This window comes from Poecile atricapillus, chromosome 14 (assembly GCF_030490865.1).
Source record: "Poecile atricapillus isolate bPoeAtr1 chromosome 14, bPoeAtr1.hap1, whole genome shotgun sequence".
NCBI classification, from domain to species: Eukaryota; Metazoa; Chordata; class Aves; order Passeriformes; family Paridae; genus Poecile; species Poecile atricapillus.
In genome coordinates, this window is record NC_081262.1 from 6,063,490 (window position 1) to 6,134,460 (window position 70,971).

The 70,971-nt window shown below is 44.4% G+C and overlaps 1 protein-coding gene and 2 long non-coding RNA genes across 4 annotated transcripts; all 3 read left to right on the forward strand.

Annotated features, from left to right (window-relative positions):
* Positions 1-2,879: 2,879 nt before the first annotated feature.
* Positions 2,880-19,654, forward strand: HAPSTR1 (HUWE1 associated protein modifying stress responses). 2 transcript variants are annotated; one of them, XM_058849437.1, is made up of 4 exons: positions 2,882-3,279; positions 4,029-4,109; positions 8,129-8,404; positions 16,234-19,654. In XM_058849437.1, the coding sequence occupies exons 1-4, from the start codon at positions 3,060-3,062 to the stop codon at positions 16,476-16,478; spliced, it is 822 nt and encodes a 273-aa protein (XP_058705420.1). In that variant the 5' UTR covers positions 2,882-3,059; the 3' UTR covers positions 16,479-19,654. The 2 variants fall into 2 exon arrangements, with proteins under 2 accessions (XP_058705421.1, XP_058705420.1); XM_058849438.1 differs by lacking the exon at positions 4,029-4,109 and having other exon boundaries at positions 2,880-3,279.
* A 2,773-nt stretch (positions 19,655-22,427) lies between these two features.
* LOC131584687 (uncharacterized) lies at positions 22,428-39,435 on the forward strand. Its single transcript, XR_009278783.1, has 3 exons — positions 22,428-22,786; positions 35,164-35,271; positions 37,652-39,435. It is a non-coding gene; the product is annotated as an uncharacterized LOC131584687 (long non-coding RNA).
* Positions 39,436-47,272: 7,837 nt separating this feature from the next.
* Positions 47,273-58,829, forward strand: LOC131584686 (uncharacterized). Its single transcript, XR_009278782.1, has 3 exons — positions 47,273-48,750; positions 57,813-57,857; positions 58,086-58,829. It is a non-coding gene; the product is annotated as an uncharacterized LOC131584686 (long non-coding RNA).
* The last annotated feature ends 12,142 nt before the right edge of the window (positions 58,830-70,971 follow it).

Here is a 70,971-nt window from a genome sequence, read left to right on the forward strand (position 1 = left end):
CAGGTCTTCAGAGCCTTCTACAATTAGCATATTCTCATCATGCTCCAGTAATTATCTCCATTGATACTTCAGTTGGGATGCCACACTGCTCTCATCACTACAGCATTCCCATGGGGGAAATTAAGAGGCAAAACACTAAGATTATTCAGATTCCACATTTGCCTTGTGCTCATCAGTGCTCTCAGGGTCTTTGTGCATCTGACTCTGGCCAGCAAACCAAAACCAGCACAGTTGTGCTTGTGCCAGGCCACTGATGGCAGGTCAAAAGCACAAAACTTGTTCTTTATTCCTAGGGAGAAAATATCCTTTAGTGAATCAGCATTGCTCAGAGCTGCTTAGGAGGCATCGGGGTGAAGAGTGTTTGGGTGTATTAAGGGAGTTTATGCACAGTCCTTTTGTTAGTTTTTCTTCTTTCCTTTGCTGCCTCCTCCACAAATAACCTCAAAAAGTCAATCAATATTTTCTTCTTTCTCCATTTAATTCTCCTTCTCTTCCTGCAGGACCCATTGGGTACATCATTCTTCTAATCCCAGAAAGTGCTTGGCTCCTTTCCCGAGGCCCCAACACCCTTTTTATCTTCAGGTGGCATAAAGAAGTCTGTAGACCAAGTTAAAGTTCTTTATTCTAACAGAGAATGACATTTTTCTAATTTCAAAATTCAGTATTCCTATGCTCTCAGCTAAGCTTCTCTCCATTACTATCTCAGAAATCACCAATGACCACCTCACAAAACTATAAAACAATTCGACAACAACTCCAACATTACCCACCCCACCTGGTGTAACGTGTAGAAAGGAAAACAACCCTCAGAATCCCAGCAGTTTCTATCAGCTACTCCTGAGAACAGTGTGTAGCCAGGTTTGTCTAAATTAAAGCAGGAAATTTGGGTGCAAAGCTTTTACTCAGGATTGCCCAGAGATGTATTACTGCTCCCTGTTTGATTTGCACTGAATGGGCATCAACCATAGCCAAATTTCAGGACAGGATAAATCATGACTGACACTGCATTGTATTGCAGGAATGAACTGTTTATTTCACAGTTGCCAACATTATGCAACTCTTTAGAAATAGTCAGAAAAACAGATGTGTGGTACACAAAGTCCAGGATAGCCATGTCTTCTCCGCTCCCTGCCCCAACTTCTGATCTCAGACAGCATCTGCAAAGCCCATGAAAGCTGACGGGAAATTGTGCTATATTGCTGATGAGGGAGATGAATTTCAGCACTTGATTTATTGGAAAATACTATAACATAATCTCATCACATATTCCTGTGTGATGCTTTACAATATTTCAGCAATTTAAGAGTATGAGGAATGAGTATTTCCAAGTTGTAGGTACTTTATAAGAAATCCCATTCAATAGAGAATATTTCCTCTTCTGTTCTTTGCTTTTCTTAAGACAGTTGCACAGGAGAAGAATTCATGCTGTACCACAATACATACTTACTGCCCTTCTGATCAATGGATGATTTACAAAACCAAGTTGGCTGAACTTCATAATCTTAAACAAGAATTGGACAGAGCTTTACCTAGAAATGAAGGGAATGTCCATTGTGCATTAGTGTTGTATGTCTGAGATACTAATATTAAAAGTCAATGCCACAATTTCAGTTTAAGGAGACATGCACAAAGTTATGGGTGCTCTTACCCTTTCTACTCACACGGAGTGCCAAGGCATAAACCATAAGTAAGAGGTCCTTAGTAATTTGCCTTAGTGGCTTAGGAAAAATACAGCAGCTGCAGCTTTAGTTTTCAGTTGTCCTCAGAGATAAAAAACCCCAACCCAACAGTTCCAACTAGACCCTCATACCACTTTTCTTCCCACTATATATGATTTAGGCTTGAATTCCTGAATGTTTAGGAAGTTGTATGAACATCCAAGTTCGAAAAGGGAACAAGTACGTTCTGGAGGACACAGGCTGTCAGCGGAGGAAAGAGAGCGTGCAGGCGGTGAGTGTTGTTGCCGTGGGTGGGATGTGCCCCCAGGCCGTGTCCGGAGCCAGCTCAGCGGTGTGGCAGCCGCTCCGGCCCCGGCTGACCGCGGGCAGAGCGGGCAGCACAGCCCGGGCACCGCGCCTGCAAACCCCGCTGCGGCTGCGGGTGTGCCCGGCCCCCGCTCCACACCAGCGGGACATTGGCTTTGGCTGCCGGTGTGGCCGGAGCAGCCGGGCAGCGCATTTTCACAGCAGCAAAGTGACGAGATCGAGAGGTAAACGAGAGGTTTTAAACGTGCGCAAAGCAGCTGTGACTTCCGTCTGCTTGTTGGGACTGTGCCTGGCACAGCGCAGAATCAAGAAATGGTAAATAATGTGTAAAACAGGTAGAAAAGTGATTCCGTGGGTCTGAACTCTCGGGGCAAACCCCTCAGACGTTTCCGCCGGACGCTGGACCCGGGCCCGGCCGTGTCACACGGTTCGGCCCTCGGGCCCTTCGCGGCCGCCATCTTCCCCCGGGGCCGCGAAGGGAACCACCTCCCGGGCGGGCTCTGCCCCTCGGCGGAGCCGCGGCGGCCGCTGCCACCTCCCGGTACGGCCGCGGACAGCGCTGCCGGGGCCGCCCGCGGCCGGGAGCGCCTCGCCCGCTCGGGGCGGCCCCGGGGCCGCTGCGGGGGGGGGCGCGGGCGGGGCCGTCTCACGCCAGGGGCGGGGCCGGGGCCGCGCGAGGCAGCGCACTGCGCACGCGCACCGCGCCGACGCCCCCGGCACGGGGCTGTGACGGCGTAACCAAACCTGCGATAGCCCCGCCCCCCGGGGTGTCCCGTTTGACGGACACGTGCGCAGACCAATGAGCGCTGGGAATCCCGCACGGACCGGCGGTGCCGGGGCGACGGCGGCCAATCGGACGCTGCAGGCGGGGCGGGCCGGCTGCGCGTTCCCAGGCGCCTCGGCCGGGTTCTCAGTGCGCTCGGGGCGGTGCCGGCGCTCGGAGTGTTTGGGCCGGCGGAGCGACGGGCGGGCCCGGCATGGGGGTGAGGTAGGGCCGGGCCGGCGCACGGAACGAGCGCGGCCGGCTGTCGGGACCGGGTGTACGCGGCGGTGGGACGCGGAGCCGGGCGGAGGATGGAGGACAAGAAGGAGGAGGGCGAGGCGGAGATCCAGGAGCACGGGCCCGAGCACTGGTTCAGCAAGTGGGAGCGGCAGTGCCTGGCCGAGGCCGAGCAGGAGGAGGCGCTGGCGCCGGAGCTGCAGGACGAGGCTGCAGCGCAGCCCGAGCACAAGCAGCAGAAGCTCTGGCACCTCTTTCAGAATTCGGCCACTGCCGTGGCGCAGCTCTACAAGGGTGAGCACGGCCAGGGGCCTGGGGAGGGCACAGCTGGGCGGCTGCGGCCAAGAGGCCGGTGGAGGCCGAGCGCGGTGGACTCGGGGCCCGGGCAGCGGGGGGTGGGGGCGCCGCGGAGCCGCCGGGGTGGGGAGGTGCCCGCAGCGGTACAAAGGGGCCGAGGCGGCGGGAGGAGTGGCTGCCGGCCCGCGGCCGCCCTCAGAGACGGACGGGAAAACAAAATGGCGAGAGGGAGGGGGAGCCGCGGTCGCGGCCCGGACAGCGCCCGGCGCGGCCTCCGGGGCGGCTCCTGCGCCGGCCCGGCCCCGGCCCGGCCGCACCCCCTCCCCCGGCTGTCGGAGCGCTCGGGCCGGAGCTCGGCCGTGGGGTGTCGGGGCGCTCCGGCGGGGGCCGCGCCGGGAGGGTCCGGGCGGCGGGGGCGAGCCCCGAGTGCCGAGGATGGTGGGGGGGGCCGGGAAACCCGGCCCTACCGGCGACTCTCGACGCCCAGCCCCGGGAAGAGACTCCGACAAAATGGCGAAGCGGGGCCGGGCTCATTGTGCGGCGGGGCCGGGGCGGGGGCGGCCGGGCGCTCCCCGCCGCGCTGGGGACACCGCGCCCGCTGCCCCGGCCGGGCCGCTGCCCTCCCGCCCCGCTCGGCCCCGATCCGGAGCTGCCTCCGGAAGGTGGAACAAAATGGCGAAACCTAACATGGCCGTTCGGAGCGGGTGACTCCAAAATAAACAGCGTGTGTCCTTCCCTCCCTGCAGACCGGGTGTGCCAGCAGCCGGGGCTCTCCCTCTGGGTCCCCTTCCAGAACGCCGCCACTGCGGTCACCAACCTCTACAAAGGTAAGGGGCTGCCCCCCCCTGCTGCCCCGGCAGCCCTCCCCACCGAGCTGGGCCCCACTCTGTCTCCTGCCCCGGCTTACTCATAAGTAGGGCCTGTTAATGTCTCTTATTCACCCTGATAAAATCTAACCCGAGACTGCTTCCTGAATCTTGCAGGTTTTCCCTGGGCCACTTTAGCTGACGGTAGCTGAATCTTTTCTGTTGCCTCATGTCAGTGACTCATAAACTTAAAAACTGTTTTACTTCGAGATCCTTGAAAAAGGGTATCTTGAATATGTATCTGTTTCTTGTGAATTCAAGGAAAGCGTACAACGGCTTATTAAACAGGACTGAAATTCCCTGCATTGTTTATATTTCATGGTGCATTAGATGTTGGGGTGTCAGTATAATGCCTTCTCTTTTGTGGTAAAGCAAAGTTGGGTTTGGTGTTCGTAAAATTGTGCATAGATGTTATGTGACAGAAAGTTTTATCTTTTTGTGGCAGTGAGGCTTCTTAAGTAAGCCTCCCAGTTTATTTTAAGCACTAGAATGTCATTATAGCTGTGTCCAGTGTGGCTGTAAGAAGGCAGTGTTAGCCAGAACTTTGATAGGAATGTGCTCTGCATATGGCTGTGCTTTAGTGCTGGTTTACTGGGTGTTTCTGAACTCTGCGGTTCTTTGGGTTGTCACAGGAATTCTTGTCTGCAGAAGGATCATTCAGTGGTTTTTACTTTGTTTAAAAGGTTGTGCTAAAATGATGTATATCAGTGAAGGCTGAAATTGGCACATCGTGATTCCCATTGTTACTGCCTTCCATTCCAAGGAAGGGAAGTGCTTTTAAGTTCCAGATACTTGTTTCTGGCCTATAGTTTGATTTTTTTTTTTTTCCCCATGTTTTTTTTTTTTCTTGGTCTGTACAGCATGATCTCTACTTCTACCTCTGTACTCCTTCATTTGCCTCCAGTTTTGTCGTTTTGGATTTGCTTTAAGCAGTTGAACTTGATGTGTTTGTGGTGGGTGATGAGGTTTCTGACAGATGTGGACAGATCAAGGAGGAGATGTAGGTGCACAACCCTCGCTGCCAGAGTCATGCCTCCTGCAGAAAGTGCATTTGCATGTTGTATGTATGTGTCAGGTCATGTGAAGGGGCAGACCTCAGAGCAGGAAGGTGCTGGCCTGAGGGAGTGGGTCACTAGAACTTGTCTGGGGACAATAGTCATTTGAGAGTGGTGTTAGAATAGCAGCAGGTAGTGTTAATACATTGTCTGGAATAATTACAGTCCGTCTTTACAAATGGCATGGCTCTCCCTTACAGTGTCTTTAGTATGAAGGCTTAGGCTGTTTATTTCTGGTTAAAACGTTTGGTCACTTGTGCTCTAGGCAAAATGAGCCTTTTTGTTGGCAATGATGTGATTAACTGAAGGGTAGGTGATCAAGGAAACTAGAGTTTGAATTGGAAGCTGACTTTAGTTATGTGTAATGTAATACTTCAAAAATCAGCACCTGAAACAAATGCTTGCTTCAAAGAGATCCTAAAATGCTGAAGTACCTGAGTTACTCAGGAATGCCACCTTTCAATTTTCAGTGAACTTGCAAGTCAGTAGAAGTTTGGTGATAACATGGTAGAACCAGCTGAACACTGTCATATCTGACAAACTGGAGTCTCTTACTGTGAACTTACTTTCCGTAGTGATGAACACGGCTCTTAAAAAAACTCCTGTTTTTCACATTCTCAGTACTGTTTGTTTTGGAGGACTCTGTCAAAACACTGGAGGAATACTTGGTGTGGTGAACTGAACACCACAAACTGCCTCTTGCCTTGTCAGCTGCTTTCTGATCTGATAAATACTTGGATTTTTGAGGCATCATCTTTTTAACAAGAGGAACCCAAGGAATGGTGCATAATGAGAATGCCATAATGTCTTGAGCGTCAGCATTTCTTCTGAATATAGAATAGAAGTTTAATATCCACACTGATGGTCTTGCATCCTGAATTTCTGGTGCTGGTAATAGAGACTGCATTCAAGGCACTTCGTTATCTTGCAGATTGGATAAAAAAGTGAAGGCATGGCTTGTAATGTAGGGTTTAGAATTTAAGGCCACTGTGGAAAGTTCTAAGTTCCTGAGCCTACAATTTACCTTGTTTGTATTAAAAAAAAACCAACCCTGAATATTTTCTAATGTTGACTTAGTAATTTCAGAATAAATGCAGCTTGACTACTTAGGTTTTGCCAGCTTAACTTTGTAAACAAAGTAGTTGTGGCTTTTACCATACAAACCTAATCTACCCGGGGTAATGATGCTTGAAACTTCTCTGGGCTGCATCAGCAGTCAGTGTTTGACCTCATACCTAGTTCACAGTTAGCACTTTGTAAAGCATTCTCATACACAAAGAAAGCCAAGGTATTGACGTAAAGACGGCCTCAGAGCCTTGGAAGGACACTCCTGGTATTTCAGGAAGTGATTAAAGGAGTATTTTCAGTTTCCAAGTTGGCTCCAGAGTGTTTGGGCAGCTTTTACTGCCAGTGCATTGGAGTCTGGGCTGCTGTGGAGTATAAAATGGCAGGAGGAATAATCTGTTGTGCTGCCATTGCTTTCAGAGGAATTAGCATTTGTCAGTGTAGCCTTGAGATTACAAAGTAGTACAGGCAAAATACTCTTAGTGCATCAAAGTAACAGGTTAAGTGTACTTTGTGCACCTGTTGAGTTTATACCCCAAAAGCTCCAAGATTTAACTCAGCTCAGTTTGAGGTGCTTTTGGTCTGTTGTGTTAGGTTTGAAGTGTTGCTTTTTGGCAGTGTAGATCTTGGTGCTGTCTTTTATGGATTGTGCAGTGGTGCCTTAGAATATAAGTCCAAGAATAGCATTTAATAGTAGTTGGTTTTGGGTTCTAGAGTGTGACAAAGCTACGTTAGATGTGTATGTCACCATTATCTTGGGATAGCTGTTCTTAAAGAAATACCTTCATGTTCTGGGCAAATGGCTTTTGCCTTGGGCTTCATTAATAAGGCAAGAATATAAAATGCTGTTTAAATCAGCTTTGCCACATTGAAAATGATCTATGGAATTCAAGTAAAAATTGGGATGGATATGTTCATGTCTTTTAAGGAGCAAGAACAACATAACAGTGCTTTACATGAAACTGAAATAGGTGTTGTCAGCAAACCTATGAGGAACAAGATGAGCATAATTGTGTAGTGAACAGGATTTGTCCCACCTGTTACTGCGGTTTGAAACTTATTCAAACTGGTAGCCAGAAATACACTTTGTGAAGTTTGAAAGCAACTTAATACATGGCATTTAAGTCTTTTGGAGATGCAGTTATAACTGATGTGCACAGGTGACTAGTTACATTAAGATAGAGTGAAATCACATTTTGTAGTAGGATTTATTGTAAGTAGTCTGTTTAAAGCTTTGGTATATCAGAGTTGCTGTGAGATCCTAAATGGGGAAGGAAACTTTCTTAGCCTTTTTAAATGTTGGCTAGTTGAAAGACATTGGGGACACTCGTGTTCTATCTAGTTTCGAAACTTCTGCAATTGAAATTAAATTGAAAATGGAAGAACATGAAAGAAGTCTTGAGTTTTCTGGCCATTCCTTACCAGTCAGAATGAAGAAAGGCAATTACTCCTTTCTTACATTGGGGCTCCCTGCATGAATTGATGCACTTTGTGTGTCTAAGTCTGTTGTCCATTGATTTAACTATCTTCCTCAGTCTGATGAGTTCTAAGTGTATTTTTAATGTAAATAAACAGTGATGTAGTGTTGACCTGAAGTTTAGTAAATGCTCTTTAAGTGGTGCTGGAGTTGTTGTTGGCTGTCTGACTTGTAGAGGACGGAATGTTTTGGCTAATACTCTCTTCAGGTTCAATGGAACTCCTCTTTGCTGCTGCAGCCACCTTGGTGCTGCCTTATGGTGTAACCTGTAGAAGATGTAAATACTTCTTCTTTCCCATGGTTGACAGGAAGCCACATCAGTGCTGTGCCATGCTGTACATTGCTGTGTAACACTAAGAGAACTTTTTTCTGTCTTCTTGCAGAGAGTGTGGATGCCCACCAGCGAAGCTTTGATTTAGGAATTCAGATTGGCTATCAGCGTCGGAATAAGGATGTGTTAGCCTGGGTTAAAAAACGCAGAAGAACTATTCGAAGAGAAGACTTGATCAGCTTCCTTTGTGGAAAAGTCCCTCCTCCAAGAAATTCTAGAGCTCCCCCAAGACTGACTGTAGTATCCCCTAACCGAGCTACTTCAACAGAAACTAGCTCATCTGTAGAGACTGATTTGCAACCCTTCCGTGAAGCCATAGCTCTGCATGGTAACAGTCACTTTTTCAATACTACTTGGTTAAAATTGGGTGGGGGTTCTTAAAGCATGTTTGGCATATCATAACGTGTCATGTACCTGGTGTTCCAGCTGAAGGTATCCCCTTCGTTCTTTAAGGCAGCTTTTGCATGTATAAGGCTTGTGCTGGCTGTGAAAAATTTGTATAGTTGAGTATTTCGAATTAAGACAAGTTACTGAATAAAAATGAAATTTGGCTCTGTAGTATTGTACAGCTGTGAACTCAGCAGTTAAGAATCAAGTCTTGGTAGTGTTTTTTGGAGCATGAGGAGACTTGGCATTTGTGCCAATGCTAAAGGAAAATGGTAATGCTATACTAGCAACTAGTTAAATACTAGGATTTGACTACTAGCAAATTTTTGGAGGACTTAGGGAGGGGATTTGATGTCTGAGGCTTCTGTCTCTAGCTCTGTAGTACCTTTGTTAGGTACTGGATAATGACATTCAGCATTCTTCTTAAAGTATCCTGGAGAGAGTGTTTTACTTACACACTTTTGAAATAGTGTGTAAGTAAAAAGTTCCTGTTCAGAACTTTGTTCTAGTCCACTTTCAGATTTACATGTCTTCCAGTGTCATCCTGAATTGCCTTCCTTCCATCACCAGCAGTGTTGGTGGTGTATCTCTTTTCAGACATGAATATTCAGTAGTTTATTCTGTACTGGATTATGATTTAGCAAGTGATAGACAAATGTGCTTTAAATTGCTCTTCAGGTGAGATGAGGCAGTTCACCTCTGGGTTTTATGCCTTCTAAAATTCAAAAGGGTAGCAGATATCTTAAGGTATGAACCCTAGACCATTCTAAAAGTAAAAATTAAGCTATCTAGAAATGCGGCTTAAATTAAATATTTACTGTCTGGATAGTCTCAGTGGGGGGTAGAATTGATGAGTTAATTAGAAGAGTGAATTCCTGAAAATGCAGTTTTGGCTTCTGCTGTGCTGTAGTGGTTTTTCAAGATACACAATACAGACAGTCTTAATGTGACAGCCTAAGTCTGGTATTATTTGCTACCCTTTTGCCATTTAAACCAAACATGCTTCTCCACCCAGTCATGTTGGTTTTGGCAGTTTCCTGTCTCATACTGGAAGGGGGCTAGGGAATTCTGTGCACCACTGTTGCTTACTCACTGTAGATAAAATTGATTTCATGAGAACAGCTGCAGAAGCTGGCTGTAACTGTGGTAAGCACCCTCATAAAAATGATTTTCTGAAAATGTGGTTGAATCTGTGGAGTTGGATTTAACTGTAAAGGCTCAGTCTCAGGTGAGAAGAAGCTTAGGTAGACTCCCTTCAGCACAGTGAGTTTTCTGAGTAAACTCAGGGACATTTTTATTGGTAATATGGCTCTTCTTGTGTCTGTATATAATTTTCTAGCATCTGCTTTGTACAGGGGTGGTTTATGCAAGTCACTCCTCCACAGCATGAGGATGTGAACAATGTTGTATAAAGTTTCCTGTATTTCATAATGTAATACAGGGTCATGAGGAAGTTCTGTCTTCTGTAGTGGCACGGCAGGGGCTCAAAATGTACTTTTCCCCTTCATCAGCTGGTTGACAAGATTACATGTCAGTCACCTTCTGGATTAGGTTCTCATATCAGTTTCAATCTGGTCCTTGACACAAATGCTTTTGTACTAATCCTTTAGTGACTAGGCTTGTTTGGGCCTCATAACTGTTTTTAGGTTATTCCCTACAATGTCTGCATTACTCCAGCTTATCCCCCATTTTTTTCTTAAACATTAAGGAAGCTGTGATTAAGTGATCTCATGAACTCATTTCCTATTTGTTGTAGGGCTTCTCAAAACTATGTTTTGATTTTGAAACCTGCCAAGGATCTTTAGGTGTGTGAAAATTGTCCTCATTAGACCTGTGCTTATTGTAGTTTTTGGCACATTGTTTGAAAGTGCTGCTTCTAGGTATCATAAGGGAACATGAAAACCTGATAATGGTGTGGAGCATATCCTCCAGGCTCGGAGGTTTTGAGAGAAGTTTCCATCTGGCATGTAAAGGAGGGAGGCTGTTTTGTGCTGGTTGACTTCCTGGTGGGAATAGAGTATTTCTTTATTGATCATGTGGATGGGTTGAATTAGATTTGAGGGATAATGCTAAAACTTTGCTGCTTGCAGCAAGATCTCTTTTAGTGAAGCAGGGATAGGTATAAATAGCCTATGGCACCAGATAAAGCTCAGTGGAAGCAGAGTTGTTGTATGGACTTCTCAGAAGTAGATGCTCATATATGTCTAAAGACCACAGCATTATAACTTGCTGATCTTCCCCTTTGATGGTGGAAAATACCTCTTTTTTCGTCATGTACGCCCCTAAATGCAGCATAAGCACATCTGAAAATCTTGACAGAAGCAGTGGTAACAAAATAGCTAATAATTTAGTATTTCCTGGAACATCAAACACAGGTCTGGGTGTATGCCCTAGACTAAAACATTAGAGAATAGCATCCTTTAGGCATCAGTACAGTCTTTAAACTGTCTGCTTCAACTGAAAAGAAATATCTTAAAACATGATTTTTTTGTCTTGCATCTTCTCTCTCCAGCCCTGTTACCTCTGACCTGTATTTTAGCTCTGCAAGATGGTTGACAGTTTTTTGGACAAGATGTTGATGCCAGAATTTAATCTTGTGATTCTGATTATCAAGTCTTTCTATTACAAGAAAACTTGTCTGGAAAGAGAACAGTAGAGAAGAACTTGTTGTAATAGCTAAAAGCAAAACTATGACAAAAAATTAGGCATGAGAATATTTAAGATGTTTGTAATCTCCCTTTTAACTCCATGGCAACTATATGCTGTAATTGTTATTGAAATCTTCAGTGTTAGTTACTGAGAATGAACTTTGGAACCTTGTTCTTGAGAGAGTAAACTCTGGTAAACAATGTCTTTTCCTTTATTATCAGCTTTTCATTGTTAGCATGCTGATGGGTAACCTTTGAAATAAAGCGTGGCTGGTGACTTGAACTGTGAATATTTGAAAGAAGTTCAAGCCTTTTAGAAAAGCTGAGTAGTTATCTCAAGGTAATTCATGATGTTTTACTCTGAAGTGCCAGTGCAGTTTTCTGAAACTTTAATGAAACATCAGACTAATGCTTGGTGTTTTAAGATATGGTAGTAGAAGATACTACCTTTACAGTCCAACATTTCAATTACAGAGTTAGTTTTTTAACTTCCATTAGTCCCTGAAATCTGATTGCAGCTAGGGAAAGTATGGACATACCTTCACCTACTCTCTGGATGTGAATTGACATTTCCAGTTCTGTAAGAGATGAGTTTCAAATGACAGAATTACATCAATCTGAGCTAACAGTACAGGATTCTCAAACCACTGCCACGTGCTTGGCTGCTTTATGCCTGGCTGTAGCTGGTGTACCAAGTGTGGTGCACAGCCCGTGTCCTTTACTGGGATGTGCTCTGTGTTTCACACACCATCCTCCCAGCATGTGAGAAAATGCTGTGATTTGAGGAGGGGGAAGAAGCAAGCTTGGAAAGGTAATGATGCAATGCATTTGACTTGAGCATTCTTAATCAAAAATTAGGTGAAATTGGGAAGAAAATAAGGGGACAATTCAGTGAGAGACTATTAGTTCTTCTTAGCTTTAATGTTGATGTATATCATTCATGTGATTTGGTCTCTTTGGGGTAGGGAGAGCATTTACATGTAGACTTGTGTGGCCTGGCCCTTAAGAGTCTGAATTTCCACTGGGCCTTCATATTTACTTCTCAGAATATTAAAGTGCAGTTTAAAATGGAAGCACTTAGCAGAGTGGAGAAGCAGCAGTTGGTAAAAGAGAGGATGGGAGAACAGAGTTCAGATTGGTCTGATACAGTTTAATTTAAGGGTTGTGTGTGTATATATAGCTGTGATGGAATTGTGTATTGGTATGTGCTGCTAAAACTTGCTCTTTGAGTCAGTATTATGAAAGGGTGAATATGACAGAAGAGTGACAAGGATCTCTCTGCATGCCATTTTGTATTTATCTGGGTTATTAACTAATTCCTGCTTTAGTCACACTTATCTAAGCATGAATGTTCCTTTTGATACTTCCTGATTAAAACTTCTAGAAAACAATAGTACTATTACTATACTGAACAGTAGCTAGCTGGTACATTATACTGTGGTAGTGACCTGAATAAGTTGTACATGGGCGTGATTGTAGTGCAGATGAAACAGTATTTGCAGTTTGTTAGGCCAGTGGTGATAAACTTGCTAATTTTGAATTGATAGTTTTAAATATTTCGTAATGTGTGAAACATAGTTTCAGTCAAGCATTCTAATATCTTGATAGTTTGGGAGTGTACTTAGTTATAAATTGGCTATTATTGATCACAGCTCTTTCTAATAGTACTATAAGGCCTTTAGAATATACCTTTTTGTAAAATCATTGTCTATGAAATGTCATATTATTGATGACTGAAAGATACAGCAGGAATGGGAATCTATTAAGTACTGTAAAATGTTTGAAATATGCCTTCCACTTCAAAACTTCCCAATTTAAAAAGGGGGTGGTAAGAGCCATGTGTGCTTTCTTAAAGACCCCTAATACTAAAAGAGATGTCCCTGGAACTAAGGAGTGGGAGACTTCAGAGGTGGATGTTAGATTGTGGGAAAAGCAAAGCCACTTAAGCAGCTGTTTGGATCTCGTCCTGTTGTATGGACAAAACTGGTGTGCCTGTGGTTAGGCCATATTAATCACAATATAGAAATTTGAGGTTGGGAAATGGTGTTTGCTGATGGTCATGTCATCTTACCACTTCCTAGTGTCAGTTACTGCTTTAAATGCTTCGGGAAGAGCTCTGAGTCTGCTGAAAGCTTAAACTCAGAGTCATTCACAGTAAATATTTTTTTCTGAGATTTCCTCTGTTTTGCCACAGCTTCCCAAGGAAATATGTAGCTCCTTTCCTTGTCGACCAAAAGTTGGTTTTTTTTGAGCATTGCAGTTTGTTCTCAGATATGTTGGTTCTGTGAAATGGCATCTTCGTATTTGAATGTATGCCTTGAGTTGGCTTTGACTCTTTCATGTTAGCTCAATTAGGCAATCCTAAACTGTGATCTGAGTGTTTCATTTGGCAGTTTTGCTCTCCTGGATGGATGGGCAGTGCTGTGTAGTCTGGTTAACTGCCAGGAGCTGAGGTTGTCACTCAGTCTGTCAGTGTACCCAGCCATGACTCTTGCTGGTACTAAATACCTGTGTGAGATGCAAGATTAACCTGTAGCTCAAAGTCCATGCTGTGATGCAATATCCTTGTATTCTAATCTGTAGAAATTAATTCAAAGCTACGCTCCTGCCTTAGACATCAAGTTGGATTGAATATTTTAACTTCTAATTATCTCCTGAAGGTTGCTAGTGTATTTAAATGTACAGTGATTCAGCATTACCTAAATACTTGGAAGTCAGTGACTGCTTTAGGCATTGCTTGTGAACTTTGCAGTCTGGTTCAGAATATGCTACAGCACATTACAGGTGCATCTTTTAACTGTATTTTAAAGAATGCTTGTTACTCAAAAAGGCTCCACTTAAAAACATAGCTCTTGAGTGGTACCAAAAAAAGTCTTTTCACATCACAGGTCAATTTTGGTGTTTATTTACAATAGTGTTTTTTCCCCTTTATTTGGGCAGTAGATGTAGTAAAAAGATGTCATTCAGATAAAACTGAATTACTGTGTTGCTCATTTGGTATGAGTTGTATAACAGTAAATGACTGATAAGTGATATAAATTGTTGGCTCTTAAGTATGGCACTGAACTTATGTGGTCACAGCAATTTTGCTTGGAATGGGGATGTGGGGGGAATTCTCTGCAATAATTTTGGATTTGAAAAAATGTCACCTGTATGCTGTCAGATTTTTTCCAATTTAAATGTACAGGATGAATTAATGTTTTTTCTAATGTATGTCATGCCAGTTGAAATTAAACTACTGATGTCTTTGAATTGTGAAGTGATTTGTTACCTGCCCAAATTATGCATGTTAGTAGTTTATCCAAGGTATGGTATCTGAATTGGCTTTTTCTCATACATGTCATCAAGTAGTTGCTTTACTTTCTTCTGTAGATGCATGGGCAATTCCTTTCCTAATGGTTCTGAATTTAGGCTTGACCATAATCCTGAGAATACTGTCACAAACCTCACTTCTGAAGTTACTTTTACACTAAAACTGCTTCTTCTGTTTAAATACCTTCTGCCATTGTGAATGAATGATGGTTTTGCTATTAATGAAATCTGCAGGGTGCCTCTTGGAGTTCAGACCATGCTTCTGAGCCCTGTTTGAACTCCACTTGGAGCTGTAAGCAAAAGCCCTAAGAAAAAAACAGCAATTACTGGCTTTGTCTACTGGTTGTTGTGTGATGCCAGTTCTGTGTAAAACTATTTCCTGTGCTGTTACAAGTTTGAAGCTTTAAATGTTCATTCAGAAATGTTCAATGGGGTGAAGTTGGTTGGCCTGCTCCATCATGACTTGTGTATCAACCTGCCATTGCTGTGGGTGGCTTTTAGACTTCAGTTTCTAACTGAGGTTTCTGGATGTTGCAGTTGTAGCAGTCGTCTCTTCTCAGAGTCTCTGAAGTTGCCTATTTGGCCTACCAGCAGCTGATGGATTGGGTTTTGTTAGGCTTGACTTGTCAGTCAGTGATTTTTGGCTTCTCATTTGACAGTACATGGAGATGTGAATTAATGCACACACACAAGATTTATGATGGCTGGACAGAGCTATAGAATATTTGAGACTGGAGAAGAGAGCTCTAAGATTTTGAAGGTTACTGAGAGTGGAATCTTCCTGACAGTTCAATATTTCCTTGTTCTTACTGTTAGAAAATAAGCAGATCTTTTTTCTTTATCTTTCCTAGGGCCAACAGATGTTTCTGTACTCTCCTACTAATACTCAGATTTGAAGAAGTTATGATTGCAAAGATGTTTGTCTTATCGCTGAGCTCCTGTTTATCTCCAAATCCAGCCTGATTTGGAAATTGAGAAGAGTAGTTAGACTTTTGTGTATTAGTCCTTACTAAATTTATGTTTTGGAATGTCCCACCTTTGTGAAATTGTGCTGTTACAGAAAGCAGAGGTTAAATTATATGAAAGTTCATGGTTGTCTTTTTATGGCCTTGTTTCTACAGGAAATAAATTTCAGTTAGAATCAAACACTATTAATCTGAATACAAACCAGATACTCATACCTACGGGGGTACCTGTGACACTGATCTGTTGATAACAAATTTTGGGTGATTATCATGTGTTTTTTCTTGCTTGTTCCTTAAGTGCATTTCTGAATTAAATAATACTAATGTGTTGGCTATTAGTGTTGGCCATGAAATAAAAGCTTCTATGTATAAACTAGCTGTGGTGTACACCTGAGACCTGATGCCATACTGCAGTTTCCTTCAGGGAGTGAAAGGAGCAGGGTGGTGGTGTTGACACAAGACAAGGTCAGTTCAACTGGAAAGTCTTTGGCAGGGCTGTGTAACTCTTGGTCCAGAGTGAAACCTTTAAATTGGAATTACCTGCTCTTGAGTATGTCCATGTTTTGAATATCATGTCATGCTTATGGAGTTAATGTTTGCCAGATTGTGCTGTTAGAGCCTGGTGTATAAGCTCACTTCTAACATCATAAAAAGCAGTTCTGGTAATCACTGGATTATTACACAGACTGAAAGCTGAGAAGGTGTGCTCTGGACTGGAATGGTACAGTAGGATGGAGTGTCTTTAAGATCTCAGTGGAATTGGCTGAGTGTGATCCTGTGTGGCACACGTGGGAACTGAACTTTCTGTGCTGTCTGACTGAAGCCCTTTTTCTCTCTCTCCCCAGGTCTTAGTGGTGCAATGGCTAGTATAAGTGTTCGCTCGAGTACCCCAGGCTCGCCTACTCACGTGAGCAGTGGCTCCAATGCTAGTCGAAGGAGAAATGGACTCCATGATGTTGATTTGAACACTTTCATATCAGAAGAAATGGCACTCCACTTGGACAATGGTGGAACTAGAAAGCGTACCTCAGCCCAGTGTGGCGATGTCATTACAGACTCACCAACTCATAAACGCAACAGAATGATCTAAACTGCAAAAATTTCAAACCCACCATGCTGCTTGAAAGCCACTTGATCCTCAGAGTACTATTGAAAAGGAAACATGAGGCCATCTTTCCATATTCACTGTTTAAGACAAAGAATTCGATAAATGCCATAAAGGAAATTTTAGATATTACATTAGATGCCTCTTGTAACTACGGCTTTCTTAAACTATATTCTTAGCAGAGGACATCAGATATTGTGTAGTAGTTAGCAAGATCATCATAGGCGAACATGTATCTGTTCCAAGGCTAAAAGTGACCTTACTTGTATTATTAAAGGGAAAGGAAATTTCAGATGTTTATTTGGCTATAGAATTTTTGTTTTTTTGTCCTTTATTTCCTGCTTTGAGTATTTGCTTAAACAGTATTGCCAGTTTGACTGAAATTGTCTTCAACATGACTTGGCATCTTTGTCAAAACTGCAGGCTTCCATTTTTGCAGCACTGTACCATGCACCTAATTTCTGTATAGTAACAGTGTGCAAGTTATAAATATTGGACTGTACCCTTTTTAGTTTTAAAAGCAGTTGATAATTCTGGTGATTGTGTGATAATGTAAAGAGGTGCTATGATGGTCATGCAATTAATACTTAATATTGAATCAATACAAGGATCTTTATTGGATTCACTTTGTGTGTTCTAGTGCTCTGAAGTAGCAATATTAAACTTTTCCCCAATTAACTTCATAGGCTTTTAAATCAGTTTGAGAAAATATATGTACTTATTGGTATTATCCTTGTGGTAATCATACACAGTGCAGACTGCACCAGTGCTGACCTAAATTTAGAGAAAAATGTCCTGTAATTGGAAAATAGGCTTTTCTGTTCAGTATTAGTGAAGGGTAGGTTTTGTGTACACCCATATCCTATTTTACATTTCTTGTGAAGTAATTGCCCATTGCTGGGGAGGGGTGGGAGGAGAGGGAATGTGGGGAATAGTTGGAAAAGGGGTGTGTTCTAACAAGTAAGACTTCTGGTCACATGTGGAAACTTGGACTAACTTAAACAAGATTCTGTGATGCCATCCCCTTCAGGAGGGAGTGACATGCAGGTTCTGTGAAGTGCTAAGAAAATAATTTAAAACTGGAAGTTGATTATAAAACTCTGGATAAACATGCTGTAAGCATGAATTAAAAAGGATAAATGGCTTTCTTTTTGTGTTTAGCTTACATTCATAGGATTGAACTCTGGCTGCCGTAACTTAAGCATAGTCTGAAACTGAACTATAGATCAAGACTGATCTGCTGCAAATCTGTTTCTCAATGGGGAAGGACAGATGTCGGTCTCAGAGTGTCCTGACTATTTTTATACGTAGAGGGAGAAAGTCTTTGGTGGAGAGGTCTGGCTTTAGGGCCTCTAAATCTCTGCCTTGGAAAGGGATAACAGAGGAAGAATAAGAAAATGGAGAGCTCCAACCCTGCACGTTGGGAAAGGGGTATTTAGAGAGGTGGTATGCATGCTTTAACTGGAAGCATAGGCTGATCCTGGGATTGAATATAGCTATGCTAGATTCCCAGTGGTTTCTGGTGAAGTTAAGGCACCTTGAGCTCCATGTTAATACACAGCTCTTAAAGACTTTTGCTTACGTGCTTGTAGGGTCAGATCTCTTTTGTATTATCTTTGCTGTTTGAAGCAGACTTCACTGTAGGTTTGCCCTTTTGACCCTGGTGCCCTCTCATTGATGTCTGTAGTCAAGGCAGGACAGCAATGCTGTGTGAGATACTCGAGGCTCTCTACTTGAGCATGATTTCCTTGCCTTGTGGTGCTTCCATCACATTTCTTTACACTGAAGAGCCCTTGAAGATGTCAGCAGTTGCACAGTACTGTAGTGAGAGGCTCTGTAATTCATGGACAGCTGCCAGAACTGTCCAAAGCAAAGTGGTAAGAACTGCTCCAACCCCCACCTGTGTTACATAGCTGAACTTGCACATCACTTGAAGACTCAGTATACATTAATTTCAGTTACTGCTATTAACTACAATTCATAAGGTTTAGTTTATGTAAGATGTTAATACTGCATAAAGCTAGTTTTCATTTGGAGACTGCGTTTTCAGCAAAGATTTTGAAGATGGTATCTGAATAAATGTTAGTATTTATTTGACTGTTGGCAGAGGGATTTTTCTGTTTTAAAAGAAAGGTGGAGTCTGAACAGAAAGGACAGGTGTCAGAACCATTCTTCAGCTCTTCTGTTTATTTTTTTAACTGGCTTGTACAAGTAAGATGCTTATGCTCTGCAATTTCTAACACACTTTTTTCTTGATGTGGTAAAGGTGACATCGTACTGCTATCAGTTCTGCACACGGGGACTGATCTGTAGCGGTGCTGCTGGTCTGGCCCAAATACAGAGCCTGTTCAAATTACCAATCCCCTTTCTTACAGTGAAATAAATCTTGTTAATGCTCTGAAGCATTAATTTAGTCTATTACCATCTAAAACTAAATTTTTCTGGCTTTTTATTTAATTTGTGCCATCTTTCTTTGAAAGAAAGCAGACTTTGATATTAAACTGGTTGCATTAATGTTTTTTTTGCTTGTACCTTAAATATTTGGCAACTTTTGATTGTTTTTCATTTAGCCCCAACTGTTGTTTGCTCTTTGACCTCTGCCAGAATGATCAAAAATGCATGTATTCACCTGATAAACACAGGAGAACAGGTTGTCTCTTAAAAATAAAAAAATAAATAAAAAAAGTCCAGTACCTGTTGCTTTGAAGACTATTTCTTGTGGCAGTGTAGAAAACTGATGTTCTGGAAATAGCTTTCAGCTATTATCCAAACTGTAGCTCCTGGAGCCAGAAGTGAGTTGATTTTCAGTAAGGAACACTGACTGGAGAACTGTTTAGTTTGGTAAAAATGGTGCTTACTTTTGCTTTCTCCTCTGACTCGTGCAGTTGCCCGGTCTCTTCTCCATGTACATCCAATCTAACCTGAATGTGCGGCAGTTACATAAAGTACATCCTGCACTGAAGCTACTGAGCTTGGCTTGCTTATTAATGAAGTAAGTTTTAAATGTTCAATTTAAATCTATATTACAATAAAGTAATGCAAAAATGATTTTGGTTGAAATTGAAGTCCTGCAGTTAAACTTACTTTCAAATGTGGTTTACCCAGCTGGAGTAATAGAAACTCTAAGTCATAATAAACCTAATAAAAAAAAATACAACTAATCAGGCTGCTTTGTAGTTCTTTTAAGTTTCTAAATAACACAGTCCATGGGTAATCCCAGACAAGATGTGATTAGTGTGAGCTGACAGGCTGTCTTTGCTGTGTGGATCAGGACTTTCCTTGAATGCACTTTGGTGGTAGCTGGTGTAGCTTACACACAGGTTTTTGTTTTGTCTCCTTTGGACTAATGATGGTACAAAAAAAATGGGGTGTACTACATTTGTACAAGATGTTCTGCAGACTTCAACATCACTAATACTTAAAAGAAGCATCTTAAAGAGATTTAAGTGGCGTAGTTTAGGAAGTTAAGTGGTGTTGACTTCAATAGTAGAGCTTTCCAGTCTTTTGCAACAGACTCTTTGGACTTAAGTGAAATCAGGTGCTTTAATTAGCAGTATTTCCTGCTTCATGTGGGTGTCCCTAAACCTGCAAACTATTTTCTACTTGCTTTATCAGCAGGTTTTAGAATTCCATTATGAAGGAAAGCTTTATTTCATAGGAGCTTTCAAGTTTAAAAAGTATCTTTTTAATTAATGTCAGCATTTTTTCACTTACTTAGCCACTGAAATGTTCCAACAGGAATTTAGAAAGATTCTTAAATTGCTTCTAAACCCCAGCATCTTTCAATTATTAGCCCAGAGCTAAGTAATCCTTTGGCAGGGCTGAGGAATGCACGCCTGATGTGTTCTGCACCAGGCGGGGCTGGTGTGGTTGTGTGGGGCAGCCACAAGCCCCCATGGGCTGCTCATTCCAGAGCCCTCTGCTTGTGCCAGGTCAGGGGAAAGGCCCTGGCTCTCCCTGGCTCTGCACGGGGCTCCTGGGGATATTTTGAGCCTGGGGAATTCCCTCAGAGCCCTGAGTCAACACTGGTGCTTTCTGCTGCCCCAGTCCCACTGAGCCCCTCTCAGACTGTCCCAAAAGGACCAGGCACGTGGGCTGTACTGAATAAACCAACCACAGTCCCTTCTGTGTTGCAGGCAAGCATCACCTGGCTCTGGGGGATTTTAGAGAAGAGATGGAAGCCAGATGTTTCTCAGTGGATAGTGAGATTGCAGCATTTCCCCTGTGACTTTGGCTGGTGCTGCTGCTGTCCCAGCAGTTACCGGGGTTGTGGAACCCCAGGATTGTTCATTGGTCACAATGGGGTGGAAGGGGGGAGCACACAAAGTACCAGGATCTCCTTGGAATCTGCTGTGAGCCCTTTGGCAGACACTGCCTTGTAGAAAACCTTAAAATTCAGTATTAAATGCATCGATCAGCTGGTTAAAACAGCATATAAGACCAGTCTTAATCATGCTTTGTAATATCTCACTGTTCTTCTATCACACTTATTTTAAGATGAAGTTGTTTCTGGATGCTATAGAACAGCAAGCTATTCATAAAGGGGAATCCTGGGGTTCTTGTTGGTGTTGTCGTGGTGTAACAGCTTTCCATCTTAGGAAAACTCACAATGCTTTTCCAGCTCCGAAACATAAGCCACAGGAATTATTTTTGGTACTTTGAACACCTGGTGTGTTTTCTAAAAAACATCAAAGCAGAGGATCCAAAATGTTTGCATTTAAACTAGGTACACTCAGAACCTTCTTCTGTTTCTACTGGAGTACTGCGAGGGCCACATCCAGCTCCTGCCCATGCAGCCCTGTGTGCCTGTGCTCACAGAACAGGTCAGTGCTGCCCAGTCCAGAGGTCAGAGTTTGTTACTTTCATGGGCATTTCCATTTTTATATTGCTGTTTAAACCTAGCTTTCTGGCTTTGAAGTGAATTCATTGAGTACCATCTATAATGGGGTATGTGAGATCAAGGTGGGGAGAAAACGCCAAGTTCTGCCATATGAGTAATTACTTGATCTCATATAATTAATAACTCATAGTCTCTAGTGTTAGCTCTCTGCAAAATGATGGTCTCTAGATCACATTCAAACCACAAAAATCTCTGCATCTTCGGCATGCTTTAGGCCAGTCTTGTGGCTGTTATTAAAAAATATCTGCTGTCCTTTTTTGAATATATTTCCAACTTCAAAGCTCTGGGGAGAGAGCTTCACCATAAGTTTGCAAGAGTGATATTGCCATATCTATTTCATGGAGTGCAGCTGAAGGTAGCTAATGCTGTCTGTCTTCAACAAAAATGTTATAATTCCTGTTTTCCTATTTTCAATGAGAGCCCCAACAAAAAGAAATACATGGTTTGTGCTTAGAGGTGAATGAACTTCTCATCTGAGGGGGACCGTCTCCTGGAGACTTGCACTGAATGCTCTGCCAGTAATCCAACTGTTTATTCTACTGAGGGAGCTATAATTTGTATTTTTACTTTCATCTCTAAGCTTTTCTGCTGAAAAAGCTCACTCAGTGAAACCTGTTTTTTCCTGACTACATTTAAATTGCTTCCTGTGAAAGAGCATCTGTGATCTCCCATGGGGTAGGCAGGCTTTTTTTCCTCTCCCTGGAGAAACTGTTGTCCTTACTGTGAATCACTGAAGATGCGTATCTTGCTGCTAAAATGAATTTCAAAGTCTTTGATTTAAGTGATTGCAGTTTTCAGAGCAGGAATCTGCTGAAGATGCTCTGAATGTTGTATCTGTGGAGGCTTGTGTGCTTCCAGATGACTGTGCAGGGATGCAACTCATTTAGAGTCTGAGATTATTAATTAAAACCTGATTTGCTTGCATCTGCTTACAGCTTCTGATGTAGTCTTGCCAGAATTCAGAATTCCTTAGGCTTAGATACAAATCTTAAAATATGAGTTCATTTGTCCTGTGTAGAAAATTTCCAGAAAAATGGGTTCAACATACTTAAATCCCAACGACTGGGTCTTTAATACCTTCAACAGAAGACCTAAAAGTTCCCTCAGAGTAAGTTTCCAGGCTGACCTGATCTTTCCTGGTCAACTCACAAGCCTTGTCTGCATCTGGTTTTCTTCCTCCTGTGTGTGACCATACCCAAGAACCTCCTCCCTGTGCTGAACACAGCCTGTCTGAAGGTCCAGGTGTTTCTGGTAAGTGTTTTCACATAATTTGTGGTGGTTTTTCCAAGTTAACATAATGTTGGATTGCCTGCAGGTTGTGGGGCTTCCAGCCCTGAAGATACTGCAGCCTCCATCCTGTTCTTGGACCTGCTTTGGGCAGAGATTGGAGCAGGTAACCTCCCAGACTGCCTGTCTACCTGAATTAGTCTAAGATTTGCTCTGTCCTGATGTTCTCAACACAGTTTTATCAGTGAGGGGGTAAAAGGCACTGCTGTCCTTGCTGCCAAGCCATACCTGCTGCTCAAAGACACTGACCACTGACAAGAACGAGTTTTCCTTTCCTGAGGCACATGCTCCTCTGGAACCTTAAAGGTTGTCATCAAAATTACTGCTCATAAGTATAGGCAGCCCTTCAAAGCAGAAACCAATCCCAAATTTGACTACATGGATTTCTTGTCTCCATTTTGCACGTTTTATGAGCTTTGAAGTAACTGGGTGGATTTGGGCTGGATTGTGAAGGTGCAGGTGTGTGCTGACAGTTTGTGTCACCTGATGGAATCATCACCTCCAAAGGAAGAGTATCTGCCAGAGGCTGGTTTTGATAAAGGCATGAAAATGCCATTTTCTAAGGGCTGAAATTCCAATTAAATGTTTCTCAGTGGTTCTGTATTAAGGCCAAGCCCCCTCCTCATTCATGTTCTGGCAGGTTGGAAACTAATACAGTGAACTGGGGAGTGAAACGTTGTAGATGTTGGATTCTGTTAATGTGCCTTCTGATGCGATTTGATACAGGGGAAAGGGCAGAACACTGAGGATTAGACACATAATCAGTTAAGGCTTTAGGTGTTGTTATGTCCATTTCTTCTATGACTTATTGAGATACCTTAACTCTGAATTTATACCTATTATAAAGGTCTAAAACTTTCTACTTATTGGACAGTGTCTCAGGAAAGCACCAAGTAGGCTGTTGGCTTCTTGAAATTGTTTTGCATAAACCTGGGATATTGCCTGAAAAGTAGACCCTGGATTAGTTATTCTGTTTCAGCCTAAAATCTCCAGAAATTCAGATCTTTTGAAGTCGTTCCAATACCTGAGTGAGCCCAGACTATGCACAGATGGTCAGCAAGAGATGCTGAAAAATAGAAGGAACAAGTGATGTGCAAGAGGTGGTACAGGAGTGTTGGAAGGTGAAGGGAATTTTCCTGTGGGCTCTCATTGCCCTCAGCTGCAATAGCTCTGGGTTTAGGTTGGGGTCGTTTTGTATTCCTCCTGGCCCTGGTTCAGCGTTGGCTGTAGTTATCAATGGATGGTTTGGGTGACTTCAAAAAGTCATTTTTACAATGGTTCATGTGCAGTATAACTTAGAGCTATGCAAAGCCAAGTGGCCTAAGTTCCCAAAAAAAGCCTTGAAGCAATGGTATGGAGGGAATCCTTTCTCCTTTTGAAGCTTATGGCTTTGGTTCATGGTTTAGGCTCAGTGGAGGCATCTCTGCCACAGGGGATTTCATGGGAGTGAAGCTGATCTTTAAAATATCTCCCAAGTTTTTTAAAGCAATGCAAAGAGCCCTTGGGATTATTTTGATGCTATGCCTAGTCCTTTTACCCCTTTGAAAACCAGTCCTTCAGCAAACAATTCCTCAGGTGATTCTTGCTAGTGATTTTGCAATGTTCTTTGTGAAACAAAATGCCCAGAGTCAAGTAACAAGTGCTGTGCTCGGAGGCAAGCAGGGGATGGCTGTAAAAGGTGGTGATCTGTTGCTGCACTGAGAATCTCATTGCTTTGAGAAAAGAATCCCAAGCTGCTCTGACCACAAAAATGAAGGTTTGGTCTGAAGAATGTTCAGCTACGTGTCAGCTGTCCATGGCCTGTGGTGTAGGGCAAGATGGCAGCAGTGCTCCTGCCAGGAGGCTGGAGAAAGCACAGAGTACCAGGGGATCTCATCTGCTGCCTTTGCAACCTGCCTGGCAAGCACTTGAGTAGGTGTGAATAAGGATCTCTTGAAGGAATACAAAAAAGGGCCACCAGGGGCCATCACCTTGAGTTTGCCCTTTCAAGTGTTATCTATAAATAAGGTTCCCCAGAGCAATCCAGCTGGCACCCTCTAGTCAAGCTCATCATGATCTCAGATAAAACTATCAAGTGGAGCCAGATCTTCAGCTGCCTTATGGAGCCTTGCCAATTTCCACTGCTTGGGAATGAGCTGGAGGAGCTTCTTCCCATGCTGGAGCCTCCAGGAAAGAAGAGGGTGAACCTGCCAGTGGTGGCTGTGCTGCAGCTCACTGATCTTTGCAGGGTGCAGATAGAGATCTCATGTCCTGTCAGTCCCATGTGGTGGTGGAGCCCCTGTTTTTTTTTGAAGTCTCACTCTAGAGCATGCCTATAATGTAGCAGCAATCCAGCTACTGCCTAAATATTTTTGAAAAGAAGCATTTGTCCCCGTATTAGCAGGCAAAGGCAAAGTGGTATGGGCAGCCCGAGGTTTGGGGAAGGAGTCCTGGCTCTCACAGAGTTCAGTTTTGCTCCTTGTGTATTAGCCCAGATTTTCTTTTGGAATGTGGCATCCAGCAGGTTGTGCCTAGAGATGCTCTGCCCTGTGTGATGGCAGTGCTGCATCCCTTCCCTGTGGGTTTGCTTCCTAACAGTGCATTTGCCTGCTCCTGTGACTGGTGGGAAATCAATGCTTTTTTTAGCTGATGAACTCCTAAGATTATCAGATGAACAGAACTGTGCAACAGAAAATCTTGAATTTACTAGCTGTGTTTGTATCCTTAGAAGCACAGTGTGCTGTCATCTCGCCTTTATGAAGATCAAAACCCATCCTGACAGCCTGCTTTGCCTACTTTTTCAGTGGCTGAAGGCAACTTTGCAGGCCCTTGGAGCTGAGACTGTCACTTTTGTTAATCCTGTGTGTTTCTTGCATTGAAACTTTCAAACATATAGAGTTGGTGTAATCTCCATAATAATGACTTTATTATACAAGAGTAGCTCTTGAATATCTAGCCCAAAGCAAACTTTTGTCAGGCAGCAGTGAAATGCAGTGACAAGATGGCCAAGATGCTTTTGAGGTATTTGGTAAAAATCAGGTATTTGGTGGCACTGCCCAGCCCAGCAGGGTGAGGCTCAGGCTGGTGCCTTGGTTGCTGCAGGGAGGTGCATGAGGCAGTGGATGGAGTGATACTCTCCCACTTCTGCTACTTGTATCTCATTCTGTTTTTGTATTGTGTCCATTATCTGCCACAGTGACACTTAATCCATGTGGAAAAGTCCAGGCTTAGCATTTCACATCATGAAGCTGGTAATACATTGCAAATTAAACATTATTTGCTCTCTTTTCTTCTCTCTCAAGTCTGTTTCCATAAAGGATGTGCTTAAGAAAGGGAAGATGGAAAAATAAAATCAATAATCATTGATGATAAATATTAATGTTTCTTCAGAATGAGGGGTGGGATAGAGCAGCCCTGACTGCAGTACTGCGGAGTTTGCAGGAGCATTGGAGAGCAGAGGTATGGGCAAGGAGAAAAGAATCTGGTGTGAGCTGACTCTTCTGGACTCTGAAGGTCTCCGACACCTTGCAGAGTGAAGTGGGTGCTGTGCAGTGCCTGTCCTGTGTGTCAGCATGGGAATGGCACCTAGCATCACCTTCTACCCCATGGTACTGGAAAAATCCCGATAGGGTGTGTATCCACTGCTCCTGGGAGGATGCAACAGGAATGTCCCTGCAGCTTCTGCTGTCCAGCACTGTCCCACACAGCCATCTCCCCTGTGTGCCCTGTGCCAGCTCTGTGCTCCTGGGCTGGGACTGTCCTCTTCTCTGGGCATTGAGAAACCATCAGGGAGCTGGGCAAGAGGTGCACCAGTACTGAAATGAGTACAATTATTGTAAGGTGAGAGTATGATTTAGGATTACACAGAGAAATAGGCCAAGGTTTCCACATGCTGAGGGTGTCATCCCTTCCCAGTGGTTCAGCCCTCCCAGTTACCCCTTCACAACAAGTTTGTTGCCATTACTGTGCCAGAAAAGTGTGTTGGTGACAGAAAAGAGCAGACTGTCCCTGTGATGTCCCTGTGATCTTTGCAGGCTGCCTGGCAGAACCAGCTCTGTCCTTGCCATGCTGGCATGAGGGAATCTGACACCTCGGATCCCAGCCTCCAGAAACACTTTGTGTTCACATCGTGCTCCTTTTGTTCAGGTTTCCAGAATTTCTTTTTAGGTGAAAGCCTTCAGATGGGATTTATGTGAATGTGAAACCCCATCAGGCATGGGCAGGTTTGGGTTTCCCAGCCCATTCCTTGGGTGCTGCTGCCATCTAGGGTGTGAGCCAGCAGAGCCTCGGTGCTGGCCACGGCCAGCCACGGCCTTATCACTCTGTCCCACAGCCTTATCACAGTGTCCCCAGCCTTATCCCAGTGTCCCCAGCCTTATCCCAGTGTCCCACAGCCTTATCCCAGTGTCCCACAGCCTTATCCCGCCGTGCACAGCCTGCTCTGCAGGGTTTGCTCCTGAAGGGTTGGTTCATGGCAGCCAGGCCGGGGCTCACCACAGCTGCCAGGCCTGAGCCACATTTTAGGGTTAGACATGGATGTACCACCTTAGTACAGTGTTTTATTCCAAGGAGGAAGTGAAGGAGTGCAGAGGAGCCCAGTCAGTGTGGTGTGGGGGACACAGGGTTTGGTTTCTGGCACTGCCAGGGCTCCCTGTGGGTGCTGCAGGTGCAGTGACTGTGCCGGGGCTGGTGGGAGCCCTGGGCTCAGCCCTGGCGGGGCAGCTGGGCTCGGTTGTTGTTTAAAGGTTCTGTGCAGGCTGCCAGCGTGTGAGGAACGGGACAGAGACAGCCATGGTGACTCTGAGTGAAGCCCTGGGCTCAGCCCTGGCAGGGCAGCTGGGCTCGGTTGTTGTTTAAAGGTTCTGTGCAGGCTGCCAGCGTGTGAGGAACGGGACAGAGACAGCCATGGTGACTCTGAGTGAAGCCCTGGGCTCAGCCCTGGTGGGGCAGCTGGGCTCAGTTGTTGTTTAAAGGTTCTGTGCAGGCTGCCAGCGTGTGAGGAACGGGACAGAGACAGCCATGGTGACTCTGAGTGAAGCCCCTCTGAGGCAAACTTGTGGCGTGTGTTCCACCTGGGCTGAGCTGCCACCTTTGCTTCTGTGTTAAACAGGTCTGGTCTGCCACTGCAAGGAGTTTTTACACACGCTTAGAGAGAACATGAGCCAAAGCCAGGCTGGCTCCTGCCCAGCCTGAGGGGCACAGGGAGGGAACAGATGTTCACCTCAAACCAAAATCACTCCTGAGCTTGAATCTGCACTAATGGCTCTGGCCCTGCATCAAGGACTTCAAAGCAAAAGGAATTTTTTTTAATAGTTCCAGCTCAGGTGTAACTGAAATTCCGTTTTACAGACTATTTCTACAGATTCCATATTTGTGAAGCCCAGGAAACAGGACTCACTTTTTTGCAGCAAACTGGAGCCTGGCTGAGTGTGCTGTCACCACATGGATTTTCCCTGAGCTTACCTTGGTGAGGTAAAGCTCTGAGCTTAAATTCCTGGTTAAATAAATTTACATACAGTGTGAAATCCCTCCCGACTGTCCTGGAGCCAGGTGAGGGGCTGCCAGGGCTGCTTGCCACCCGTGGTGTGGATGAACCAGGCACTGAGTAATCCCGATGAATAGCACCGCTGTATTATTGTGACCCTTCTGATGGAAGGAATAGCCTTTGAGAGGCATGTGGACTTCAGAGCAGGAAACACAAACAAGTACATTTTTTAACCTGTTAAATGGTTATTTTCAACCATTTATGTAAGCAGAACCAAAGCTGTGGATCAGCATCTTATTCTGGCAAATCGTTTCCCCCTTGTGCCCCCCTGTGGTACCTCTTTACTCAGCTTTCACTCAGCAGTACCTCACCTTTTCTGCCATTCTTCCCTTTCCTCATATCCTCTAGTTTTTTCATTGTTTTAAATAAATCTGTGTTGAAATGATCTCTTTCTATTATCTATATTACATAGTCCATAATGTACAGTTTTGAGACAAAGTCCACAAAAGGGCCAGCAGGAATTAGGTGTTTTCATCTCAATGGGAGCTATGCTTTGTTCCAGGTTTCCTATTGATTTTGATAAATTTCAGCAACTTAGAGCACAGATTCTGACATATTTTTCATGTGCTGTGGCTGTAGAATAAATCAGAATGAATGGATAGATCAGATATTAGAAGATCTATAGTTTCCAATGTTCTTTTGAGAAGCCTTATAAAGTTATTAGTCCATGCAGGTAGCTTTCCCTCCTCCATTTCTTACAAATCAGTTCTTTACTCAGCTGCTACAACTAGGGCTGGTCAAACCTTAGAGTGTGCTCAGGAGTGGAGACATGACTTAAAACATGCAAAATAATACTGGAGTCCGCATGAGTGACTTGTAGTGCTGCGTGCAGTGCAGTAGATTTAGAGCTACTTGGTTTTACACCAAGGCTTTAAGATTCACTATTTACTTGCAAACAATAAATATTAGTAAATGCCAGTACTTACTTAACTGACTTGCTACACTGCTTTGGTTTCGTTTTATATTTTTTCATGTTTTAAAATTATGTGAAGTTGAAAGAAGATATTCTTCCCTTTGAAAGAAAGCAGAAGAAGGGCACACCAAGGAGCCCTTCAGTGGATGGTTCCCTGAATTTTTTTTTGGATAGCCCCTATTTTTCCCTTACCTTTGGAAGTAGATGGCAGAAATTACTCATTGTTGCCACCCTGAGTTTCTTCCCTATTTTTTAAGGCTTCTTGGACATTTTCCACTTACTGAAACACTCTTTGGAGTCTTATGGGGCTGGTAGGAAGGTGATTCAGTTCCTAGAAAAATGTTGAGCTGGCACTCTTTAATGTGTGAGGGTTTTAGATTCATCTCAAATGAGGACATTTAAAGCTGTATTGATTTCAGTGTTCTTGGGACTTGACTTTTTTTCTTATTTTTTAATATGGATGCAGCTATGGGAGATAACTACTCAGTTTAAGTATTACAGATGGACCAAAATCCATCAGTGACTCAGAGTGCAATTAAATGCTTTCTACTTTTGGGTATTTAAGAGATTTCAGAGGCTGCTAGCAATTTTTTATGAAAACAATTTGGTTATCACAAGTATTGTACATTGTGTCTTTATTTATAGTTATGTTATACCTTGAAGTGAAGCTTTTGGGCCACAAAACAAGTGAGTGCTTCACTGAGGAGGCTTTCTGGATAGGGACTGTGAGGAATGATGGTGTCCCTGCAGTGGTGACATTGTACCTCAGCAAGTCCTTCTTCTGTGTGGTGACATTTCACAGGAGTAATTATTGCCTAAATTCACCCTGAGCACATGGACCTCAAAGCTCATTACAGAAGAGAGGGAAGAAAAACATTGAATAGCAGCAGAGAGAAAAGCAGCTTGCTAGGTACAGGCAACTATAACCAGAAATTTTAGGAGAGACCTTTAGTGCCATAAATGGCTTTAAAGTCATTGATTAATTAATGTTTGTGTCCCACAGAAAGGAAAGCAGCTTCCCTTAGCAGCCATGCAGAGCTTGGAGCAGAGTTGTGGGGTGACTTGCTACAGAGCCTGTGCTGGATTTGCTCTGCTGTCTGATGTGGAGGCACAGCAGGAGCCTCAGCTGCAGAGGACATGGCCACCTGGGGTGTCCTGGTGCGTGTCACCTCCTGGAGGACAGCTCTGTCCTCCCTGGGTTAACCTGGCTGGTGCCCTGCGGTAGGAGGGGATACCCACACCTCATGAACCAGCTCCGGGAAGTTCCAGCTCTGCTGCTGTTGCTTCAGGCCAGATGACCCCAAACCTGATGGTTTTGACATAAAGGAGATGATTTCACTGATGAAATTGGCCAGAAACTGGCCATCATTGGCCTGATGAAGGTGCATTTCAGCACAGGTAGGCTCCTGGATGCATGGCTTTCCCTTCATATTTTACTTTGGGACTGATTTGCTCAGAAATATGGGGCATTGCTTCCTGCTTGCATGTCTGCCTGGCATCCACAGATGGTGAACATGAAGTCCCTTGATAGGCTTTTCCTCAGAGTGGTATAATGGGCTCCTATAAACTGGGAGTTTGGAGTAACAGCCACAAGTCATTGCATAGAACTCATTTTAGACTCCTACCAATACAGTTTGTGCTGTGGAAACAACTTTAGTGTCTTCTAAACTTTCAGTTTGCTTTGGTGCAACATCTCCCCTGTTTTGTAAGAGCCCCAAAACTTGCTCTTGGATAAATCTCCATTTCCCAGCTGGCTTTCAGCAAGTTCCAGATCTTGTCCTAATTATTGCAATGTGAGCATATGTTATGTAAAGGACTGACAAAACCCAAAATCATCATTGGGAAAACCCTGGAATACTGATGGGTTTTGTGTGAGCATCCAAAGTGAGACAGATTAATTTCCTTTCATAGATCTAAGCTGCAGAAAAAGGAAGTTAGAGGTGTCCAAATCTGCATGTGAGGAGCTGTGGGTACCCCCACGTGTGACCACCGAGGCCCTCACACAGGTGCTCTGTGCTCTGAGCTTTGCTCTTTGGCTGGAGCAAGGCTCTGTGGTGTCACCCTGGTAACACCCAGGGGCTGCAGTGTGGCCTTGCTCTTCTGTGACCCCTGTGAACTCCACACCAGGTCTCTGCTCCCACCAGGAGCTGCCAGCAAATAGGTTTATAGAAGGATAGTGGCAGGAGACTTGGCAGCTGACAGCAGAGCAGCTGTATTTGCTGTTTCTGTCTGCCAGAACACAAAGCAGAATTAATTTAAGCTACTGTACAGGTTAATACATCCTTTAAGGTGAGAGATACTGTATAAATATAGTGGCACCAACATCCTAGGCAATATTTTAGTATGAAATTTTGTCTGACCTTCTTAATTTTAGTTGGAGAAAAACAGAGGAAATCAAAGAACAGATCATGTCAGGTTGTCCATTTATGATCACAGAAGCCCTGCTCTTGTCATCCATTGCTGGTTGATGCTGGTGCTGGTGAGAATAACTGAGAGGGGCACAAGATCACTTTACAGGTGAGCTGTTTCTGCCAGCTCATCTGAGCCCTGGTTTTCAGTTGGGCAAACTGGTATTGCTCCAGTTAGAGCAGTTTAGCTTTCAATGGCCCAGCATCCCCAGGAGGAGAGCCTGACTTTGCCAGGAGGTACTGTCCACCCTGGCTCCCTGTAGAGCAATTTCTCTTGGTGCTGGTGACAGCTGTGCTCTGCCAGCATGGTCTCAAAAAGCTCCAACTTCCTGCACAAGGGTGCTTGTAAGCTTCCTAAAGCGGAGATGTGCTAAACATGTTCCTACTCTGCTTAATTTGGGGTTTTTTTGCTCTCCATGTATCCAGCTGATCAGGGCTGTCTGTACCCTGACCTGGGTAGGGCTGTTTGTGTGTCACCTCCTTCTCCCTGAGCTGTTGGGTGGCCCTGTCCCCTGGGGAAATGAGGTTGTGTGAGCCCTGTGGCACTGAGGGGAGGCAGGAGGAAAAGAAATTGCTGGGGTTACACAGACAGGTCAGGAGCTGGGGAATGCTGTTTGAATGGGGGGCCTTCACCGCTCAGTTTGCAGTGATGTTGCCAGAAACCTTGCTCAGCTGAGGATCCTTGCGAGATTTTTGTCTTAGTTTTAAGCCATTAAGGGTGTTGCCATGTGTCATTAAGTGTGAGTGAGTTCTGCCAAGGATGGGAGCTGGAGACCTTCATTCATTGTAGTAGCCTGGTGGCTGGAATTCCCACATTACAACATGGCTCCAGGCAGTGGTGATTCAGAAGGAGGAAAAAATGTTCCCTCTTTTGACACATCAATAATAATTCTAAAGGCATCTGAGGGACCATGGCCCTGGGAATATTCACACTTTCCAACAGTGAAAAGGTTTGCTACACATTCTTTTAATTATTTCAGCTGTTTTAGGATGCATAATAAATAATATCAGACCAGAAAACTCCATCACAGCTCCCCTTCAGAAATCCTTGGGCTGAGAGGAGAGCTGTTTGGAAACACTTTGTAGCATCACCACTGCTTTTAATACTGTGGTAAAATGAGGATAAATCTGTGCTGCTATAATTACATGACAGTGTGAAAAGTCTGGAAATCTGTCCAGGTAGGGTGGGAGGATAAACCCCAGTGTCAGACCCCTGATGACTCCCTCTGGCTTTGGTTTCCTGCTCTGTGACTTTGTGAATACATTTGGCAGTGGCTGGAGTTCAAGTTACAGCCACACAGATAAAAGTGAATGTCACTGAAGATGTGCTCTGGAAAGACGATGTCAACCTGCTGTACATAATGACATGGGATAGCTTGAGGATTGTTTCTTCCTAAATGGCCTGATGCAAGCAATAACTCTCCTGGGGAGCAAAGAGGACACAGCACCCACAGAAGTTCTGCAGCATTTTTACGTTTCCCTTAACCTTATAAACACCATTTTTAATGGGCTGTTAGAGTAAGTCAGGCTGGGAATGTTTCCCCAGCCTCTGAAGGCATGCAGACGTGCTGTGGAACGAGCAGGGAAAGCTGGTGCACACTGAACAGGAGAGGGCACTGGCACTCCAGCAGCTGTGCTGGGCTCAGCTGCCGAAGGATGGATTTTTACTGCAGATCAGCTCACACACTCTCATCATCTTCTGCTCTTAATGTGAGAAAAGAGTCTGTGAAAAGAGTGAATGAACTGCATTTATTGTCTGTGTCTCTCTAGGGAAAGGGAAATCCATTTGCACCAGGTGGGAGCCTGCCCCTTTGCTTTGAACTTCATCTGCTGGTGTCTGGTGCGGCTCCTGTGAGTGTCTTTTTGAGAAACTCTGCTTTAGTGTCCTTTTCTGCACCGACATTAGGTATTCAGTACACAAACTAAGGTGACATTCATGTTGACCGAGGCAAGCTCAGGTTGTGCATTCTCTCCTGCAGATGTGGGAGTGCAGCCCTTCACCCCAAGAACTTGTGTGTGCTGCCTCTCCTCCTGCCTCATCTCTCAGCCATCAGACTCTGAAAGGCTGAATTTCCCTCCTGCTTCACAGCATTAACCACAGTGTACTGGGAAGCAATGTGCAAGTGGCCCCTAACCAGTGGGTAAGAAACTCTAAGTCAGGCTCTGTCCCTCTGGCCACCATCCCAGCATCTCCAAATGTGATGCTCATGAAGGGCTGCATGCCCTGACTCAAAATGCTGGACACTGACCTCTTTTTTACTTTTTTTTCTTTCCTCCTTGAATTTCCATCTCTTTTTTTTTGCTTTCACCTTTTTGGTTTGCACATGTGTAAAGGGTCTATCATACTGGAAAGAACCAAGTTCTGTTTGTTTTCCAATCTAATTAGTTTTAATTAGACCCAAAGTAAAGCTTTCGTGGAGCTGTCAGCATAATTACAGGCTGGGAAAGCCTTCCTGCCGAATCTAAATCCAGCCCCCGGCTTCCTGGTCCTGACAGAGTGTGGCAGAGGAAGGGGGAACAAGGCAGAAGAAGGGGGAACAAGGCAGGGGTGACAGCAGCCCCGTTGTTTCTCTCCCAAATCCTTTGCAATTTTTTTCCTGCTCTGTATAAAGGTTTGTAAAAGGCAAAGCAGAATAGGCCTGACAGCAACAGAGGAAAATATATTTAGAAACATGAAAAATAGGAAGAGAAAATGTTTTATTTGCATTATTCACCAAGCTCTATTATTTATTACATTGCTGTGCTAGTGCCTGGTTTTATAACTCCCAAAGAAATGATTGTGCTTGTGAGGGCAGCTTTGTGCTGCTGTCTCTTAGATCTGGACTCTTGATACGAGGCATTCTTTGGCTGTTGTTGCTGTGAGGGTGGGCAGGCCCTGGCACAGGGTGCCCAGAGAAGCTGTGGCTGTCCCTGGATCCCTGGAAGTGCTCAGGGTCAGGTTAGATGGGGCCTGGCACAACCTGGGATGGTGGAAGGTGTCCCTGCCCATGGCAGGGGGATTGGAATGAGGTGATCTTTAATGTTCCCTCTCACCCAAACCATTTCATGGGTCTGTTTCAGCTCTGCTTAGTTCAGATGGTGAATTTGTCAGGTCTGGTTTTGACAGGAGGAAGGTGAACACATTTATTCTGCTTGCTGTGTCCCCAGCTCAGCCTTCTGCTGAATATTTCCTGAGGTTATTGTGTGAGCTTGGGCAAGGGCAGGCAGGAAGGTGCAGTGGAGTGATTTCCATGCTGGATTTAACAAAGGTGATGGAGCAGCAGGACCTGCTTTCTAGCCCGAGCAGGTCCGTGGGGACTTCATCCTCCTTGATAATCTCCACAAGCACTGGCTTGTCCTCAGGCTAATCTAAACCAGAAGGGCTGTCCTGGGCAGCAAAGGCACATCTCAGTCTTGCACAAGCACATTTAGGATGTCACTACATTTCAGCACTGTTTGTGAAGGGCTATGGAGCTGCTGGTGTTCTGTGGGGGTGGTTGGGATTGGCAGTGATCATGCACAGCTGGGTATAAGGGAAATGTATGAGCTTAGGAGACACTTTCCTGCACTTTTCATACCATTACAGAAATGAGAATGATGTTTTCTTGACACAGGAGAGCAGAAATTTGGCGTTGATGTGGTTTGGTTTCTTACTGTAGGTTTGTGGGAACACCGTCCCTTGGAGCAGACCTCTTCTGCTGCAGCAACTGCTGCCCACCACATCTCTATGGTCATCTCAGATTAATATTTTTCCACTTATCACATAGGTAAGATTTTTACCCTGTCACTAAAAATCCACAGCTCATTGGAGTCTATGCCTTCCAATACCTCTCGATAGGCAAATATTTGCACATATGTAAAAATATTCATTAATTTGACCACAACGCCTCATTCAGGTCCACATCCCCTTTAATGAGACTCTGTCTGGAAGCCCAGCATTAAAAATTGTCCTGATTCAGTGGTCATCTGAACCTTAAATAGCCTGGAAAAAATAAGGAGCTAAAATGTTTCTCTATGAGAATGCATAAATATTCAAACGCTATATAAACTAAAAGTGCTCTCGTCTCATCCCACAAACCATTTGAGACCATTGCTCATTCAGCCACGGGAGGATTTGAGTACTTTAAAAAAATTGCCACAAAAAACAATCTGCAGTGTGCAAAGAGCTGTTCTGCAAAGCATCTTGTAGGCATTCAGTGATGCACCCCTGAAGGATGCATTACCTCCAGCTGGCTGACTCGAGCACATCCTCCTTCCTCCGTCTAGATGGCACTCTGCAGTCTGCTAAAGCCCTGTGCAAATGAGCACGGAGGGGAAGTTTCAGCAGCCACAGCCGGCAGCCTGGAACTTTAGTTGCAATTTTGTCAAACTCTGCTTACGTGACTGGGCAGGAGAGGAAAGGGAGGAGAGAGAGGGGAGAGAAATTACATCAGTGGAACCTTTTAGAGTTTATGAGCTCTGGGAACTTAGAACAGTCTTTTCTTCTGGAGCAGGTGCTGGTCCCTTAATGTTCACCTGATAATTATGTGCTGACTATTCTACTTAACCACTTCTACCACTCACCTGCATATCTCTTGTTCTTGTAGGTACTTCTGAGTCTTTCTGGTACTGGATATTTGGCCCATCTGAGCTTGTTCACCCTTTCTGTCCCCCAGATCTCACAGCCTGGCCTTCAAAGGCTTGCAAATAAAGCAAAAGGGTTAGAAAATAAGGATGCTCCTTAGTTAGATACTGACATACTGCTAAGCTGTCTCAGGGTAATGTGTTTTTACTTTTAAAGATAAATTTATGTTCTTCTACAGGTTTATTTTTCTGGTTATTCTTTGGCATAAAGAGAAATGTCTGGGGGCACCAAATACAAAGCAGGATCCAATAAAGGCAGCTTGGGGAGGATGATGAATGAATGAATGAATGTCGATGTGCTGAGATGACTGGGGGAAGTGCAGTGAGGAAGTATGAAGAGAGATGGAGGAGGTGGGAACAGCAACACACATTTTTAAACTGCATTAAAATGGTAGCATCCCCAATAGAAGCAGAATGCCACAGGTGCCATCTTTCCAATGGTCTGAGTTCATGCTATGGATTTCAGAATGTGAGACAGTCAAGCTCCTTAATCTTTGCAGATATCAGGGGGTGCCCAAGGTACATATGCAAGATGTGTATGCAACTCCCTGTGTAGCTTATTGTAAAACTGTGGAGTTTATTGGCTTAAATGGGATGCTTGGAGAGCATTTCAAGCTGCTGCAGTGACCCTCCTTTCCCTGTCCTGGGGCACTTGGCCATGGTCTTGTGCCAGTAGAAATCTGCAGCAGACAGATTTAGCTGTTTTCCAGGAGCAGCTCTCTGCTGGGTGGCAGTTCTCAGAGCAGGGTTTGCCAGTCCAGTGCCCATTGTCACCAGGGTGTGGTTCTGCCCTGGAAGCTCACAGGTGCTGCCTGGGCTGATGGTGTGAGCACAGCTCACCTGCTGCTGTACCAGCTCCCACTGCTTCCTGTCCACTGCTGTCACTCATCTCTGGTGAGATCACCTGCATGCCTGGAAGCACTTCTTAAAGTTCTACCCTTTAATCTCTGCCCTTCTCGCGTGGGCAACTCTTGTACAGCTGATTCTTGCCAATGTGCACGAGTTCAGTTTGCTAAACCCACATGTGCCTCGTTTGTTTAGTGTTCACCTGATTGTTGTTGCCTGTTTGGGGCTAAGGATCTCTGGGAAATGGTTTTGTAAAGCTGCTGCCCAATCCCTCAAATCCATGCCCTTAAGGCCTGCTATCTGAAGCAAGATGGAAGAGGATGAAGTGTGTGCAAATCAGGAGATTTAAATAAATTAAATTACATAATCTTCTATGTGTGTCTATTGACCAAAGATGTGTCAAAAGAAAACCTACCTATCTACGTGCATGTACCCATCCTCTCTCTCCATCCCTGTCCTTCCCTTCCCTGTCCAGGATCCCTTCCACAAAGCATTGTGTTTTGTGTGACACTCTGACTGGCACTTCCAACCCTCAGCTGCATCACTTGATGCTCCTCCTAAAATTAACAGGTGCTCTGCAAAGCACAGTTCATGGTGGGCTCACATGAACCCACTCTTTCTGGGCTGCTTCACCCCGCTTTGGACAGCTTTCAATTCTCTTGTGTCTGCTACCCCCAGGCCTACTTGCCCCACAGGGATGAAGGCAGGAGAGTGATGGGAACACTCCTGGTGGGTTGTCACTCGTCATGCTGACTGGGAGGTGTGACTGCATGGACCACAGGATGGACCACAGGCTTGGTCACGCAGGATGTGAGTCACTTGAAGGAACTCTGCTGTCCTGACATGGAGCAAACAGGGGTAGTGAGTCAGGAGTGGCCTAAGTATGCCATGGTGGAGCACCAGAAATAACCTCAGGCTCTACAGAGGAGCTGCTGACGTGGGGACAACAGGAATTTCAGGATTCTGACAGTGTGTAAGGGGGTGGCAGAGCTCCAGATGGGGTTTCCTGTGGTAGGAGCTGGAGCAGGCTTTGAACCTGTGCTGCTTTTAGAGCTGAAATAGCTTTTCATGTCTGTCTGCTGGCCCAACAACACCCTCGCTGCACTGAGGAGCCCCTGACTGTGATCTGCTGCACAGAGAATCTGCCAGGGCCCAGCAGCAAGATTAATGTGTCTGGGAATTTCCTGGTGAGACTTTTTGTGCTATTTACCAGAAGTCCCTTGAAGGCAGAAATTATTGCATTAAAAGATTAAGGCATCATTAATCATATTTTTTGGTCTTCCATTTTCTTCTGGCAGGCTGGCTCAGTATTACTGGTAAGGTTTTTTTTGTTTTGTTTTTCTCCATTCAGAAGAATAACTTTCTGTGAGTCTTTTCTGTGACTGCCATCCTCAGGTAAGACAGAACCTCAAGAAAATTTTGGGCAGCTGAGTGGAATTGCTCACTATTGTGAACACCGACATTATGGCCTACTTGCTTTCCAGGTTTCTTTGAGTGATGTATATAATTCATGGTTCTTCATAAAAATAATATAAATAACTAAAAAAACCCAAGGTATTTATAAGATATTGTCAGTGTCCAAAATCTTGCCTGGGTGTGAGGGGGACAATGTGGAATGGAAGGTGGTTGTAGATGTACCAATTTCTACTGGTGTGGTGGCAGGGTTTGAGATGGAGGGGTTGACCTGGTGGTGCAGCTTCAGAGTGGTTCCCAGCCATGGTCTGGCTCCAGAAAGAGGGTGGTTGAAGCATAGCTTAGATGCTCATTTTAGAAATATTTGGAAAATATGTCCTAACTTTTTAAGCAGAAATATAATCAAGAAAGAAATAGCTGCTATGATAGAAACAGGGTGAATTTTTAAATTTGCTTTTCTTATTGAGAGACTGCACCACAGGCCATAGATACAACAGAAAGTTGTGTCCTGGTTCCCTGGTGCTTCATTCATTTCCATCCCCACAGCTTTCCTTCTGTGCCATGTCAAGGAGGGCTCTGGCTGTGCCTGGTACTACTGTGAGCAAAGCATTTCTTAATTTATGTGCTAATTAACTTGACAGAGCGATTTGATCGTTGGGAGCTTGGGCTCCGGGCAAGCCTGTGTTCGCAGGCAGGGTTCCTTCCCTTTTATTTTAACTCGAGCAGGGAACGCGAGGCTGGAGCGGTGGGAGGCAGCGGCTCCTCCGGGGGCGGGGGTTCGGGATGCGATAAAGCGCGAGCGCTGTGGAGGATGCGGCAGCTTCAGAAATATCTGCTTTCAGCCTCCCCTTTTAATGGAAGTTTTATTTTAGAAAGTTTTAGTTAACGTCATCCTAAAGTTTATTTCCATTTTTATCTTTTAAATAAAGAGGCTGTAAAGCTCCTGGCTGGGTTTTTCATTTCTGCTGGCTGCAAAAAGAGAGGTGAATGAGCTGCTTGTCTCCCACGGGGATGCTTTAGGGGCTGCTCGGCTCCAGCCTGACCTACCTAGGGCCGTGACTCACCGGGGCAGGGGAGGCTGCGGGACACGCTCCTGCAGCCTCCAGAGCATCCATCCATCCATGCATCCATCCATGCATCCATGCATCATCCATGCATCTATCCATGCATCCATCCATCTATCCATCCATCCATCATCCATCCATCCATCATCCATCCATCATCCATCCATCATCCATCCATCCATCATCCATCCATCCATCATCCATCCATCCATCATCCATCCATCCATCCATCCATCCATCCATCCATCCATCCATCCATCCATCCATCCATCCATCCATCCATCATCCATCATCCATCCATCCATCCATCCATCCATCATCCATCCATCATCCATCCATCCATCCATCCATCCACCCATCCATCCATCCATCCATCCATCCATCCATCCATCCATCCATCCACACCTGCAAAGCCCTGTCTCCCGTGCTGCTCTGTCCCAGGGTCGCTGGCTCTGCCTCGCTTCCCGTGCTGCCCCAGCCCGGCAGTGAGCCTGCCCAAAGCCACAGCTAATGGAGAGGAGATGAGTCTGTGCCTTGCTGCCAGGGCAAGGTGGCTCTGTGGGCTCTGTGCCGCTGGCAAGGGGAGGGGGATGTGGCAGGCACAGTGTGCCAGGGTCCCGTGTCACAGTGTCCCTGTGCCAGCCCACACCTCAGGGATGTGCTCCAAGAACTGCAGCCCCACTGCTTTGCAGGCTGAGGGCTCACCCTGCCATCACCTATTGCAAAATACATCTAAACTGCATGGCTGGTCTTGCTGTGCTTTTCCTTAATTTCTTGTTTCCTACACACCTGATGTATGCTAATTTGAAGTAAAGTCACATAAAATGAAAGTCTTGTAGCGACACTTTTCCTAAAGAAGCCAGTTTTGTGTTAAGTGGGAGCATTGCAAAGGCCAGTTCCAAAGCTGGACTTAAGCCACTTTGGGGTTAATTTCCTGCACTGCCACAGTGCACCGGGGCAAATCACTGGAACTTCTGTGGGCTTTGGATGGAAGCCTGTGATGAGAGTCCCAAATCCCCTGGATACCAGAATTCTCTGTGTTCCCACACACGCCTCAGCTGCTGCTCTGCAAAAGGGTGCAAGTGCAGCATTTGCCTCCCAGATGTGATGAACACAAGAAGGACGATGGTGTGTTCTGTATCCTGTGACAGTGTCTGTACAGACTTTCCTCCCTTGCACCTCTCTCCTCTTGGCTGGAGCAGTCCTTCCCAGGGAAGGGTGCACACAGCCAGTGTGTGAGGGTACTTTGTTACTGAGGAGCTTTTTCATCCCAACACCAGTGTTAGGACATTTGGACTGGAAGCAGACTTACTGCTCAGTTTATTCTTTGGTTTCCTCGTGTGGAATAGGGGAATTTTGAGCATATGGATAAAGCTAAATCAAAATGATAAAGTATTTCATTTCAGACTGAGGGCATCCACACAAGAATAACTCTTCCAGAATAGCTTATTGCATAGACAAACTAAAAAAACTGATCTATTTTAACCAGAGGAATGAAGGAGGGATGGAGCTCTGGGTGACAAGCACAGCTCCCACAAACACATAAATCACAGATCACAATAGGCTCTTTTAGAGCTGTAGAAATGATAGTGCTGTTTTGGTAATGGAACATCCTGATCTAATCTCTACGTGTATGTACTATATTTATATTCTACACATGTATATATTCCAATTATATATATCTAAAAAATCCAATTTACAGGTGTGGGCTATAATTAAGAGCTCTGATGTGTACTTTTTACTGAAATAATATGATAGAAAAGAATGTAATTTATCAAAGAAACACTGCTGAATTTATGACGAGAACAGGGAGATAATGGGATTTCTGGGACTGTATGGATGCTCTTTGCAGTCATTTGAGAGGGCAGAATATGGGGGAACTTAACTGGAAATGAGTTTTTTCTGAGATTGTTTTAAAACTAATGTATTTGCAACTCCTATTTTGTGGATGCACACAGATTCTTATATGAATACTGATTTTTTAGATAATTTATTGTAACAAGTAGTTTTTGCCTGGAAAAATCTGATGCTGCAGATTCCATTACAATATATTCTGTCATAATGCCAGCCTGTATTTCTTTTTAGTCAAAGCATTCTAACAAATTCCAGACTTGAATTAAATCTGCTGTTCTGACACGTGAAATGTTGCTTAATCATTCTGGAGCTTTGTCAGGTTTTTTCCCCCCTCCTTTTAACTGGATGATGTACAGAGTCCCCCAAGCTAATCTGTGCACAGGTTTGGGTGGAAGTGCTTGTGGTGGGTTGGAAAGCACAAGAGATGTGTGACTGCAGAGGGTGCTTCATTTGTGTATAACTGGGTACAAAGGCTTGATGAGCTCCTCTTGTGTATGATAACCTGACCCCAGTGCACTCTTCAGTGAGCAGAAATGAGTATTTCTGCCTTCAGGCTGGCATCAGAAGCTGCAGCTCTGCAGATGAGAGGTGGCCAGTGGGGAGGGGGGTTGTCCTGCTCCTCCCTCCTGGTGACTTTGCTGTGGCTTTGTGGGTGTCAGGCAAACCATGCAGACCTGGGGAGAGGCTGTGAGGCTGCTGGGCAGCTCTGCTGAGGCAGTTGGAGGCACTGTCCTGGGTATCATCTGTCATTTTTTAAATTCATTGAATCCTGCAGTGGTCTCAGTGGAAAGGCACAGTAACGCAGCCACAAACCATCCTCAGGTTGTTCACGTGCCAATATGAGGAATAAACCCCAAAGATCTCCATGTCCTGTGCTGTAAAGGGCCCTGACAGGCAGCGTGAGCTGTTGGCTCCTCAGGTACTCTCCATGGAGCATCTTGGAATTTTTCCCACTGCCATTAACCTCATTTTTGATACTGTTAAGGGATGTGTGACACATGGGTCAGAGATGGGGCAGCTGGGCAGGGCCATTAAGCACAACTGGGAGGGGGTTGTCACCTGCAGGACCCCCACACCCTGCTCACTTGTGTGTCCAAGATAAGGGGGGCTGCTTTGCTCATCCAAACTCCACCTGCACCTTCTGCTTTGGGCTCCTGACTCTGGCATTTTGTCCACATGTCATTCTCGCTTCTCCATTCACTCTTGAGTGGAGTGGAGCTGACCACAGTCCAGGGTTCTGCTTTAAAATGTTTGCTGCATTTACTGCTTCTGCAGTGTGTTCATTTTGGCTGGGCCAGGAGCCACCTGCTCTCAGATTTTCTTCCTCTCAGAGGTAATTGCAGACTGGGCTGAATTATCCCTGCCACCTCTTGGGAAAGCTGCAGAGCCTGAGCCACAAAAGCCTATTACTGTGAGGCAACTTTTCCAGAGCCAATATGACTTCAGAATCTTGTCTGAATCCTCCACACATTTTCAGGCCTATCCTTGCAATATGGTCACCAAAGCTGCTCACAGCATTTAGCAGTGGTATCTTGGATACCGGATGCTGAAATAACACCCTTTCCCTCTACTTGCTGGTTAATCTCCTATTTATGTAGCCCTGGATTGCTTTTCCCCTCTTAGTAACAGCATCACATGAGGAGTTCATGTACGGCTGGTTCTGTACAAACCTCCTCATTTCCTTAATTGCTGTTATCTGTATGATTAGCATGACCAGTGTACTTGGTCCTTAGACAGGCACTGTGCCATTTGCAGCTATTGAGAGCACTTTGCTCAAATAAACGGATATTTCCCGGCTTTCCAGATCTGTTCCCATCATTAATGCTGTTCCTGGCACCCAGTACTGCCGTGCACACACTGCATCAGCAATGGCTTTGTTCATTTCCCACATAACTGAGTGATGTACTGAACAGGCTTGGATCAGGGACAGAAACCATTTGGCTGTGTGTCTGTTTATCGTGTAGTACCTATCGGCTAACTAATTTTAAAATAATTTGAGTGCCATTTTTTCTTTTATAAAATACTTTTCAACTGAAAAGCTGCTGCACCTGGAAGTCTGTTTCAAGCTTAGGTCTCTGTCAAAGTACTGATGCAACCCAAACACCTGGTTTACTTGACATTTTATTTTCCATGGTTGATGACATGCAGATTAGCTGATCTTTAGCTGACCTGTCCCCAACACCCCATTTATTTGTAGGTATTGGTTTATACTGAGCTTTAGCCATAGTCCTCAGGTGGATCTTGCTATATTTTTTGAATGTGTTAATAGTTGGCTTGAACTGCTCAGGGATCTCCTTGGCACCTGGTCTCCACATGATTGCTGGGAAGTAATACAAATCTGCTTGTTTAGGAGTTTGTTTAATGAGAGCTTGTCATAAGGGGAGGGTTTCTGGCCAGAGGTGAAGGTCCCAGCAGTGCAGTGAAACACACTGAGAGTTAAAATACAGCAAACTCGTTGGTGACAATTAGCAGCTATAGCTGGCCCCAGCTCGGTGGGTGCTTGTGGATGGGTTTAATTTGGCTGTCTTGGTCAGGCTGTGCCTGTCCCAGCTGGCTCTGTCCCCAGCCTGTGTCAGGCAGGAGGGCAGTGCTGGCAGACCCTGCTCAGCTGCCCTTCCCAGGCTGGGCTGGCACTGCCAGGGCACTCACGGGCTGGGGCTGTGGGTGCTGCAGAGTCCCAGCTCAGCCTCTCACTGGAGCAGCCCACTTAGGGTCCTCAGGGTCTCCCATGGGCATGATGGAGATGCTGGCTCAAAGTTCTGCTGCAAATCACCAGATGTTGATAATTGTCCACAACTGTCCTGGAATGGATCCAGATCTGAAATGAGGTCACTCTGCACGTGGTTTGTTCTGTATTCCTTAAGCACCTACAGAGGATTATTGCTTCTGCAAATAGCAGGGCCAGAGTGTCCTGGTTTTGGGTTTCTGTATCAATACTCTGCAGCTCCCTCAGCGAGAGCACGAGTGATATTGGCTTTCCCTGTCCCCCGGGTGTGCCTCACCTGTTGCAGGGATGCTCAAGGCTCAGCTGGAGCTGAGGGAAGGGGTCTCCACCTCCCAGAGCACTGCATTTGGGAAGCCTGTGCCTAAAAATAAAGAGCCACCTGGTCCATAGGTGTAAACCCACCCCCAGCCAAGCCTGCAGCTGTGCCCAAGTCAGCAGCACTGGTACTTTGGAGCCACAGCACAAACCCTGGTTGCTGCACAGGTAGGAGCTGCTCATCCTTTGGGCCAGGTCCAGAGCCAGGCAATATTTATTTCTGCAGCACGTGCTGCTGCTGTCATTTCTGTAGCTGGTTGCTTGAAAAGAGAGGGCACATCATAGCTTGTGGGGCTCTGCAGAGCAGTAGCCTGGTCTTTCAGGAGGAATTTGCCTCAATCTGTCCCTGTTAGGGATCTTCTGCATGAAGATTGTTCAGTATCGCCTTCAAATCAGGCTGTACCTGCCAGGGCTGTCCCCTGGGATTTCTTACTGCCAAATCCCCCAACAGAGGAGACATATTCACATCAGTAGGAAAACAAAATGGGAAGAATTAAACTCAAAATTACAGGTGGGAAGGAAAGGTGGATTTTGGAGCCCTGTGGCTGTCGTGGAGTGCTCTCCTCACGTGCCAGTCCCCTGTGATGCACAGCATATGTCAAGGCAGCTTCTTTTAAAGGGATAACATCAAGGCATCTGAAAGGCCGCCTCCTTTTTGTTCTTATTTCATCCTGTATTACAGGATTTTATTCAGGTTTTTCAGTGGCCTCCTGGGTAATGCTTTATTACAGTAACAGTGTGGAGTTCTACTTTGTAATAATGGGATCTATATAAATAATACTGATTCTGCTGCCTCCTGTAATGCTTCCTGCCTGGGAACACTCAAAAGCTTTTGAAAATGTTAATTTCCTATTTTTTGGATAGAGAAGCACCTCTGGGTACTGCAGAGGGCATGGCAGCAGTATGTGTTGTGCTGGTCAGCTGCCTGTAATAGCCATACCCTTGAATCAAGGGCTTCAAACAACTGAGGGTCTTTGTACCAAAAATGAGTAATTAAAATAATTGCTTTCTTTAGGTGTTGGGTTTTTTTCTTTTGTCATTTTGAGCCTTTAAAACAGAGGCCAGGTAGTATGAGACTCAGTTCCAAGCACTGTGAGGGGAGATTCAGCCTTGAAGAAGAGTCAGATGAAGGTTGGGAGAAAGGGATTGTGGAGGGATTTTACAGATTTTGACTTGATGTGCAAAGAGATGAAGGATGCTGTGACCCAACAGACTGCAGTGCTATGTTGAGGACAGGCTCTTTGGCTCAGAGCAGCATTCTTGGTCCCATAATACAACTTTCCTTATGGTGCTGCCCTGTGCTGGGTGAATCAATATCCACTTACCAAGGCACAGCCTAAGGCCCCCAGGTATCCAGGCTTAATTTGGGCATTTATGTTTCTCTAAACAACCTGGGCTTGGTCAGGAAGAGGAGGGTGACCTGAGTCCCTGTGGCTGTCCTGATTTTCCCTGGGGAGCTGTTACTGCTGAGAGCTGTTGGGAAGGGATATGCTGTGCTGTGTGTGGAGCAGAGCCCAAAAGGCACGCGTGGCACCGGCAAGACAAAACGGCAGCAACGGTGAACAGGGTAAAGGCTTAATGGATTTCCTTGAACTGTGCTCTGTAAGGGCCTGGATGACAGGATTTGCACTGGATTGACATGAGTTTTCAAAGAAATGAGGGCTGCATTGTACAGCAGTGCTGCCACTCTCCTTGGCTGACCTGCCGTGCTCCCTCCTTTCAGGGTAACATTAAAATGAATATTGCACAGCAGAGAGAGCTGCATAATTGGCTGCAGACAATGCATGTGCTGTGCTGCTCTGTGCAATATCGATTGCTCCCTGTCCAAATACATGTATCTAGGATCAGCCCATTAAGCAGAGCCCTTTGGGCAGATGCCAATCCTTTCACGCTGTGGTGGCTCTCGCTCCGTCCCGGCTGTGCCACAAGCGCCGTGCACAGTCTGCAGGCACTCCAGAGCCTGGCACACAGGGACACAGCCAGGAGAGGGTCACTGCCCATCGTGGCCCCCAGACACTGCCTTTGTGTGTATTTGCTCTGGTGGGGATGTCCCTCCTTGCGCTGGTGTGGTCTAACCTCCAGTGGTCCCAGCGGTACCACGTGTGCGTCAGGGTTTTGTGAGGCTGCACTTAAATCCCAGTGGAAAACTGATCCTTTTTATTAGGTAGATGAATTAAGGGGCAAGCCCACCATGGCTTGGTAGAGGCAGAAGTGAGTCCTGGAGGTTGGCATTGTAAGCAGAAGTCATGCAGAAGCTGTTGGGGCACATCTGTGTCGCAGCACATTGAACAGGCAGCTCGGCTGCTGGAGGTGGTAAAACCAGCTGTGCAGCCGCTGGATGGGTTCTGCTGCTTGGCCCTGCTGGGGCTGTGTCGTGTGTGATGCTGTGCTGGCCTGTCTGCTGCCACCCACCCACCCAGGGCCACTCACTCTGTCTGGTCCCCTCCCATGCCCCTGATGGCAGCACAGCTCACACAGGCTCATTGGTGGGGCTTTTATCACCTTTCAACACTTAAAGGCTTCCATGTCTCTGCATTCAGAGAATAACAGTGGTGCTTTTCCAGAACTGCAGAGGGCTGCAAGAGAAGGAAGGTTCATGCTGCTTTTCTCAATCCTTCATCTCCAGTCTGCTTGGTCCATATATTCCTACACCTTATTTTATATATATGTACACATATACGAATGGGAATTATTCCTCTGTTAAATCTAAGTCAATAATCCCTTTCCTCCTGCAAGCATTTAGTCTCCTATCAGATCCTGCAATAAATTAATCTTCTTTATCACTCCTTTAATCGGTTCCTCATAACCAGTGAGCAGTGAAATCTTCTCACCTATTGACTGATGTATAGTGTTAGATTAATGTATAATGTAAATGAATAGAAATCAAATTACAAGAGCTGCTGTGTGCTTTGGTGCTGCTGCTGAATTTGTGCTACCAGGAGCTCATTCAGGGTCACTGTCTTAGCCTGTACTTTGCATGTAGGAGCAGCATGCAAAGGTTTGGGGAGCCAGGGCTTCTGTGGAGTCAAAGCTTGAATAGAGGAGAAAAGGGGGTGTCTGTTATTTTACACGCCCCACACTATCTGTTCTAAAGAGAGAAGAGCAATATGCTGTGATGTGACAGACTGCTAGAATCAACAGCTGAATTTTTAAATAATACAGAAGGATGAAGAGCCTCAATGTTTGACTCTTGGGGAGCTGTGGGTGGCAGTAGCTGCTGTTGGGAGGAGGATTTGGGTTCATCCCACCTGAGGTTTGACATTTATTCCATGGGATGGGACAGCATTCCCTGTGGGCTCACTCTGCAGGAAGCAGAGACCGAGGTGCACATCTGGGTTGCTATTCAGCTCACCTCAGCTATTTCTCCCTCTGCAGTTTGAAGGGTGCTGTGTGTGGGCTGTGGGCATTTAACACTTTAAATTGATGCTTAATATTTAGGTGGGATGCAAACGTGCTTAGGTGCACAATCAGTTCTTCAGTGCCCTGCTATGATCTGCTGATGTGAAAGGCTTAGTTATAGACTGTGCTTATTGTGGCTACAAATAATGCTTTGAGGCTTCCCAAAATTCTATTGTTTTAATACAGCAGTTGGCAATGGCTGAAATTCCTCTCCCTACTTTTTCCCAAGACAGTGAAGGGAAGGAGAAAAGCAGAAAAGGAAACACAATAAAATGTCCCTGTGGTATTTTTTTCTATTATATACCTGCCAAAACCTGTAATGGTGTGTTAAGACAAAAGGCTGAGCCCTCGGTGTTGTCCAAGGGAAAAAGCACAGAAAACTCTATTAAACCCTCTGTATTGCATTGACCTTTGGTTTGCTCCCATCTTTTTCTGGTTTCTGTGATGTGGCACACAATATCTGTGGGAAAGGGTGGGTACTGCAGATCCTGCTTGATTTCAGCTCAGAGGTTTGAGGCACACAGGTAGCACATGGAGTGAAACCATCAGGGCAGATGGAAATCTCATTTCTGTGCTGGTATTCTCCATAACACCTAAGTGTTGGCTTTGTCCTGCTCTTGGGCTGCTCCTTTGAGGAGCCAGTACACCCCTGACCTGCATCTGCTGGCTCCTCAGCCCTCCACTGAAGGTGCAGTTTGCTCATGCTGCGCATCAGGGAGCCTGGAGCTGCTCACAGCTGATGGAAGAGCAAGAAAAATGTTTCTTCGACCTGGTTTTTCTTCCCCCCTTTGTTATCAGGAAGAACAAGGGACTAGAAACTTCTGTGAATTCTTCTTGAGGAAGAAGCTCAAAAGGAGTTTGGAAAGCATGTTAATCCTCATTGCTGTCTGGATGAGGCACTGAATTTCTGCTGAGACTTGGGCATGGTGCCCTGTGGTGACAGGAGCTGTGCTTCTGCTCCTGGGGAGCTCTATCAGACACCCCTCAGAGTAAAGCAGAAAGGAAAGGTAAGTTGGAAAATGTACATTCCTTTGCCTAGCAGGAGTTTTTGTTCAGGCTGTGGTCCTAGTTCACCCTGTTTCCCTGCAGAAGGGACCCTCACACTCCAGAGTCACTCCTGTGGAAAAGAATCTCTTCCCATTTCTACCCAGTAATTCTCACAACTAAATAAGGCCTGTTCTTTAAAAGCTGAAAATGTGGAGAGTGCCAAAGATCAATTCAAAGAATAACTATAATGTAATCTAGTGAGAAATTGCAGAGACTAGAGATGGACTCTCCTCTGAGCTGTGTAGCAAAGGGCAGTGATGAGCTGTTTGCAGCAAGTGGAATTGTGGCTAGATAGGAAAATTGTTCTGCCTGTGAGTGTGGTCAGGCATTGCCATGGGGACCCAGAGAGGCAGGGAAACCTCTGTCCTTGGGGACACTCAGAGCTGCACTGGGCACAGCCCTGAGCAACCTGACCTGATATTGAGCAGGGGCTGGAGTGGGGATTCCTGCCATCATTCACTGCTTCTGGGATTTACAGGAGCAAATCCTCTTTTACAGTTAAGCTATCATTTTGTAGATCTGTTTTTATCATGAAAGTATGCTGCTTCATGAACAGTGGTGTCTCTGAGCATTCATTATTCAGAAAAAGTTTGTCTTCCAATTACACAAGATCATAAGAAGAAAAGTGTCTGGTTTGTCAGAACTGCAGAGCTAAAATAAGCTGCAGCAAGCACATCTCCTTGGCAAGGAGCTGGTGTCTCTAATTAGAAGAGCTCTGGAGAGTTAATCTACTTGTGTATGAGACCTATTGCTTCCTCCTGCAGCACGCAATGGCTGGAGCTGAGCAGCTTTGAAAAAGGCCTGGAGGCTGGGCTTCAGATAATTAATATATCTTACTTGAGAACTTATATATATATATATGAGAATTTCCCAAACATGAGGTTTGGTGTGCTTCTGTCAGACGGCTGAACTTCAGCAGGGCTGAGAATTGACTGGGAATTGAAGATGTAAATTCTTTTAGTTAAAAAGAAAAAGTGCTGAAAGTCCTAATCTCTGGCAAGCAGCTACTGCAGAGTGGAGTAAGTTGCTGTGCCATCTAGCTGTGTGATAGCAGTGTCCTCAGCAGGCAGGAAGAATTTTGGTTGCTTGGAAGTGCCCAAGACTGGACTGGATTCTTGTTTGGGGTGGTCATGCCTCACCCTCACAGAGGTATGGGCAACAGGAGGGGAAGAGGCTGTGATACTGAGATGAAAGAAGCCTTTCCTGGGACAGTAACCTCAGCCACACTGCCAAAGAGATAACCTTGATATTTCAGTGCCTATCAAAGGTGTCTCCTGCTCTCATGCTAATGCTCTCCAGAGCAGGGGGGGCAACTAATCAGCATTGCAGCAATCAGTCAGGTTTCCCTTGGCACATGATGAGTTTAATTATTTTGCAGTTCACACCATGTTCTTGGTAGCTGTAGTGTTGTTTATTCTGGGAAGCTTCTGGGACTGAGGTGGTAGAAAAGTTTTAATTTCAGACAGGAATTTACCAAGTTGGGTTCTTGGCCTGGGCTCCAAATTTCCAGAGTTTCTCTGAAGTCCTGGTTGGCCTTATTAGAATTTATCAGTCCTAGTTCCTTTTCCTGAGCCATCTACCACATGTGACAGTTTTGACGTGGATACTGATGTACCAGAATTGACTGACGAATCCCATCAGACAAAAATAGCTTGTGTGTATCAGTGATTGAACCAAACTCTTTGGTTTAAAAGCAAAAGCCTTATCTGTTTTGGCCAGCCTGCTGCACTTTGTCTCCTCCCCAGCAGAACTCCCAACCCTCCCTGCAGCCCAGCAGGGAGGAAACATCCACCTGGTGCACTGGGCAGCTCTCTTTCAAATCCTCAACAACCACCGAGCAGGTTAGCACTGCCATGGACCTCACACTTACCAAGAAGAACTTAATGAGTTATTAGTCAATGAAAACCTGGGCAGGACTCTCTCAGCCTTCAGGCAGCTCAGAGTTCACTCTGCAATAGGTGCTCTCCTGACCAGGGGCACCCAGATGGAGCCAAAGTTAATTTATCTCATTTTAATAACTGCAGTTACTTACAGATATCTTTCTCATAATGTCATGTTCTCATATCTGAATTGCCCCAAATTTGCACTTTACCTGTGTCAAGCTCTGCAAACAACCTAAGAAGTGATGCTGTAGGAATTTTGTTTTTACTGTCAATCTCCTGTGCAGCACAATACCTTTGAAAGCGGCAAGAAATATTTTCTTATTGGAGGCAAACTCCCTGGGAATGTGCAATTGATTATTCAAACCTCATGGTGCTGCTGCAGAGATTTGTGTTGCTGTGACTGACTTTGATTCCCTGATAGCCTGTCTCATGCTCCTGTCCCCTAATGGAGCTGATAGCATTAAGTCATGCAGTTAATCAAGTGAAAGAAATTGTTTCTCCTTATTCAAAGACCTGATAACTTTATCCAACAGGGAGGGTCTCTAACAGGATGAGACAAGGAGAAGGAGATGAGATAAGAAACATCCACAGGACTCAATAAGCAATGGAGTAGGAGTGTTTTTAAATGCCTCAAATTTGGAATAGAAAAGCATTCTGAATGATCTATGGAAAGCCAACTCTGGCTGGCACTTTATTATTGCATTTTTTTGTATTAAGGAGTCAAAGATCAAGAATAAATTCAGTCCAGGTAATGAGACACAGAATTGTTAATTGAGGTGCTGCCAAGCCATGTGAGGACAGTGTGGAGCACAGCAGCTCCTTGGTGAGGCAGCTGGCAAAGATGGGTACATGGTCCCAAATTATCGGTGTGTGATGGGTTTTCTGCATAGTATTTCCATCACTGATAATGAGGAATTAAAACATAATTCACTAATGCATAAAAAGAAAGGTCTTCACAGGGCTGGGTACTCCCAGGCAATGATTATCCTGATGAAATTAACTTGAATACAGGAGGCTCAGGAGGAAGCATAATTCTCCCTCCTTTTCATGCTACCCATTATAACAATGATCTGTGCAAAACCAATTTGACTATTAGATCATTCCTACTAAAATAACTCCAAACCATTTACAGGCATCCTTGTAGGACTTTGCTGCAGGTAGATGCTGAAGCACTTCCAGTGGTGTTGAGTTTAATTTGTACCCTCCCTGTTGCCTTCCCACTTTGCCAGGTGGAGCTGTTGTCTCTGGTACATGGAATTCTGCATTTCTGGGGAATGGCAAGAGGCAGAAGGTGTCACTCTGCCTCTGAGGGGGCAGTGGCACTGTGCTCATGCTCCCAGGCTTTAAGAGATGCTGGTTAAGAAGGGACACATGGATGCTGTGTGAAACTGCCATTTGAGACAGGCCCCACTCTGAGCTCTGCTGTGCTCTCATGGATTTATAACAGCTCTGCTACACTGAAATTGTTCCAAGGTTTTGCTGATCAGGATGCAGTCAAAATCTCTCCCATGGGGAGCAGAAGTGCTGCAGAGTTTTCCCCCTTCACCAGGTCAGTTTGAAGTTTGGCTGTCCTGCAAAAGTCTGTTGTTTTTATTCTCAGAGTTACAGGCAAGTGAGAAAGGTAAGGAATAAGGTATTTTTACCAGGTGGTGGGGTTTTTTGGAGCAGTGAATCCCCCAGGGAGGCAGAGAAACAGAAACTACACTCCTTTTATGCATGCTGCATAAGAGATAAAAATGTACAAATGTTTTCCATTCCCAGGCTCATCTTTTGCTTTAGACTTTGGTGAGCATTAATATTAGTAGTAAAAGTTAATGAAATGTTAGTGGCAAAAGTTAATGAAGACTATGTGGAATAAGGCTAAACATTGACTAAAACATTGATAAATTAGAGTTTTAAGGGAAATCAAAAAGCAATTTTCCTGGCAACTGTTTATGAATCTTCCTCTCCATTTAGACAAGATCTTACTTGCAATCAGTTGTAAAGGCAATGTACATCAGTCTAGAGTAACCAGCACAGCAATTGTAAAAAAGACGTAATTTTAGATTTTGTCTACTTACTTTTAGGTGATTATATAACTCCCTGGTGTCAAGGAAAGACAAGTTTTTACTTTTTGAAAACTATATATCCTGCTGCTGGACTAAAGAGTGCAGAAAATGCTTGTTTGCTGCTGAGTCACCAGTGAAATCATTAGATTTGAGTATCTGGAGCCTTGAACTGCAAGTTGTAGGTTGGAAGAACTGGAGAGCCAAGAGCCACGAACACTTCCCTCAGCACGGTGCCACAGTGCTGAGCTCCTGGTCCCCAGCTTTGTCACATGTGTGCACATCTCATAACAGAGCTGGTAAAGGTCTATGAGAAATCCCAAAACCTGGAGAAAGGAGTTCTCAGTCACATCCCCATCTTAGTCCTGGCTAGGATGCTTTAGAGCATCTCAGCAGGTTGCTGTTTAGTTGTCAAATGCTCCTTAAGGGCAAAAAGAGATGAGCCTGAATTTGTCACAGCATGTGACACTGACAGAGCTAGAGCTGCTCAGTGCTGTGGTGTTATTTAGGATGTTGTGCCAGCATCCTGGAATTTATTGCCCACATTTTGCCACGTGCTTGAAGGTGAGCTGGCACCACGTGAAATGTCACGTTGGCCAGGTAATCCCTTTAGCATGTGTTCAAGCTATTGTGGGATTGATCATGCTGGGTCTGGGCTGAGAACCACACTGAGTTTACACTGCCCAGTGAATCCAGCAAGAGTTCAGGTATCTGCACCTTAATGTGTCACATCCTCCCCAAAGGGAGGCCAGGGACCTCATCTGCTGTGTTTACCAATCCACATTTCACTCTCTGCTGCACTTAGTTTCTCACAGATTTCTTTTGGTTTGCTCAAGATAAGCCCACACTACAGAGAATTGATTTGGAACACCATAAAGTCAAGTGTTACCTGCATCCAGTGGTGTTTCATCTCTCTTGTCTGCTATAATTACTACAGAAAGCAGGATGTGATAATGGTCAAAGTCAGAATTAATGAAGGAAAAAAACCCCACACATAAAAGGTGTTGCATAGTGTAGAAGGATTTGAGCAGAAATGTAACAAGTTCTCATGAAAAAATTCCCTGTGAGTTTGTAAATACTGTTTTTCTTCCTTCTTGCAGTTTCTCACTTCATGTCCACAGTGGCTTTCCATTCCCTGGTGGAAAGCCAAGGCAGAGGAAATCCAGCCAGCCACTGTCCCCAGCATGGTCCCTCCCCAGCTCATTCCTGCCAGGCAGACTGGGAATCACCCTCATGCTGGGATTGTTGAGTTTTCCTGGTGGTTAGGGCCTTTATAGCCTTTCACTGCCAGTTCTGTTCAACTGCTAAATGGTAAGAGCCAAGCAACCGTGCTGTTGAGCTGGTTTGGGCTGCTCCACTGTTCCTCATTTGTTCCTCATTTGTTTCTCTGGAGGTCATGCAACACTTAAGGTGGGTGCTGTCTTTGCCTTAAATGCAGGACTTTGAGATGTTCTGTGGGTTCTGCTCGTTCCTTCCTGCTGATCAAAGACTTTCCTCTCCTGGTGCAAGTCCAGCACTCTCAGCCACAGGTGCTGTGACCAGGGATGGATGGATGGGGCTGTAGGAGCAGCTGGCTCCTGTGGCTGTGATCTGTTTTGTCATCCCCTTTGCTGGTTCACTCCAGCTAAAGAGGCACCTGGGAGAAGTTTGGTGTTTACCCAAGGCACACCTTGGTGTTCCAGCCCAACCTCTGGGTAATGCTGGTCGTTAACTTTGCAGTATTTGCCATAAACACTGTCACAAGGTTGTGTATCAAACATCTCATTTAGAAATGGTTGGTCACGTTACAGAATTGATACATAAAGGAGTCATTGCCAATGCCCAGAAAAAAACATGATCCATTCCTAAAAATAGAAGTGTGACAGGTCATGACTTGGTTATTGGGTCTTGGTTGGAGAGTGTTTCATTGATTTCCAATGTGGTGCATGTTATTTTTAAGTCATAACCTATTTTTGGTCTTGGGAAAATTTTGCAAAAAGAAGGAGATATTGCATCATATCCATTCAGTAAATATTTTAGTAATAACATGAAATAGGTTGTAAGCAACAGGTTTAGAATTTCTTTCATAGAACAAAACCTGCTCATCAGCTTGCTAAGGATTATCCCCCCAAGTTTGTGGGAATTTTGGGTCAGTGTCAGGAAATTTTCTAACATATTTTTTGCCTTATAGGTAAAGGAATATTTTTAGTATTAAAATAATCTGAATTTTTTGCAGATAAATAAATATGGTATGATAATAAGTGAGTCTGTTTGAAGTCACAGATATATTTACTGGTTAATTGGTGACTGTGACCTGTCTATATCCTCATGTGTGGTTCTGTATTCCCTCTCTCTCCCTGTGCCCACCCATTCCTGTGCAATCAGGTAAGGACTCACACCACGTTGCTTCTGCCTGCCAAAGCAGGGGCAGTTTGAGTCCTTCCTGGCCAGAGATTGGTCACAGGTCTGACAATAACATCTCTGAGACTACTGTGTTGTCATTAATTCAAGTTGAACTTGGCCAGCAGGCTCCAAACTTATCTGAGTGGACAAACAGGCAGGCAGCCCAAGCACAGTGACTGCAGAGTCTTGGGAAATCAGCTAAAAATAATAGTGTATTTATTTCTGGAAGAATGAAATTGGGTTTGATCTACCAATCTCTTGAGCTAATAAGGGTAATGGAAATGAGATTACAATGGCTGATTTATTATTTCTGGTGGCTATTAATTATTGGGTTTTTCTTTTGAGTAATTAAAGAAGAATTTTTCCTGCTTTAAATGAGTGCACTAGGTCTCATTAATCTGAAGTCTTAAAAATATATTCTTAACCTGGAGAGCCCAAGAAAATGCTAGTTTCCTTGTAACTGTTCATTTGCAATGTAAGACCATGAAGCTATTCTTGCAAAAGCTTTTTTGACTCTTTTCATGTTTCTGTGAGTGTGTAAGTCCTATTTACACCTTGGCTCTTTATTGGCATCTCGTTTCTGCCTTCTTCTGCTCCTCTCCTGGACAGGCCAGAGTTCCTCTGCAGAATCAGTCATGGCTGAATTTAAGCACACAGATATAAATACTGGATAATTTTATTTTTTATAATTTTTTTTTTTTACCCACAGACTTCAGTTTCCCTGAGAGAGACCTTAAAATAGAGGCATGTTGCAGTGACTTTAGGTGGTAGCCCAGCTTTTAGCTCTGAGGGCATGTTGTGGAGGCAGCTTCCTGCCATGGATGAGGCAGCTGATGCAGGGAGCTGCTGTGGGTTACTGCTGACACAAGTGTGCTCCGACAGCAGCAGGATGATGGCCTTTAAAAATAGGACCTCTTGCCATTTTGTGTTCTTGTCAGTGTGTCACAAATGTCATAAGATCAGGTTTGTTTTTCCTCCCGTTTTTCTCTTCTGGTTATTGCCTTCATCAGGGGAATGGGTTGGTTTTGTTGGTGTGGGGTTTCATGCTGGCACTGGCAGGACGAGAAGGAGCAGAGCTGTGCAGGGGTTCCTCGGGGCTGGGCTGGGCTCTGCAGTGCTGCCCACTCCCAACGCTCTGCTGGGAGACATTTCACCTTTCCAAGGGTAGAAACACCAGCTGCCCACAGCACTGCAGCAGTGGAGGCAGGACTTCTCACCCTTTCTCCCCACAACATGAAGGAGCCACGCTCAGGCTGTCGAGGTCCCCAAAGCCCATCTGCCCTCAGGGTTCCTGTCCATGCCTGTCAGCACGGCCACAAAGGAAGGTGCTGGATCCAACAGCTCATAAAGATTGTTGTGAGGAAAAACAAAGCCAAACAAATCAAATCTTCTCCCTGTGAAACTCAGCTGAGAACTGATGTGAACACAAAGTAGGGAGAAAGAGAAGGGCGGTGTTTAGTCAAACCAGGTGGCTGAATGATCCAAGTGCCTCCTGCCAGCCTGCTCAGCTTGCCCAAAAGCTCTCCCTGAGGTCTGCAGGTCATGCCAGAGGGCTCTGGCTGCCTTTGGGAATGCTGCAGTGCTACCAGGCCAGCCCTTCCAGCTCTGGCAGAAGCCAAGGCTGTGTTTGGCACCAGGAATGATCCTTCATGCCCAAGTGGCTCATCCAGGGACTGTGCCCATTGCCAGTGATTGCCAGGTGACAGTGGGCTGTGCCCTCAGCTGGCTGCCTCCCCTGGGGTGCATTTATTGGGAATGGTGGGCATGATGGGTGCTGGGGACATCACCTTCCTCCAGCAGGTCACTGGGAGCAGGTGGGATGGCCCTGTCCCCTCTCCACACCAAGGTTTATTCAGCTGCAAAACTGCATTACTAGGAAGCTTAATCTCTGGCCTAAACTGCCATCCAAGTCAAAGGTGGGCTCTTTGTTGCTTGTAGTAAATACCAAACATGTTCCCAAGGCTCTGTAATTAACCTTTTTTCTAAAGGGGAAGTCAATTCCCACAGTTTCCCTGCAGAACTGCATAGTGTTGCATCCTGTCTGGAGAGAGCTAACATTTTTCATCCTTCAGTAACTCCTGTGGGGAATATTTAGAGCTGGCAGCAGGAGGGTCCAGCTCAGAGCGAGCTCCTGCAGGTACCATTTCCATGATAATTTGCCTTTGAACTTTGACCCTGCTGTAGGAAAGGGGAGTTTAGGAATATTCTCTTTTGCTTTAGGAAAGCAGAACCCAAAAAAGGCAGTTTCCAGAAGGGGATTAAAAATTTGAATCCTGAATCCAATAGTTGATAGGGAAATCTGTTTTAGAGCAATGAAACCCACTCAGACCCATCCCATACCTCTAATTGCTAACACCAGGATGTGGCCAGTGGTAATCTGCACTCTTGGGGTATGTGATAGAGAATCCAGGAAATGAAGAAATGGCAGGAATTTGACCTTTCAGCAGAAAATTCTGCAGAAAAACATATTCTCAAGTAAGTTTATATTTCCAGAGAAGTAAACATTCTCCAAAAGTACTCTAACGAGCAGATCCATAGCAGAGTAGATCAAATGGGTTTTTATTTGCTCTACATGCTGTCAGGCAGCCATGATTTATCTCTTTACCTGGGAAAATGGAAAAAATCAATGTAAAAGAAAGAACAGGTTAAGCTTTAACAGTAAAAAACCAAAGCTTTTCTCATGTGTCCATAATTTGATGCCATTTTTCACAGAGGGTTTGTCCATTCTGTCAGCATCAGAGGAGCTGGGAAGTGCAGGTGAGCATGGGGGGACTCACTGCTGATCTGGTCTGCAGGGCTGGGAAGAGGTATTTGTGTGCTGGTGTTATTGGGGGATGAGCTAAGAGGTGTAAACCTCACTTTGTGCATTAGGGAAGCTCTTTGGAAGCTCTGGATTTGGAAAATTCCCACTTTGTTTTAAATTAAAGGAAATTTGATTGTATTTCAGTATTTTTTTTTTCTGAATTGATGCTATGTTTCTTTCAGAATTGGAATAAGGAAAATGTCAAGTGTGATACAAGGACCCTTAATGTAAGAGAATCACAGAATCACAGAGTGAACTGGGTTGGAAAAGACATTTGAGATCATCAAGTCTGACCTAAGACCTCATCAACTAAACCCTGGCACTGAGTGCCATGTCCACGTTCTTTTTAAACTGTTCTGTTTGGAAATAAACTTTTGCTTTAAAACTTTTGACTTGTGGGTGAAACACTGGAATTATGGAGCTGACTGGAAAAAATTCCAAATTTAGAAATAAAAGCTGTTTTCTGGGTTTAAACCCACTTACTGCTCTGATATGGAGCATTTTCAAGTTATCTTTGCAGTCACAGGCGACAGAATACTTTTGCCAGTGCTTAGACATGGAAGCAATGCATGATGCTGGGATGCATGGAAGCTCCTGGGAATTGTGGCAGTATGGGTTTGTTTATATTTACAAATTAGTTGGACTTGTTCTTGGCACTTGTTTGGATTTAGCTTAAGAATAATCCATATTGTCCAAATAACTTCCTAATAATAAAAACCCACAGTCACTGTCAGAGCTAAATTCCAATATTTCACTGCAAAGTAGCTGGAGAAGTAGCTATTGCCTTAAATAAAAATCACATTTTCCCAAACCAAGCTGTAAGCAGTGAGAATTGTTGATTTTCAAGACTTTTAAAACTGAGCCAATAAAATATGCTGAATCTTACCTTATCTACACTTTGAATACCAAAAAGCATTGACAACTCTCAAACCAAATTATTGTTTTTTAAAACACAGTGAAAAGAGAATGTACCTCTGGAAATTTAGCATTGTGGAAAGAATGGTTTCTTGAATAAGGATATTGTAAAACCCATCAGAGAGAAAAGTGCTGCTAGGAGGAGGATGTTGCATAAGGTGTCTGAGATAAAGGTTTTACTGTTTTTCGTGTTCTCATAAAATTTTACTGAAATGGAAGATTTTCTCTTTAAATGTTCATTGTTATGCACATGCTTTGCAGAGATAATAGCTACCTTTGCCTAATCCTCATGGGCTGATTTGAATACAGAATTAGTATCATTCTCCAATTTCTTTGAACCTGGGGGAAAAGCATGAGCATTTATTTCAAAAGAGTTTGTGAGTTTTAAGTTCCCCCAGACATCAGAGAGATTTTAGTCCATGACTGAAATCAATTGCAATATCTATTGGCTTTAATTTTATCAGGACCCAGAACCTGATTTGCTTTTCAAAGCAATTTAAATTTTTCTAACTCAATTCGAAATTTATTTTTTGAAAATGTAAGAATTTTTCTCTTCTTCAGTACAACCTATAAATGTACTTAGTATGTGGGAACACCTTTTGCAGTGAATGGTAGCTCTATGCAAGTTTCTTTTTTTAAGGCTGATTCTGAGAGTAGCACATTCTGTGCTGGAGAACTGGCCCTGCTGGGCTTGGGGGGTTGTACAGCCCAGCCAGTGCTGTAAGGGAGCACCATGAGGGTGCATTGTCACATTATGGGTGTCAGGGTTCCAATCCTTGTGCTGAACAAGTATTTTGATTATCTAAAATGGAGTAGAAAATTCTGCTTGTTGTCCCGCTGCTCTGTGTGAAGATCATAGCCTCAGACCTTCAGCATGAGTAATTATAGTTTTTCCTTAACTAGGAGTTATCTTTAAAGAAATGCAGTCACTTCAGCCCTCTCCAGAGCCATCCTTGAAGTAGCTGCAGTGAATGGTTGATGCAGAGCCCTGTCTTGACATTGTGAGGCAAAGAGATGAAGCCCTTGTAAGACGGAATGTTTAATTTTTCCTGTGAGTCACTGAAGGTAATATAAACATCAGTCTCCAGCCCACAGATATGTCATTCACTTTACAGAACGCAGCAGCTCTCTCCAGGCTGGTGAGGAGGCTGATGTAAACAAAACAGGATTCTGAGGAGGCATTTCCAGGATTCTGCAAAGGTTTGGGCTGGAGCTGGATATGGTCAAAATGCAGGTCTGCACCGTGGGTGGCTCTGGGTGCTACTGCCCGAGCTGCTGCTTTCCTCAGGTGCTCAAACCCTTGCTCAGAAAAAATAAATGTTTCATTAAATTGTCTAGTCAGGCAAAAAGTGATGTCTCTATTTAGATTTATGGATATGTTTAAAAGGCATTTCTTTTATTAATGGGACTGAAAGATATGATGAATTTTAAACACACCTTGAAATGCTTTCTGAAACAAAGCAACCTTCCTGTTTGAAAGCTTTTGTGTGAGCTCAAGGCCACCTTATTACAGTGCTGCAGGGACAGTCACATTTGTGCTTGGAATGACATTCTTCATCTTCTGGCATTGTTGCATGATCCTCAGCTGAAAATTGTGTTTATGGATCATGAGATGAGCACTTAATTTTAACCTTGATGAAATCTTACTGATTACACAATAACTTGTAATTTATTCATTAAAAATAGATGGTGGGCTCCCTCATATTTTGATTAACCTAGTAGCTTTCACAGTAAGAACTGAATTAAATCAGAAACATCACAACAACTTTAAATATAATGATCTGGAGGGGTACTGAGTGCATCCCTTGAAATGCTTTTACTTATGAGACACTTAATTTGCATAAGTAACCACTTGGCAGCTGAAAAAAACACCAAAACGCTATGGAAAACCTTCCACTATGGAAATTTTCCTAAATCTTCTAGTCATGCGTGAGAGGCTCCATCAGTTGTCTTTTGGCTTTAACTAGACATGTTTTCAGTGAGAGAAGATGTGAAGGACAGGGGGCTCTGACCTCCTGTAAACCTGTGAAGGAAGTGACAGACAGTAAGATGTAAACCCAAGGACTACAGCCAAGATACAGTTTGATTACAGATGCACTGAGTGATTTGGAAAGATAAACTTTGCATGACCCTGGGAAGAGGAATGCTGCTGAACGCTCAGGATTTCAAGTGAAGCCACTGAAGCATTCAGTAGTTCAAGGAAAATATTGTCTCTTTAGGGCTAAAATGGAAATTTATATCCCTTTTTTGAAGTGTGGGCATGCAGGTGAATGAGCTGTGGCTCCCTCCTGGAGGCAGCTGGGTCTATAAGGAAGAGGTGCTCTGTGACTGAGGTATTACTGCTGGCTGTGGCAGTGGGAGGGGGAATTGGGCTTGGGAACAGTTAAAACTCAGTGTTCCCTTTGCTGGAACACCTTGTGAGGTGTACCTGGGCTCAGGTGAGTGTTTGGGCAGCTGCCAGAGCTGCTGTTTGTGTCTCAGGCACGAGCAGCTCAAGAAAGCTGTAGAGAACAACATTGGGAACACTTTCCCCACTGCATCTCCTTGTCTTCTTCCCATTCCCCATCCACCTTCTTTGGAGAATTGTGGATGCACATTTTGGGAATGCTGTAAGTAAAGAACCATCTCTTATCATTGTTTTTACCTTAAAAAGCAGAAAAGATAAGGAAGCTTACAGATATTAATTGCTCTCAAATTTGGAATTCTTGTGTATTTCTGTAGAATAAGTGATGATATTTAGTGTTTTGCCTTTGCAGAAATCTGTGATTTTGTAACACTACAGCACAATTTATTTCTATGGTTCTCAGTGATGTAAAATGCATTAATGATGTTAATCTTTATTACATTAAAAGCAGCTTTACAAGAAAAGACATCAAGTCAATTTTGCTGCAGCGTTTCTCTTTGTAATTGAGCCTTTGTTCTCAACCTGAAAGTGCACCAATATAATTTTACTCATCTTTTCTGTTGAAATGTCTGAAATTCAACTGGAATTTCAAGAATCTGAAGTAAAATATTATTTAAGATCTAGGCTGTAGCAAAACCTTTTCCCCAGAATGTAAGTACTAAGGCTTCATCTATTGAGAATTGTTGTTAATGACTGTATTAAACAATCCTATGTATCATATTTAGCTCTGGAACCTGAGGAAAACAGCTTTTACACACTCTGGGAAGTCACCCTGCTTGGTTTGAAGGTCACATTCCCTCACTCCATCATGCTATCATGCTTGCTATGAACTCAAGCTGTGCCTCAGTACTTTTTCACTGAGAACTCTCACCTTGATTGCTTCATGTTAATTGAACAATTTAGGGCTTTGCTTATTTTAATTGTTCAGACTTATGATATTCATCTCTTTTATGCAGTAAGGCAGAAATACTTTCCAGTCTCTGTGGCCACTGGGCAATTTTCTCTGCAGAACATCCCTGTGTGGAAAAGCTGCTGAAGGCTGTTCCCTGGAATGGAACCACTTCATTCTCAGCTCCTCCAGCTCTTATTTCATGCAGGTGTAATTGCACTGGTACTGAGGAAATGGTTTTTGACTTGTTCTGAGGTGCTGGGAAAACGCAGCCTTTCAGTTAGACAAAGGAAAGAGCTCTTGCAGGAGCCTTCAGCTGCCATCAGCAGGACACAGAACGACTGCTTTTGATGTTAGATGGCAGAAGATGTGCTCTGAGGGGATTTGGGAGGAGAATGGGGACCCCAGAGCAGGAGGTGAAGTATCTTCTAGTCTCTTGTGCACATTTTTGTCTCCTAACAAGGGCAGTGGTGAGCCAGGCCTGGGCATTTGCCTGCTTGCTGTGCTGATGGATCTGTGTGTGCCGTGGGCATGGCTGAAACTGGCTGAGGGAGATGCGCCCCAGACAGGAGAGGTGTCCTGCTGGGGTGAGACAGAACTGAACTGGACTCAGAAGCCATATCCAGGAAAGGCAGGGGTGAGGATGAGGAGCTGCACAGTTGTGATGTTGGATCACTCTGACGGGAGCTGCTGGAGGGTGGGTGCACTGAGAGCACAGCAGTGAGTGCCTCAGAACCCTGCTGGGGGCTCTCCTTGCTGTCCCAGATTCACTTGGCTCCAGTTTCCACAAGCTTTGGATGTGTCAGCTGTGTTGCTCCTAATTCTTTCCTAATCTTCAGACAGTTAAAAAAGATTTCCCGTGTGGCTGGGGTAAACGCCAGGCCATAGCAGCAGTGGTTTATAATCCTTTCAAGAACATTGCTTTTGGTCTTTAAAGTATCCTGTAGGTTATGTCAAGAGTATTTTTTTGGTATCAGGGACAACCCCCATGCAGTGTTTAAGCAGATTAAGATCGCTGTGCAGCGATGTCGCTGTTGCAGATTTTCTATTTTTAGTTAAGAAGGTCCCTGGGCATGTAAGCATGGGTTTTCCTCATTTACCAGCTGCAGGAAAAAACATGAAATGGTTATTCCTTTGCTTGTGTATGATCAAAGAGTCCTTTGCAGAGGTGTGATTCCACATCAGGAATTCAGGGTTTCATCAAAGCTGCTGCTCTACTGGCCCACATACAGGTATTTGTTTAATGGAGCTGCTTCTGTTCCACACACCTCAGAGATAAAGCAATAATAAAAACAAGCAAAGCACATAACCAAGAATGGCTATTGCTCTCCCCTACCAGTACAGGTAGGGGATATATGTGGATATCCATAAGGGACTAGGTCAGTGAGGTAGAACCATCTGCTTCTGCAGGAGAGCTCTTGAGTCTGTGTGTGTGTTTGTGGTTCATGATGGTTTTATCAAGTCCCAGTGATGAACAAACTAATGATGAGTGATGATGAGCTAATTATTTTAGTTCTGTGTAAGTGTTCCTTACACAGAATAGAAGGATAATACAGGATAGAAGAGTTAGAAGATGCACAAGATAAAAGCTCTTATAGGCTACATCTTGGAAAAAAATCTAATTTTTTACACTAAAATTCCAAAGGTTACTGGGATCCTCATAGAATGAAAGAGGAGGAAAAAGTAGTCACCTTCAAAGTCACTGCTGGGGCAGTGTTGGAAGCTGGTCACCACCTGGGCTTCTGGAGGTGATATACAATGGAAAGTCCTTGAAAGCACAAGCACTTTGTCCTGTGAGATGAATGATCTTGTTTGAACAAGAGTTTCATCCATATATGTTGGTTGCTCCTGTGCATTGATTCCTCTCTGGAACTGCAGAGTTTTTCTTTTTTTCTGGTCAGGCTGCAATTGACTTGTCTTCATAGAGAGCACGAGGCCATGAACCTGCAGTTTCTGGTGTCAGATGGTAATTCACAGGAGGCCTTTTAGATCATTCAGGTATCTTCAAAAAGTGTCCTTGAAATCTATTTCTTTCCCTCTTAGGAGCTTTAAAAGTCACCTGCAGTGACCTAAAAGAGGATATGCCTTAAAATATATAAGTGTGAACCTGTTCCATGAGCCACTGTTGCAATGTGTAAGTCACAGCAAGAAAATATTACAGTGCATTTGGGAGAGATGAACATACTTCCAATAATTTTGTTTAATGACTGTGCCCTTTGCTGACAAATGCTCTCTGGATTTTTGTGAAATACCTTGGGTTTGCTGCAGACACTTTTCCCAGGCAGTAAACAAAAAAGCATTGATGGGAACAAATTGCCAGACAGGACATTGACCTTGGGGCAAAGTCTCTGCAAACAGGAGGTAGGACATGGGCTGCTAGTCTGCACTGTCAGATCACTGCAGAAAGGGGACGTGCACACATGATGCTCTCCCAGAAGACATCAGAAAACAAGAGGCAGAGCTATGCTGGAGGATCAAGAACAATTTCCACAGCTATATCATGGCCTGACAGGTAGCTGTGAGTCTCAAGGGAGTCCAGCCCATCTGTTGTAAATGGGCAGCAGCCAGAAGATGATAGGCAGCATGGGAACCAGACCTTGCAAATGTCCCTGTGGATGTTAATGACAAATCAATTCAACTCTCTCGAGCTTCAGGACATTTTTTCTTATGTCTAGGTTCAAGTGAAAAGGACAATTCTTATGCAAAAAAACATGTGTAATAAAATTTTAGTTGATAAATAAATCCTGATAGGAAACATTTCCTTGCAGCTATTTCCTTTGTTAATCAGGAGTATTGCCCAGTCAAGTGTGCAATCCTACATCTTTGGGCTCTGCTATCTCAGCACAATGTGTGAGACACAGCCATTCCCAAGGGGTCTCTCACCTGAAAAACAAAACAGGAGAGCAGAAAAACAAAAGCAAAATTACTTACTCAAGGTTATAAGGATCTGCAGTAAAGCTGGGAGTGGAGTTCAGATATTTGAATTCATGGAACAACTCCCAGCCACAGGTTGTACCAACCTCCAGCATCATTTAGATGTGAGGGTCTTTTAATCTCTCAGATGTGCTGAATTTACTTTTTGGGGAGCTTTTCTTGTAGGTGTGGTGTGGGAAGATGCAGTTGTTCAGAGCAGCTGAAGGATGTAGACAGGCTCAGACTGCCATCTCTTCTTGTAGAAGTCAACAAAAAGGTGCTGCAAACATTTGCCTGTTGAGAGTAGATGGGATATCAGCTGCACTCTGCTAGATACAGGATAGAAGAGTTGTTAGAAGATGCACAGGATATCCAAATGTTTCAAAATATTCCATCACTTCTTCAGTTCACAAGATTTACATTGGTTTTAGGTAGTGGTTTCAAGGTTCTTATAAAAACTAATATCTGCTATTACTGGTTTTCAGAGGAGTTTGAGTCCATGGCTCTCTAGGAGCCAAATGATCATTTATGTAACTCACAGATTCTCCAGACCACTTTGGGAACTGTTTTAACTGTGTCAGCCTCTCATTTCCCCCTTTCTTTGTGGTGATGTTTTCTGCCTGTGAAAGCTACCTGGAAATCAGTTTACACATGTGCCACCAAACACCTTTCTCACACATAAGTGGCTCAGCATGTGCACAGCCACCATTCAGAACAGAGTGAGGGCTCAAGAACACAGCAGGAGTGGGGTGAGATGAGCAGCTCCACTCCAAAACCTCCCAGAGAAAGCTCCTGATGTTTGATCTCTGCAGGAGACAGGACGTGCTGCTGTTTGTAAAGACATTCCAGGACTGGAGATGAGATCTGTTTCATGAATGAGGGGTATGATGAGGCCATTCTCCAAGAGGGAAAAACAAACTAACAGAATAAAGCCTGATGATGAATTTAGATAGAACTGGGACATGGATTTGAAGAAATTTGCATATTGTTTTCATAAGGCACAAAGAAGCCAAGAAAAGAGGGAGAGTCATAAAATGAAGAGACAGCAAACCTGAAGCCAGTGCTGGGGGGCAATCTGGTGGCTGCTGAGCTGAGAGTGTGACTGAAGTGACCATGCAGAATGTCTGGGCATTGTGTTAATGCCCTGGAAAGAGTAAGGACATCAAGGCAAAGGGAGGAAATGCCCCCTTGTTGATTCTCACAAATGTGCCTGTGTGGTTATAATTTTGTCAACGCATCTTTCCTGCAAAAGGAAAAACTTGGTGAAAATAAGAATGCAGCTGTGCTGAGATCCTGATCCATGCTTAACCTTCACTGTTTCCAGGCATGGAGAGGGATAGGAAGAATTTTGTGCCTCTGCCTTAAACATTAAATTTAGGCACTGCAATCCCTCTATGTGCTCAAAGAAGGAAAGTAGCTGCTTGGGAAATGACAGGAAAGGCAAATCAGAGTACATAACTTTGGCAATGTTTTGGCTCACCTAGGTGCTTGAAAAAGCCTAATGTACCTTAGAGACCTCTGTACCCCTCCAAGGAGCTACTGAAAATAGCAACAAAATCAGAGGCCAAGAAAAACAGACTGAAGAGCTGCCAGAGAAAAGAAAAAGCCAGAGTCCCATTATTTTTGTGGAGTTAATATAAATCTTGGAGTTGTCCTCCACCTAAAGCCAAGTCATTTTGTTTATGTCACTTTTTTCACAGTTTATCTAAGTGTCTCCCAAGAATCAAACCAGGACCACACTTAAATCCCCAAGCTGTAGATTTATTGCTGCTGAGCATAACCAACATTGCAGTTCCTCATTAATGGACTTAGATCTTGAATCTTTTCTCATCTTGGATTTCTTGTTTGTGTTTTGGATTTGCAGCTAAAAGAAGGTAGTATCAGGAGGGGTCTAATCCAGTGTTATCACCCAGCAGGACTGCACACTTATCCATGATCACTTCATGTCAGGTGCTGATGGTTTTTGGAACAGGGTGGTACCAGCTATACAGTGTTGGAAAAAAAGCTGTGATGCTTTGGAGTTGAAGAGAGTAAGATGCAAAGTTTTAATACCATTAAACAATTCTTCAGTGGTCTGTGGCCTTTCTGCCAGCTGCTGGGTCTGTTCTAGTCCAAGTGCATTCCATACCTTTGTGTGCTCTTACTGTACCCTGACAGCCAGTGTGCCTGGGCTGGAAAGAGAGCCCAGGTTGGAGTATTTATAGCACAGACAGTTATAGCTGGAAGATGCCCTTGAAGAAGTGGAGGGGACACTGAGACCTTCTGGCCTGCATAAGTAATGCTCCAGCACAAACATGCCCATCACTGCACATCCAGCCTGGGATGGGGAAGGAAATCTGCTGTGACAGCTCAGGCACAGTAACTGGCAGCAAAACAATGTGCTGTGTAAATAGGCCAAGGCAGATTGGGTCTGTAAGCTGATTAGAGTTTTGTGTTTCCAAGTAATTAATAGTTATGAAGAAGGTTTACAAATGTTCTTAACACCATGGAGGCGTCCCTAGGCCTGCTATAGAAACCCACTTGGGCAGCTGCTGCTTCTTGATTGAGACCAAGGCTGGTTAATGCTTTCTCTCTGTCACCAGTGACCGTGCAGGCTCTGTGGGCAGCACTGCAGAGACAATTTGCCCCACAGCTGTATGAAGCAGAGTCATGAAAGCTCAGATGAAAGCTCAGACAAGGCAAGCATGCAAGAGAGAGGGGTGAGGCTGCAGAGTGATCCATCTTCTCTGTAGGGAGCTCAGGGAGTCAGCTGGGGCTGTGTCCAGCCACGGGAGATGGGGAGATATGTTCAGCTCTGGGAGTTCTCTGTCTCATCAGATCTGCCACAGTAGAAGCCTCACATGAATTAGGCTTTTGCTGTTATCTATACACTCATCTTGGTTTGTTTCCCCCTTCTTTCACCAAGAAAATAAAAGTTAACTGCTACTTCTGATGGAGTTTATACATGGAGTTTAATCAGAGTGAGACTTGAGAGTTTGGATCCCTGGAGGCAGAGAGTAGGAAGGTCAAGAAAGCTGGTGATGCAAAGCCTGTCATTTCCCACAGCCACAGTGACTGGAGCTCCCTTGTCATCTTTCCTTTATTTGCTGTGGCATAAAGAGATCCCAGAGCAGGTATTAATGACTAAGCTGAACAGCTAAGAAAAGTAATTGGCATTTCATATTTTAGTGAAGTGTGCCTATATTTCAAATTGTGTATCTTCTGTAGTGTGTCTGACCTGCCCTTTGTAATTGATCCTTTTGGGTAGTAAATTCACTTTGTATCACACAAGAGTTGTTTTTACATCTGGCCAGCTGCTGAGGTTTCAGAAAGGATGGCAGCATTGGGCAGGGAATGCTGTTAACAGTTTAAAGATACTAAGATCGGGAGTTTGTGTGACCTTCTCATTAATAGACCACAAGTTCCATCTGGTGTTTCCTATATGGAGTCTGAGAAGCTGTGGTTGAACATTCCTTCCTAATTTAGATGCTAAATTGCTGATAAATCCACAATACCATGAGTGGTCTACCCAGTGTTTAGTTGCATGAGGGTTAGATTTGATTTTCAGTGTGAATGTGGCTGACCATTTTTCAGGCATGGCATCTTAGTCTCAATTTTCTATTTTTTTTCTCCCCTGAAATTTTCTAGTCTCAGGTATCGCTTCTCTAGGCCGATAATTACAGCTCACAAACAAGGCATTGTCCTTTGAATATCTTTCTAGACCGAACTCTTTCAGTTACTTGTAAAAATAATGGGTCAAAGAAAGTGAGGAGTAGATGTATAATTAGCTGTGAGATGACTAAACAGCATGTCAGGAGGTACCAGCACTGGCCCAACAAGAAGGAACAAAAGGAGCTCTTTGCACCATGCTAATTTCTTTTATTTATTATCTGAATTGGGAGAACTCTCAACTGTTTGCAGTACTTCAGTCCTTGTAACTCTGCTGGGTTCCTCATGGGTGATACCCTCACCCCACTCCAGGCCATATCCAGTAGGGACAGAGGGTCTTAGAATGGTTTGGGTTGGAAGGGGCCTTAAAGCCCATCTCATTCCAGCCCTTTCCATGGGCAGGGACCCCTTCTACTGTCCCAGGGTGCTCCAAGCCCTGTCCAGCCTGGCCTTGGGCACTGCCAGGGATCCAGGGGCAGCATGGCCAAACATTTGTCTGTGGGTGATGTCATGGTGAAGGCCAAACCTTAATGTGTTTTACCTAGAACAAGTGCTTTGGGAACACTTCCCTTCTTGTTTGGAAAGAGGAGCTGGAGTCTCTGGGGTCTCTGTGAGCTGAGCTGAGAGCCAAGGGCCACAACACATTCTGGTGGCACACTCTGCTGTGGGAGCTGACTGGCAACATCCCTGTGCCATGGGGACACCAGGGGTCCCTTCACATCTGCAGTGAGTCCATTTGGCTGTGTGTACATGCACTTAGGATACAATTTTTTCCTCTGTTCAGTGTGCAGGGGAAGCACTTTTCAACTGCAAGGCCTCCTCCTGCTGAGGCAACACCTGCAGAATAAGCAATAAGTGCTTACACCTCTGTGAGAGTGAGGACTGGAAGGATTCTGGTGTGATGGCACTGGGACATAGCCTGGATCCTCTTGGCCTTTCAGCCCCAGTCTGTCCTGTGCTCATTCCCAGCACAGTAAATATGTACATGGTCAAGGGACTGTGCAGAGGAGGGTGAAGTGGAGGAGTTTGATACTTCCACTTCTCATGGGCAACTGACAAGGATTGCTTTTCTTTCCCCCCTTCCACATCTATAAAACAATTGCTCCCATGGACTTTGAATTTCATTACTGGGAATATATTTTGTAATAGCTCCTGACACTTCTTTCTCAACTGTTAATTTAGTTGAGCTCTCTGCTGCACAGGCTAATGCTTCAGTGTGGAGGCAGTGGAAAATCATTTAATAAAACTTAACGCTGCTTTCATTTCATGGCTGTTATTATCGAATATTAGTCATTGCTGAGCATCATTCCTTGAACAGTTTGTTCTTATCATCTGAATGCAGTTGGCTATCACCCCTTTGAAATGCAGCAGCATCTTGGGTGGTGAAGGAAGGCAGCTTTCATTTTGTTCAGTTGTGCATCTTGAAAGCAGTTGTGATCTTAACAAACAGGAATTATTGTAATTTCAACATCTTCTGTGATAGTTTAGCACAAAAGATGAAGTTTTAGCTGAAGTTTCATGAAAAAATACAAGAGTTGAAAAAATTACGAGTGGTTCTGTTACCAGTGAAACTTGTTTCTCACCAAAAGTATATGTGCTTGGTTCAAAGTTAAGAAACGTTTTCTTGCTGTTGGGTCAGAAATACCCTTTGCCTTCTAATAACATGGATTGATAAGAGCTGGGAAGAACAGACCCAGAACTTACAAACCTTTCTATATGTGTGTTTATATACAGGTAATGATTACCAGAGTTCTGCTGCTACTTATATGAACAAAGCTCCACGTACAAATAAATGAAACACTTTCAAGACCGGTAATGTTGGCAGCATAGACTGAAACCCTTTAATAATGTTTATTTTCTCCTTATATTCATTAGGCAATGAAGATGTGTACTACCAGTGTTACTTTAGTGAAAAACAGTGCATTCCCACCTGTGAAATTCTGTTGAAAAGGGTGTAGCTGTCTTATCCAGCCACCCTGCTCTCACAGGGCAGAAAAAACATTGTGTTTTATGTCACAGTCTGGATCTGTGGATATAACAACCCTCAAACAGTTTTTAACACTTAGGAAGTGTTTCAAAATACACCCCGCTTTGCCATGTTTTTTTCTTCTAATCTTCCATTCTGAATGCCATGTTTTTCAGTCAGACAAAATTAAATTTTCCTATGCTTGATGCTGATATGTGTTCTACCCAAATGGCACACAGCAGGCAGCACTACTTATACTATTGCTTTTCTACAGCTTGGATAAATTCTAAGAATCTGATCTGTGTGATGGTGCTCTCAGCTACATTTTGCACT

Bases quoted from the DNA above. Each gene is read 5' to 3' on its own strand.
- HAPSTR1 (XM_058849437.1), top strand. From the start codon at position 3,060: ATGGAGGACAAGAAGGAGGAGGGCGAGGCGGAGATCCAGGAGCACGGG. The intron at 3,280-4,028 runs GTGAGCACGGCC...CCCTCCCTGCAG, and splicing joins CGTGGCGCAGCTCTACAAGG to ACCGGGTGTGCCAGCAGCCG. The intron at 8,405-16,233 runs GTAACAGTCACT...CTCTCTCCCCAG, and splicing joins TGAAGCCATAGCTCTGCATG to GTCTTAGTGGTGCAATGGCT.